At 45.0% G+C, this 72,089-nt stretch overlaps 2 protein-coding genes and 3 pseudogenes across 5 annotated transcripts; 2 read left to right on the forward strand and 3 right to left on the reverse strand.

Annotated features, from left to right (window-relative positions):
- Positions 1-3,921: 3,921 nt before the first annotated feature.
- Positions 3,922-11,929, reverse strand: LOC136465746 (E3 ubiquitin-protein ligase EL5-like; annotated as a pseudogene).
- Positions 11,930-19,971: 8,042 nt separating this feature from the next.
- On the reverse strand, positions 19,972-21,168 carry LOC136463596 (E3 ubiquitin-protein ligase EL5-like). The gene has a single exon (XM_066462576.1). The coding sequence runs from the start codon at positions 21,091-21,093 to the stop codon at positions 20,203-20,205; it is 891 nt and encodes a 296-aa protein (XP_066318673.1). The 5' UTR covers positions 21,094-21,168; the 3' UTR covers positions 19,972-20,202.
- Positions 21,169-37,045: 15,877 nt separating this feature from the next.
- LOC136466876 (protein ALP1-like) lies at positions 37,046-38,081 on the forward strand (annotated as a pseudogene).
- Positions 38,082-38,332: 251 nt separating this feature from the next.
- On the reverse strand, positions 38,333-40,545 carry LOC136463597 (glutathione S-transferase T3-like; annotated as a pseudogene).
- Positions 40,546-40,902: 357 nt separating this feature from the next.
- LOC136463598 (DNA repair protein XRCC3 homolog) lies at positions 40,903-48,019 on the forward strand. 4 transcript variants are annotated; one of them, XM_066462577.1, is made up of 2 exons: positions 40,903-41,768; positions 47,920-48,019. In XM_066462577.1, the coding sequence occupies exons 1-2, from the start codon at positions 40,903-40,905 to the stop codon at positions 47,978-47,980; spliced, it is 927 nt and encodes a 308-aa protein (XP_066318674.1). In that variant the 3' UTR covers positions 47,981-48,019. The 4 variants fall into 4 exon arrangements, 3 of the variants coding, with proteins under 3 accessions (XP_066318674.1, XP_066318675.1, XP_066318676.1); XM_066462578.1 differs by lacking the exon at positions 47,920-48,019 and adding an exon at positions 44,495-44,732; XM_066462579.1 differs by lacking the exon at positions 47,920-48,019 and adding an exon at positions 42,774-42,906.
- The last annotated feature ends 24,070 nt before the right edge of the window (positions 48,020-72,089 follow it).

Consider the following 72,089-nt stretch of genomic DNA (forward strand, 5'->3'; position numbering starts at 1 on the left):
TAGCGCCTTGGATAACCTATAAACATGATTAGGGTATCTCGGGTCTTCAAATCCAGGAGGTTGATCAACATAGACTAGTTCATTTATGAAGCCACTTAAAATGCACTTTTAACATCCATTTGATATAATTTCATTTCATGATGTGATGCATATGCAAGGAGGATACGAATGGCTTCAAGTCTTGCAACCGGTGCAAAGGTCTCTCCAAAATCCAACCCTTCAACTTGAGAGAACCCCTTTGCAACTAGTCTTGCCTTGTTCCTCACAACAATGCCTTGATCATCTTGCTTGTTATGGAACACCCACTTTGTTCCAATGACTCTTGCACCTTGTGGTCGCTCTTCAAGAGTCCAAACTTTATTGCAGGTGAAGTTGTTCAACTCTTCATGCATGGCATTTATCTAATCCGAATCTTGAAGAGCTTCTTCTATATTCTTAGGTTCAACACAAGAGACAAAAGAGTGATGTTCAATAAATGAAGCAAGTTTTTGAGAGCGAGTCATTACACCCTTTGAAGGACTCCCTATGATAAGATCTTGTGGATGCGCTTGTAGTAGGGGTGAATTTCTTCTATCAACTACTTGAGGGGGAGGTTGTGGAGCATCAATATCTTGAGCTTATGCCACCATTTGATCATGAGAAACAAGAGTATCTTCATTTTCTACTCTCCCATCTCAGAGATCCATAAGATTTCTTGGGCTTGGGGCATTGATGAGCTAGATGACCAAGTTCTCCACAATTATAGCAATCCATCTCGAAGATGCGCTTCTTTCTATTGCTAGTGAAGAATTTCTTCTTCTTGCCATCAAACTTGACACCGTTCTTGTTGAGCTTCTTAAGCATCTTGGTGTTTTTTCTCACCATGAGAGCAAGACTTGCATCATCAATTTCATCATCACTTGAGCCCTCATGATCAACTCTTGCTTTGCCCTTCTTCTCTTGGCTAGCCTTGAATGCCAAGTCTTTCTTCTTGGTGGAAGAAGAGCCATCTTGTGGTGTGGTGTGCATATACATCTCATGTGCATTAATCTTTCCCAATATTTGAGTTGGTGTAGCGGTGAAAAGATCACCTTGATAAAGCACGGTCACAATATGCCCATATTTTTCAATGGAGAGGACACTCAAGATCTTTCTTACAACATCGGATGGTTGCATTTGTGTGAGTCCAAGCCCATTGACTTCCTCTATAAGAACATTTAAGCGTGAAATACATCTCATTAGCACTTTCTTTAGGAAGCATCTCAAATGATAAGCTTTTTCATAACAAGATGATAGCATTCCTTATGCTCACTCTTTGTTCCCTCATGGAGCGCACAAATGTCCGACCATAGTGCATGGGCGTTCTTGTGGTTCCACACACGGTTAAAAACATCTTAACAAAGGCCTCTAAAGACGGTGTTTCTAGCCTTTGCATTCCATTTTTTCGTAATTAACTTCATCGTCTTGAAGATGTGTGGGATCCTTAGGTTTTGGGAAGCCTTGTGAGGCAGCTCTAAGAATTCCAACATCTAAAGCTTCTAAATAAGCCTCCATGCAGATTTTCTAATAAGAAAAATCTCAAAGATAGGAGGAGGTCCATCCCCATGGCCCATGGAACATCTTTCTCTAGGCAGTTAAGCCTAATTTAGCGAGCACAAGGCTCTGATACCAATTGAAAGGATCAAGATGCCCAAGAGGGAGGTGAATTGGGCTAATTCTAAATTCTTTGTAATAATTAAGCCCTACACTTAGCCCACTTCACCCCTTGTGCCTAGAATGTGATTCCATTATTCTACCACACAAAAGTTTTGCACCCTAAGTTCCAATCCTACTCTAGCATGGCAATTCTAGGAATGTAAAGACATGAAATAAATTGCTCGAATATAAATGCTTAAAGTAAAGAGAGAGAAACGAACGCGGCAAAGTTTTGCCGATGTATCGGAGAGTCGCCACTCCCCACTAGTCCTCATTGGAGCACCCGCGCAAGGGTGTAGCCCCCCCTTGATCCGCACAAGGATCAAGTGCTCTCTATGAGCTGATTCTTTGATACTCCGTTGTGGTGAATCACCCACAACTGCTCACAACTTGAGTTGGGTCATCCACAAGCCCCATCGGATGATCACCAAGCTCCCAATCACCACCGAGCCGTCTAGGTGATGGCGATCACCAAGAGTAATAAGCACAAACTCTCACTTGACCATGATAAGCCTAATGAGAAGGGTGGATGCACACTTGCTACTCTCCTTGCACTAATGAGGACCTTAATCTTGGATTCTCAAATCTCAATCACCTCACTAGGCTCTTGGTCTCCTTTGCACTCTCAAGGGTGTTTCTCTGCTGAACAAATGGGTAAGAGACCTCCCTTGGACGAGTGGAGTAAGTATTTATACCCCCTCATTCAAAACTAACCATTGGGGGGCTAAGTCAGCACTCTATGGGGTGACCGAATGCTCTGGTTAGGGTGACCGGATGCTTCGATCAGTTATCCCTGCCACTGTGTTAGAAAGAGCCGTTAAGTTCTGACCAGACTCTGACCTGCGTCGGGTCAGCACTAACCGGATGTGTCCGATCAAGAAAAACTCTCTCTGGAACCTTACTAATGTTGATCGGATGCTAGAACCTAGAGTCCGGTCACTTCACTATTCAACGTCCAGTTAGTTAACGGATCCTGGCCAATGCCCGGTCAGCACTGACTGAACGTGTCCGGTCAAGGAAAGCCCTCTCTAGAACCTCTCTAGAGTTGACTGAACGCAGGCACCCAGTGTCCGGTCGCAACCAGATGACTTCAGTTGATCAAATGAACTGACCAGACTCTCCCTCCAGCGTCCGGTCAACCAAACTAGCGTCTGGTTGGTAATTTGACCCTCCATTCACTTCCAACTTAAAATCCTATGTGAATGAAGTTTACTCCAATTGATCTTAGGGCTACTCCTGAGTTACCTAGTGCTAGATTTGACAAGTGTGCACCACACCTAACCCACTACACTCACCTAGGTCAAGCTACTAGTCCATACCCCCCCTTAATAGTATGGCCAAAGGAAAAACAAAGTCCTAAACTACTCTAAGTGTCTCTTCAACACCAAACGACACTTAGAACTAGTCCATCCTTAACCTTATCGTCCATCCTTTGAAAACCAAAATGATTTCCATCAACAAGGGCATGACAACCATGATTGCTTAATCAATTGTCATTACCATAACCTAACTCAAATTGCCTCTGTAAAACACAAGTTAGTCATAGTAATCTTGTGTCGTCATTAATCCCCAAAACCCAACTAGGGACCTAAATGCTTTCACCTTATTCTCTAGATCCACTAGACCTTTGTTGGTGTACAAGGGGCTACCATTGTTGCACTTCAACAACTCAATGGTGTTAGTCGAGGTCACAGTGACAAGGATGTTGACATGATGACGGCACTAGACTACTTGAGGCAGTAGTGGCTCTAGCAGACATGCGGTTCTAGGTGGGGGTGGGGGAGGGGGGAAGCAAAATATGGATTCCTAAGGAAAAGACATGAGATGATTAGAATTTTAGGTTTACAAAGAATCAAGGAACTAAACAAGTTGTAAAGACTTGGATAGCAATTTTATCGAGAAGTGAAGGAGCTCATCAAGAGAACTAAAGACTACCTTAATTTGGCCTTAATATAAATTGAACAGGATATAAGCTAGAAATGAGGGAAGAAAAGGAGTGGAGTGTGATGACAATGGTTTTAGGCCAAGTATTGGTAAACTAAAAAGAATGTACATATTCTAAACTAAAAGTGTACGACAATTGGTAGACCGCCTTCAAAAGTGTAAAATCTAAAAGAAAAAAGAATGTACATATTTTGGACTAAAAATAGTACATGAATTGGTGGTGCTCTCCGGTTGGCCGGTCGGCCGCATGTCCCGTTCCAACGGCAATGGTGTCTCCTGGACGAGAAAGTGACGATGGTAACGCTAGCTGATACCCTACTCCAAGTCAACTCCTTCGCTAGCACTGGCACTGACACCGGCATAGGAGCAGGAGTAGGAAGAAGTTGCTCTGGCCCCTTACCTTCCGAAACTCTAGAGCCTCCTGATCGATCTGAGCCTCGCCAAGCCCGGTGACTTGGTAGCCTCACGCAGGGTCAGCGTCAGCGTCGGCATGGCCAACTCTAGGATCTCGATCACCATGGCGGCCATGGAGCCAGCGCTAGCAGTGACCGTGCCATGGCCGGACACCCTAAGAAGCTCATCGGTGGGTAGGTTGGTGGCGGTGGCGTAGTTCGCGGGCTCCAGGGGTACGGGTGGAAGAGCCAAGGAAGGTGCCGGAGGAGATACATCAGGCTTGGAGACAATGAGGCGACATAGCAGACATGTGGTGTTGGAGGTGAGCCACATGTCGACGCACTCAGCATGGATGCTATGGCCGCAGCGGGGTAGAAACCGAGCCTCCTCGCCGTCCTGGAGCTCGGCGAGGCACACGACGCACTCCACCGCGTTCAGCTACCCCTTGTCCGAACATTGCGTCGCCGTTGCCTTATACACCATGACAGGCAGCGAGCGCAGCAGCTCCGGGTCAACGCCCCTGCTGATCTACATCCCACCCTGCTACTTGTTAGAATTTACATGGATAGTTTTCCTAAATCCATATGAAGAATTTCTAATAAATCTCAAAGGCCCAATACTTGTGTTCCCTAGTGGACTTTAATGTTTAAGCCCATGAGTAGAGGTAGGAGATACAATATCAATTAGTAGCATATTGATAGTGAATGTGGAGGTAGGGGGGTTCTCATCCCTATATATATACCAATCCTTCTAGAAAAAGACACTAAAAACTACTATTGGGAGTTCTAGTTTGGAAAATCCAAAGGTAGTAAATTAGTATTTTCCTCTTCTCGCTATTGCACTGCCGCCGTAGTCTCTCCATCCCGGCATCTGCATGCACCGACGTTTGAGAGAGAAGGTCTCCAGAACCCTCGTCCTTGTGATCCTGCACCAGGAGAGGATGAATAAGTTTTTTGGGAAGCACTCGTCGTGCGACTGCTCCCGACTTTCACGACAGGCCGTCTTCCATCCAAGTCAGGCGGCGCTACGTCCCGACGTATTCATCATCAGCTGCTCTGAGCTCTTCCTTCACCACTCATCGATGACTTAGTACCACCACCAGCAATATCTCCCTCTGCATCATCTTCACCAGCGACACCATTTTCTTCTATAAACAAAAGGTACACACCACGTGACCAATCTATTATTGTCATTTGTCTACTGTGTTGATCACGATGATCTTAGCTATATTGCTAGCTATATTGCTATTAATGTTGCCTGATTTAACTAGTATATTAGAGATCTGCATGCTAGTTTATGAGATTGTCATGATTTATATTATGCTATTAATCTAGAAATTAATCAGAAAATTGCCTAATTATTCAACAATCCAAATACCTTATTGTAAGCTTTTTCGTGAATTATCTATGGCTAGTTTCGCTGATGCGCTAAGGCTGGAAAAGTTTTCTAGTGCGCGCTTTAAGAGATGGCAAGTAAAGGTCACCAATTGGTTGACAGCCATAAAAGTGTTCTGGGTGAGCGCTGGCATGCCTGAGGGAAATATCTTTGAAGAAGATCTAAGAAGATTCTAGGATGCCAACTAGATCTTTGTGGGAGCTATGTAGAATGTACTTTCTGATCATCTATTTGATTCAACTCTACACATAAAAGATGCAAAGATGTTGTGGGGTCATCTAAATGCTACTTATGGTGCATCAGATGCTGGTAGTGAGTTGTACATCATGGAGAGCTTTCATGACTATAAGATGGTTGCTAATCGATCTATAGTCGAGCAAGCTCATGAGGTTTAGGGTCTGGCTAAGGAACTTGAACTCCTTAAGTGTGTCATATCTGATAAATTTGTGTCTGGGTGCATTATTGCTAAGTTGCCTCCTTCATGGAGGGGCTTCGCCACAAGCCTTAAACACAAGAGACAGAAAATATCAGTTGAAAACTTGATAGCATCTCTTGATGCTGAGAAGGCTCGGGCTAAGGACAACATTGAAAAGGGGAATGAGGGTCATCCTAGTGCCAATTGTGCCTAGAGAAAGCCACATGGCAGGAACAAAGGAAAGAATAAGCCTTTCAATGCCAAGTCTACTACTACCTTTAAGAAGAAGAAGAAAGATAAAGCAGAGTTGCCTTGCTTCACTTGTGGAGAGCTTGGCCACTTTTCCAAAGAGTGTCCAGAGCGAGCGGACCGCAAAGGGAAAATGAAGAATGTCAATCTCGTGACTACTAGCAATGCTGATGACGGGTATGGTAATCTTCCTATTGTACTATTAGTGTTTTAATCTCCAAGTTGGTGGGTTGATACAGGTGCTAATATTCATGTGTGTACTGACATCTCTATGTTTTCTTCTTATCAGGGGCTCCAAGGTGTCTCCGTCCTAATGGGGAATGGGTCGCATGCTTCTGTTCGTGGTGTTGGCACGGTGGATCTGAAGTTTACTTTGGGAAAGATCTTGCAGCTGAGGAACGTGCAGCATGTCCCTACTATACGGAAGAACCTAGTTAGTGTCTCCCTTCTTTTGAGAGATGGGTTTAAGGTAGTGTTAGAGTCCAATAAAGTAGTAATGTCTAAGCATGGACAATTTATTGGTAAAGGCTATGATTGCGGAGGCTTGTTCCACCTATCTTTGGCATATTTTTGTAATAAGTCAATGAATCACATTTGTGGCACAATTAGTGATATTTCAAGTGTTTGGCATTCTCGTTTATGCCATGTCAATTTTGGGTTGATGTCACGTTTGTCTAGCATGAGTTTAATTCCAAATTTCACTATTGCCAAAGGTTCTAAGTGCCATAGTTGTGTGCAATCAAAGCAATCTCAAAAGCCTCACAAGGCAGGGAAGGAGAGAAACTTGGCACCTCTAGAACTCATACATTCTGATCTATGTGAGATGAATAGTGTGTTAACAAAAGGTGGAAAGAGATATTTCGTGACTTTAATTGATGATGCAACTAGATTTTGCTATGTTTACTTGCTGAAAACTAAAGATGAAATGCTAGACTACTTTAAACTCTATAAGGCTGAAGTTGAGAATCAACTAGAGAGAAAGATTAAGCATCTAAGGTCAGATCATGGTGGTGAATATTTTCCTAGATTATTTGATGAATTCTGTGAGGAACATGGCATTATTCATGAGAGGACGCCTCCCTATTTGCTCGAATCAAATGGGGTTGCTGAGAGGAAGAACCGCACGCTAACTGACTTGGTGAATGCCATGTTAGACACTGCAGGTTTATCTAAGGCATGGTGGGGGGAGGCTTTATTGACTGCAAGTCATGTCCTGAATAGAATTCCAAACATAAATAAATAGACAACCCCATATGAGAATTGGGTTGGGAGGAAACCATCACTTTCATACTTGCGCACGTGGGGATGCTTGGCGAAGGTCAGCAAACCAATTTCTAAGAAGCGCAAGCTTGGACCAAAGACTGTAGACTGTGTCTTTCTAGGATATGCTTATCAGAGCATTGCCTATAGGTTTTTAGTAGTAAAATCTAAAGTTCCTGATATGCATGTTGATACAATTATAGAATCTCGTGATGCTACATTTTTTGAGAACATACTTCCTATGAAAGATATGCATAGCAATGCTAGATTTTCTTCTAAGATAGCTCCTAATTTTACTACACCTATTGAGTCTCCTGTTGAGTCATTTGAGCAACCACTTGAAGAAGTCCTTGAGAAGGATGACAATGAAGTTCCTGCGAGGAACAAGAGACAAAGGATTGCAAAATCTTTTGGTGCTGATTTCATTGTGTACCGTGGACGATACTCCCACCTCTATTGAAGAGGCGTATGCATCTCTAGATGCAGATGATTGGAAGGATGTTGTTCGTAGTGAAATGGACTCGATTCTCTCTAATGGAACTTGGGAATTATCTGAGCTGCCGTTTGGTTGTAAACTTGTGGGTTGTAAGTGGGTGTTCAAAAAGAAGCTTAGACCTGATGGTACTGTTGACAAATACAAGGCTCGGCTTGTGGCTAAGGGTTATACCTAGAAGGAAGGCATGGATTTCTTTGATACTTATTAACTTGTTGCTAGAATGACCAATATTCGAGTGCTACTTTCCCTGGCTGCCTCATATGGTCTTCTCGTTCATCAAATGGATGTGAAGACAATTTTCCTTAATCGAGAGTTGTATGAGGAAATCTATATGGATCAGCCTGATGGGTTTGTAGTAAAAGGTGAAGAGCGTAAGGTGTGTAAGTTATTGAAATCTTTGTATGGCTTGAAACAAGCGCCTAAACAATGGGATGAGAAGTTTGACACAACTTTAATGAGTGTGGGCTTTACCATAAATGAGGTTGATAGGTGTGTGTACTATCGATATGGTGGGGGTAATTCTGTTATATTATGCTTATATGTTGATGATATTCTAATCTTTAGCATGAACATTGATGCAATTAATGAGGTCAAGTCTTTTCTGTCTAAGAGCTTTGACATGAAAGATCTAGGAGAAGCTAATGGGATTCTAAATATTAAGCTGATTAAGAATGAGAGTGGGATTACTTTATTGCAATCTCACTATGTTGAGAAGGTCTTGAGTCAGTTTGGCTTTATGGATAGCAAGCCTTCTCCAACACCTTATGATCCTAGCGTGACTTTGAGAAAGAACAAAAAGATAGGTAGAGACCATTTGAGATACTATCAGATTATTGGTTCACTCATGTATTTAGCTAGCGCAACAAGACCAGATATCTATTTTGCTGTCAGCAAGTTGAGTAGGTACACGTCCAACCCAGATGATGATCATTGGCGTGCACTTGAAAGGGTCTTGCGTTATCTTAAAGGTACAACGAGTTTTGGGATTCACTATTCTGGGCACCCAGCTATGCTTGAGGGATATACTGATTCGAACTGGATATCTGATCTTGACCAAATCTACGCCACTGGTGGGTATGTGTTTACTCTTGGAGGTGACACAGTGTCATGGAGGTCTTGCAAACAGACTATTTTGACAAAATCAACAATAGAAACAGAACTTATTGCTTTAGATACAGCTTCTGCAGAGACAGAATGGCTGTGTGAGCTCTTGTTGGACTTGCCAGTGGTTGAAAAACTAATACCGGCTATCCTTATGAACTATGATAATCAAACTGTGATTACTAAAGTAAACAGTGCTAAGGATAATGTGAAGTCAACAGGACACATTAAAAGACATTTGAAGACTGTCAAGAAGTTTAGAAACTCCGGAGTAATAGCTGTGGCCTATGTGCAAACAGACAAAAACCTGGCAGATCCCTTTACAAAAGGGCTATCACGGAATGTGATGGAAATTGCATCAAGGGATATGTGTATGGGACCCATGTGAGTTTACAGTAGTAGTAACCCAACCTTTTTTATCGGAGATCCCACGACTAAGGATCTGGGAAGAACAAGCTATTGGTAAACTGAGGAGAGTAAACTATAACTCTCTCTATGTAAAGATGCAATACTTTCAATTTTCAAAGCAATGAGGCACTATATGGTAGGTTGGCGAATGTCTTAATGTGTTCTATTGGCTTTAACAAGCGAAGATATTGTCCTGCAGAGCATTCTTGAAAATACATACCTATATGAGTCCGATTGTATAACGGCGCAGTCTATGAGACTTAGGTGATCTCTAGTAAGCTCATGAAGAGACCAGGGGGTACGACGTATATGCTCCACCCACGGGAAAGGCTACTGGTAGCCAGGTACTAGTTTGACTTTGAGTAAAACTCGTTCACACAAAACTTGCAATTCAAGGCATAGCCCATTGTTTAAGTTGTGGATGTGTGTAACTTAAAGCTCTAGTTGGATGTTCAACTTAATAGTCTCTGTTGAAACACTAGTATATAAACAATAGTGGAAGAAAAAAAATATCTATGATGGGCAGTTGAGATCTGGTGGGGGATTGTTAGAATTTATATGGATAGTTCCCCTAAATCCATACGACGAAATTCTAATAAATCTCAAAGGCCCAATACTTGTGTTCCCTAATGGGCTTTAATGTTTAAGCCTATGAGTAGAGGTGGAAAGTACAACATCAATTAGTACCATATTGCTAGTGAAAGTTGAGATATGGGTTCTCATCCCTCTCTCTCTCTATATATATATATGTACCAATCCTCCAGGAAAAAGACACTAAAAACTACTATTGAGAGTTCTAGTTTGGAAAATTCAAAGGTAGTAAATTTATATTTTTCTCTTCTCGCCGCTACGCTGCCGCCATAGTCTCTCCATCCCGGCGTCTGCGTGCACCGACGTTCGGGAGAGCAGGTCTCCGGAACCCTCGTCCTTGTGATCTTGCACCGGGAGAGGACAAATAAGGTTTTTGGGAAGAGCTCGTCGCGCGACTGCTCCCGACTTTCACGACGGGTCGTCTTCCATCCAAGTCAGGTGGCGTTACGTCCCAGCGTATTCGTCGTCAGCTGCTCCGAGCTCTTCCTTCATCACTTATCAACGACTTTGTACCACCAGCAGCGTCTCCCTCTGCATCATCTTCACCAGCGACACCATTTTCTTCTGTAAACAAAAGGTACACACCACGTGACTAAATTATTGTTACTTGTCTACTGATCTTAGCTATGTTGCTAGCTATATTGCTATTAATGCTGCCTGATTTAACTAGTATGTTAGAAATCTGCATGCTAGTTTATGAGATTGTCATGATTTGTATTCTGCTATTAATCTGAAAATTAATGAAATTGCCTAATTATTACACTGGCGGCCGTCCGCGGACAAGGGCACCGCAGCCCTCTCCGTGCGAAGCAGTACTGGAGGGAGGCGAGGCCGAAGGCGAAGATGACAGAGCAGGAGGATGCCTGCGACGGTGAGGATGTTGCCGAGCGTCATGGCGGCGGCTGCACCCACCGTGGGCGCCACGGGTGTGTCAGCGTCGGCGCCGCTTGGCCACGACGCGTGCGCAGCGCCGGCGCCTTCGTCAGAACCTTGCGCCATGCGGCCCATGCTGTTTCTCGATGCCTGGATGCAACCCGGTAGGCAAGCTTGTCTTTGTACCGTGGTGTGTATGTAGCGAGACAGCGAGTGAGCACTCGAAAGTGGGGAGCTCGAGCATATATATATACGAGTCCGGTTCGTTTATCCACACAAGGATGGTTGACGCGGCGACAGACCGGCGCGACGGAATTGCACCGGCTGACCGGCGGCTGCGGCTGCTGGCAAGGGTTGGGGGCCAAGGCGAGACCGGCAGGGCGGCCGGTCAATGGCAGCGATCGCGGACGCGAGCGGTTGCCCGTGCCTTCACGCGGGCTTTGGCCTGGATGTCAGCACCTCGGTGCACTTTCTTTGGTTTTTCCCTTGGAAAGGTACTGCACCCTGACCGTGAGGCACTTTCTTTGCCACGTGAGTGACGTGGTGTTCGTGATGCTCAAGCAGTCAAGTGGCCGGAGTTTAGATGGCTGTCACTTCCAGTTCCATTTTGACAAGATGTATTGGAGCTGCAATGACCAAGTTTAATGATGTGAAGTGAGCTTCATTCTCCGGTACTTGTAATAATTAAATACGTACGGGTGGAATCGAATGTCGTTCCCAGTTTCTGAATCGTTGCTCCTGTGTAATTGATAACGACAAAATAAAGAAACCAATGCTACACCAGGGTCATGAGATGCGGCTAACCAAATGTAGTTGCACTCCACTTGGTTTGTGTCTCGTCTGAGCTTGACTTTCAAAGTTTCCAACTCGGCCGGCTGCTAGCCTGCTTGCTATTCCGCCCTCTAATCAAAGGAACTAGCTAGGGTAGTGCCTCGTGGCCATTGTGCATCTAGAATCGTGCAAGGGAACTCCCTTCCTCGTGTCATCGTGCGTCACCTGCTCACTGTCGTCGGTTGCTTCCCTGGCGCGAGCGCCCTGCCGAGATCTGATATCCTTGGTAGGGATGGGGCGTCGTCCTGTAAGGCGCGGGAGAAGTCACCTCCATGATTCTTTGCCTTCTTCGCCTCCATCACCTCTCAACTCCAATCCCTTCTTCTCCAGATCCGCTAGATGGACAAGGAGCTGGCATGGTTGCACTTGAACAACTCTCCATCTGCTTCCTTCACTTCATCCGAGAGGTCTGAGGGAGTACCTCTCACCATCATTTTGGGATGTCGTCAAGGGAAAAGGGAAGGCGGTAGCCCCTATCCCTGAAGCCTGCCATGCATGCTCTACCTTCGAAGGGAGGATTCATGGCGAATGCTCATCGCCTAGCTCCTATTGTCACTACTGGAGACGGCCTCTTTGCCGAGGGCGGCCCTCGGCAACCCTATCCCTGAAGCCTGCCATGCATGCTCTACCTTCGAAGGGAGGATTCATGGCGAATGCTCATCGCCTAGCTCCTATTGTCACTACTGGAGACGGCCTCTTTGCCGAGGGCGGCCCTCGGCAAAGGCTTTGCCGAGGACGGCCCTCGGTAAAGAGCTCTCGGGGAATTTTGAGTCGGCGAAGAGGATCTTTGCCGATGGCCCTTTATCGGGCACTCGGCAAAGCCTTTGCCGAGGGCTGGAGCGGCACTCGGCAAAGAAAAGCAGCCGTCACGGCGCCGGCGCCTGGGACGGAGTCTTTGCCGAGGGCCGTCTCCGGGGCCCTCGGCAAAGAGTTATTCTTTTTTTTTTGAAAAATCTTTGCCGAGGGACTCCAACCATGGCCCTCGCCAAAGAAATGTGCAGAATTTTTCCAAAAAATCTTTGCCGAGGGCAATGGGACGACCCTCGGCAAAGAATTATTCTTTTTTTTGAAAAATCTTTGCCGAGGGCTTCCACCCATGGCCCTCGGCAAAGAAATGTTGCAGAAATTTTATTTTTTTAAAAAAAATCTTTGCCGAGGGCAATGGGACGGCCCTCGGCAAAGGACCCTTCTTTGCCGAGGGTCTTGGTCATTGCCCTCGGCAAAGAGGCAGAATTTTTTTTTGTTTTGCTTTTTGCATTCCATCGACACAAGCATTTCATATATATACATATATATATCAACCATCACATATATATATCACACAGAATCCATTTTCTCACAATATATCACAACCATAATTGTGAACCACAAATCACAATATATTACAACGACAAGTCACATGTTCATCATCATTCACATTTTTATTACGACAAGTTCATGAAATCCAAACACAAGTCAGAACCATAAACCACAAATATTACAATAAAGTCCAACCACATCACCTAGCACAGACAAAGAAATAAAAATCTTTGCCGAGGGCCCTGTACCTGGGCCCTCGACAAAGGGCCCAACCCTAAATCGGCCAGCGGCCCAAATTCCCCGCCCACGGACAAAAAAAATCTTTACCAAGGGCCTAGCCTGGCCCTCGGCAAAGGGGGTCTTTGCCGAGGGCCTGGCCAATGGCCCTCGGCAAAGAATATTTAAAAAAATAAAAAATCTTTGCCGAGTGCCTGACGGCGGGCACTCGGCAAAGACTGACGTCAGTGGCCGCCGTGACCCATCCGGCCATATTTGCCGAGGGCCAATTTGCCGAGGGCTAGGCCCTCGGTAAAGATTTATTTTGCCGAGGGCTCCTGGGGCTGGCCCTCGGCAAAGACCCCCTTTGCCGAGGGCTAAGTGCCCGAGATCTAGCCCTCGGCAAACCCAGAAGCCCTCGGCAAAGAGGACGTCTCCAGTAGTGTGTGGCCACTCCAAATGTGGTGCCAACTAGTCAGCGTTGGTATTTCTTATATGTTGAAGTAGTTAATTCTGCAAGCACAATGAAACATCGTTGTACTATTTCACCAAGAAGTATTCCAAGGTGTCATATTTATATCTCTAGGAAAGCGATGGCTAAGAGTGTTTGATAAATAAGTTGTCCTTGATTGTATTATAATTAATATACCAAACTCTAGCAGGGTAACTACAGATAATAAAAGAGTAGTGTGACACACAGAAGTTTCGAAAACAATAAAGGATGGAAGGCATAGCTAACTTGGAAGGACAATGAGGAAGTACTAGGTCCCTATAATTCCACTCTACTACTAAGGTTTTAATAAGATCAGAAAGTTAGCAAAGATATGGATAGATATAGATAACTAGCTAGAGATCACACGCAAGAACACTACGGGGGCATAGACCTAACACTGCAACGGAAAAGGATGAGAATGGTGCTAGACGGTTTATGCAATGAGCCCAACGTTTTAATAACTTACCCGAATATGGTGGGCTACAAAGGTCAGAAAGGGTTGTCACCACCTACTAACAACCATGTGGTGGCCTTCGATGTGCTTGCTGGATCACCACACACTCATCCTGGACATTGGTCGCTCTATGTCCTATATCATTGTTGAAGTGCAGTACAATAGTCAATCAAGAAGCTAGTTAGTAATCAAGATCCGTAGAGATACTAGTAAGGTAGGGGAGGCAGTTAATATTCTTGGTAAAAAGGCAAGATGAGCAAGCATCCCGAATTCATGCCCTTTCTCTTGAACTCGCTCATTATGCAACTTGTAATATCAAGCACGCGCTAGAAAACATTGATTTGGGTGACATGATTCCCATCTCTGTAACATGTTTACGATGCCATGAAGGTTTAAATTTTCAAAAAAAAAAAAGATTATAATGGTCACGGTTCAAATTTGACTCATATTTGCTCAAATCTTACATGCATTTGGTCATTGGTTATGTGATATGCACGTGTGTGTAACTCACAAGTAAACGGACATCGTTCATAAGTATATTATTTTATTTCATCACGAGAAGCTAGTTCTAAGAAGAAACAAATGTGGTAATACCATGGATGACAACAATGTCATATAGTGGCAAGGTAGCAGGTATGGTATCATCAGCTCAATGGTGACATGACGACGGCACCAGGCTACTTGAGGCAGGAGTGGCTCTAGCAGACGTGCGGCATTATGTCATGAATCTAGCAATGATTTATACCGGGGGGAGGAGGACATGACACTTTTGGATATGATTATAAAGTGAGCTCATTCCTACACTTGCATAGTATTTTTTGGAACAATTCACTTGGTTACATGTTATTATTTAATTGTAGGTACAAATGTGTTTCAATGTGCAAGTCCATCAAAGTTGAACTTTCAGGTTATTAGCAGCCCGACAATACTCTATTGGAAAGGCTATAACTCTTTCATCCAGAGTGAGTTTGAGATCCATAAGCACTTGATGGAAAGCTTATTTGATAAACTTTCAAATAGATCTGGTTCCACCTCAATATCACGTCGGCAAGGTCTTCAAATCAGACATTCTGCCATTGTTTCTATCGGGTGCTACGACATCGTCGTGGGCTTGTTATTCACACTTGGGACGCCCAGGTCGCATACGGACTCTGTTTTCGACAATCCACATATGGATGGAAACATAATTTGATAAGAAAACCAATGGAAGTGGTCCCACATCAAAATCCCATCAGAATTAATGAGAATCGTCGAAACAAGTTGACGTCCAGAATCTGTCAGGGCGCTGCATTGCCATCTTTTGGGCCATTTGGGCCTTGTAACGTGTCGTGACTCCTTAGGACGCGAGTAGGGGTCCTTGGACGTCCCTTAGGCTATATAATCAGTAGTCGCCACCTACGTTAGGGTTTGGGTTTTGCTTAGATCATTCTGTCAAATGACAGTCGCCGTTCATCGGTTTGTGAGACCCCACTTTGAGAACTTAATCATATATCTACAGTTTGTCCCATACTTGGAGCTGCGTACTTTCGAGTTCTTGCTTGTGTTCTTCGTTTGGTAGGCAGGGATTTGTTTTCTTGGCGAGGTCAATGGATTGGTGACACGGTTGATAACTAGAGAAGTTATGGTGCTAAGATTACAGGGTTCGGGTCTTCCGATCTAAAGCCGGATCGATGTGTCATGCTCCACTAAAACGATAGTTATCATCAACCTGACGGAAGATCGAGAATCATGTCCCCATCAAGTGGTATTAGAGCTTCAGGTATACTATCAGGTTCGTATCTTACCCTTAGTTTGAGTGTTTTCGCCTTTGTCCCATAGTCCACCACCATATTTGTTTCATGTCCTACAACCATCCGTGTCATAGCCTTGCATATTTCAGTTTCAGAGTCAGCCATGTTGAGTTTGTGCCCTAGGTTAGGTCTTGTTGCTGGTTTAGATCGTGTTTGAGTCTAGTTTGTGTGATCCTTCACTGTTTTCCATCAACCCTAGCCACCACCATCCAAAAATTTACATCTTTTGTCCACATAAAACCTTGATTCGAGCGTCTTCCTTAAAACAGTCACAACTTTTGCATCTAAACTTGAAAGGGGTGAATTTTATATCTACGGAGAACGCCAGAAAATTTTAGATCCATTTTTACCGACCATAGATAGGTTTACAAAAATTAGATTTATGAAATTCGATCGGAAAAATCAAGTTTTTGGGTCCATAAGTTTTGGCATGCTTTTCAGAGCACAATCCTGATTTTGTATAGGCCACATCTTTTATCCATTTGAGCTCAAATTTTTTATGATTTATTCTTGTGTGCTCCTTCCTAAGAAAAAATATCAAAAGAGCAAAAGCAAGAAAAAAGTTTGGACAAAAAAGAAAAGAAAAAATAGTAAAAGAGGAGAAGAGAAGAGATCGAAAATGAGCACATAAGGAACACTCAATAGCTCTATTGTTTGTGGTTACTTTTGCCTTGTCTGTATTTCTGTTGCTGCCTTTCATACTTGTTTCACTCCCTTGTCTGTCACAACTGGTGCTAGGAACACATATAGGCCAACAACTAGGATAAGTGCTCTGGACATTCATTCAATATTGCTATCTGTTACTGACTTGTGCACCACATATACATATTTATTCTTTTGTGTGCCTCCCAATCTCCACATATACTTTAGATTGGTACAGAAAAAGACCCTTACAATCTTGGTGCTACGCCCTCACAGGTATCGTGAATCAGCTGCTGGTTGTACCGTCCACTGTTTTGCTTTGGTAAGAACACTTGTAGGAATTTGGTAAGACGTGCGAGAGCGTGTTTCCACCACCACATATAATAGTTGATAGGCATTTATTTTAATTTCTAACAATATCAAACAACGAGTTTCTGTTTAAGAGTAAATTGTAGGAAATCATGGACCCGAAGTTTACAAGGATGGACCAAATGAAGAACAATCAGCCATCCCATATAGACTATAATCACCAAGGTATGAGAGGTAAATTGACCATATCACCCTATTATGGATTTTATGATGGAGAAGAATATTTTGATTGGGAGATGACTGTAAAACAAGAATTTAATTCTCACCTAGTTCCTGAGATACATAAAGTCAGACTTGCTACTAGTGAATTTAAGAATTTTGCTAAAATCTGGTGGTGAGAACTAGGCAATATGAGATTACAACCCAAATCATGGGATAAAAAGAAGAAGCAATGCGTGATCATTTTATTCCTCTTTCTTATAAACATGATTGGCGTAAGAAATTACAGCGCTTAGAGCAGGGCAATATGTCTGTCCGGGAATATTATGTAGAGTTTCGAAAGTATATAATATGATGTGGGATAGTAGAGGACATAGAAGATGAAATTATTCGCTTTTATTATGGTTTGAGGCACGAAATACAGGATATTGTTTTTCCTAAAAAAATTACATTGTCAACCGTTTGTTCCAACTTGCTATGCTTGTAGAAAAAGATTTGCATGGATGTCAACAAAAGAACCAAAACAACATTAGCGACCTCACCAACCAGGTATTAGCATGGGTGGAGCAAGCATTTACGAAGATCGAGACTACGATAAGCAGACGAGTGTCCGCTTCCACTGCTACAGTAGCATCTTCGCCACCACCTCCAACACCCACTTTAGAGCATGATAAAATTTTAAACCCTGCTGAAATTGTACAGCCTGGTAGAGAGAGTGTTGCTAGTGAGAACACAGAGATTGATATTAAATGTAAAAATCACCAAGTATCTAAATTGAAAAATCCTTTTATGCTTGCTACAAAATCTGATATTGCTGAAATTGGTGACGAAGTGTTGAATTTGTCCATCACTCATGCTATAATAGAGCAATATTTAGTGGACACTAAATCAGAATTACCTTTGTCACAAAATTGTTTTGCTATTGCTTGTGATAAAGAAGTGTTGTGTGATAGTGCTTCTATTATACATATGCCACAACTAGCGAATGAGATTGATTCTTTTGTTTCGGAATAAAATACTTGCGCTAAAAATAAACAATTGCTTCACATTGCCACTGAACAAGATAAACTAAAATTGTTGTCTACTTTAAATACTTTGGGATATATTGAGTTTGAAACTCTGTGTACTCCGAGTAGTTTGGAGGAGAAATTTAAACGTGCTGAATTGCCATGGTTATCTAGATATACATATCACTTTATTGGCAAATATAATTGTAAATGAGGGTATATGGTGCATCGTGTCTACTTTTGTTTAAATCCAAAATCTCCTTTTGTTGTGCAACAATATGATCAATTAGAGGGCTGGAATAGATATAATCATGTCATGCTAAAATCCCCAAGTTTTCTTATAAATAAACAGGTTAAATTTCAAGAAGGAGAACAATGTTGGCTACTACCTACAACTTCCCATCCAACAAAGCTCAAACCGAGGACAGTTTGCTGTCAAGAAGGGGAGGATGATAAGGACATGACACCTTCCGATATGACCATTAATTATAAGGTGAGCTCATTCCTACATTTGCATAGTGATTTTTGGAACAATTCACTTAGTTCCATATATACGTGTCATTATTTGATTGTAGGTATAAATGTGTCTCAAAGTGCAAGTCCATCAAAGTTAAACTTTCAAGTCATCGGCAACCCGACAATACTATATTAGAAAGGCTATAACTTTTTCATCTGGAGTGAGTTTGAGGTCCATGAGCACTTGATCTGGTCCCACCTCAATATCACGTCGGCAAGGTCTTCAAATCATCAAGATATTCTGCCACTATTTCTGTTGGGTGCTACGACATCGTCGTGGGCTTGTTATTCACACTTGGGACCCACGCCTAAGTTGGAGCATGTCCAAGAAGATGAAGAACACCTAAGAGATGACCTAGGATATCCTCCTCCTTGGCCACCACCTTAGGAGCCAAGCATGGGCGTCCAAGCCAAGTTGAAGGCCCAATCCAAGTCAAGTTCGAGTCCATCTCTGGCTCCAGGAGCAACGTGTAGTAAAACGGATGCCCAGGTCATATACGGACTCCGTTTTCGATGATCCACGAATGGATGGAAAGATAATTTGATAAGGAAATCAATAGAAGTGGTCCCACATAAAAATCCCATCAGAATCAATGGGAATCGTCAAAATAAGTTGACGTCCAGAATCTGTTAGGCCGCTGCATCGCCGTCTTTTTGGGACATTTGAGCCTTGTAACGTGTCGGGACTCCTTAGGACGCGAGTAGGGGTCCTTGGACGTCCCTTAGGCTATATAATCAGCAGTCGTCGCCTACGTTAGGGTTTGGGTTTTGCTTAAATCATTCTGTCCATTGACAGTCACCGTTCATTGATTTATGAGACCCCACTTTGACAACTTAATCAATCATACATCTACAGTTGTCCCATACTTTGAGCTGCGTATTTTCGAGTTCTTACTTGTGCTCTTCGTTTCGCAGGCAGGGATTATCCTTCTTGGCGAGGTCAATCGGATTGGTGACACGGTTGATAACCAGAGAAGTTGTGGTGGTAAGATTGCAGAATTCGGGTCTTTTGATCTGAAGCCGGATCGGTGTGTCGTGCTCCATCAAAACGATAGTTATCATCAACCTGACGGAAGATCGGGAATCGCGTCCCCATCACGAGGGAGCAAAATATGGATTCGAAAGAAAAAGATATGAGATGATCAGAATTTTAGGTTTACAAAGAATCAAGGAACTAAACAATTTTGTAAATACTTGGATAGCACTTTTATCGAGAAATGAAGGAGCTCATCAATAGAAAACTAAAGACTTCCTTAATTTGGACTTAATATAAGTTGAACAGGACACAGGCTATAAACGGGGGAAGAAAAAGAATGGTGTGATGACAATAAGATTGGTCAATGATAACTAGTTGCAAAACTACTCCGTATGTCCAAAAGGTATTTTCAACTGAAAATCAATTTAATTTATTGAAAAAAGGGTAAACTGTCCCCGCTACTTGCGGGCTAGTTATATTTATATTGGAAAAAAAGTGTAAAATCTAAAAGAAAAAGAATGTACATATTCTAAACTAAAAAAATGGTACATGAATATACATCTACAATATTGTCCATTGCAGAGAGCGCAGAAATTGGTGCTGTTCTCCGGCTGGCAACGGTGCCTCCGAGACGAGAAAGCGATGGTAACGCTAGCTGATACCCTGTTCCAAGTCGACTCCTTCGCTACCACCCGCACCGGCACAGGAGCACGAAGAAGTCGCCCCCGCCCCTTGCCTTCCGAAGCTCCACAGCCTCGTGATCGATCTGAGCCTCGCCGATCCCGGTGACTTGGCAGGGTCGCGCGGGGTGAGCGCCGGCGTCGGCACGGCCAACTCTGGGATCTCGATAGCCATGGCGGCCGTGGAGCCAGTGCCAGAGCCAGCGGTGACCGCGCCATGCTCAGACACGCCGAGAAGCACGCTGGCGGGCAGGTTGGCGGTGGCGTAGTTGGCGGGCTCCGGCGGTACGGGTGGAAGAGCCAAGGAAGACACCGGATGAGGAGATACAGATACGTCGTCGGGCTTGGAGACGGTGAGCCGGCAGAGCGGGCAGGTGGTGTGGGAGGCGAGCCACATGTCGACGCACTCGGCGTGGAAGCCGTGCCCGCAGCGGGGCAGGAACCGGGCCGCCTCGCCGTCCTGGAGCTCGGCGAGGCACACGGCGCACTCCACCGCGTCCTGCTGGTGCCGCCCCTTGTCCGAACCGTGGCGGTACACCGTGACAGGCAGCGAGCGCAGCAGCTCCGGGTCGACGCCCCTGCTGGTCCGCACCCCACCACCGCTGCTGCCACCGGCCGTCGTCCGCGGACCACGGCGCCGCCGCCGCCGGCGGCTTTGTTCGCCCTGCTGGTGGCTTTGCCTGTCCCAGGCGTTGATGCAGTACTGGAGGGCGATGATGCCGAACGCGAAGAAGACGAAGAGCAGGAGGATGCCCGCCACGGTGAGGATGCTGGCGAGCGTCATGGCGCCCGCCGCCCCTGCTGCCGTGGGCGCCGGGGGCGTGCCAGGGCCGGCCCCTGCTTGCTCGGAGTCTTGCGTCATCTGTCGGTGGAACGCGAAGCGCCGAAGCCCCAGTTGTTGGCGTCGCCGTTGGTGTGCCGTGTGGATCGGAGGTGGAACGAGGACTCGGGAGTCGAGAGCTCGCGCGCATATATATATGCCGTGCCGTGACGACGGAGGAGGGCGAGGATCGGAGAAGATGTTGAGAAATTGTCGCGCGCTTGCACCTGCCCTGCTGCGTCTGTGTCTGCTGCTGCGGCCAAGCGAGACCGGTGGTAGCGCACCTGGCCAGGCGAGACCGGTCAATGGCGGCGGTGGGCATCTTTGATTCCACGAACGCGCGCTTGCACTTGGATGGATCCTTGCGTAGGATTATTTCCTTTAGAAACGTGCGTGCGCTATGGAGTGATTTTGATTGGTCCGTCAGTTTCACCACGTGAGTGCGAGTAGGGCGAGCGAGGTCATGTTGTTGTCTTTTTGACGCTCCAGCGATGCCCGTGTTTATCTCAGACCCCCAGAGTAACGACTTTTGACCATGTCACTTGTGGACAGTCCGAAGCACAATCTTTTTACTGTCAAAAACATGGTGCCAGACTGCCAGTTATAGTCAACGTATATTCCCTCGCCCTCACGGCTCATGCGCGCTGTCAAAAAAGAGAGAAGAAGGTAGATTCGCGTGCAAAAATTAAAAGATGGTTGCATCTTGTCTCTTTCTAATAAAACTCAGGCTCGTGTCACATCGAACCGTTCGGACGCTGATTAGGAGGATTAAACATGAACTAATTATAAAACTAATCGCACAGGCGTAGACTAATTAGCGAGACGAATCTATTAACCCTAATTAATCCATAATTAGCAAATGTTTACTATAGCACCACATTACCAAATCATGGACTAATTAGACTTATAGATTCGTCTCGTAAATTACCATCAATCTGTGTAATTAGTTTTATAATTAACATATGTTTAATACTCCTAATTAGTATAAAGATTCGATGTGACTGGACTAAACTACAGAGAATATGCATGGAAGGCGCCATGACCAAGTTGAATTTTTCACGTGCCGTGTTATATAAACAGTGTGTGAAGTGATGCGGTTCGGTATATATTCTCCTCGCAATTAATCAAACGGACTTGCTAGCGGACATCCGATCCCGTGCGCTAGCGGCGGACGGTGCTCGTGCAGCGAGCGAGCGAGTGCCCCAGCAGCATCGGGCTTGTGAGCGAGCACCCCAGCAGCGGATCCACGCCGCCCCGGACGTCGGCTGCGCCGCCAGACCGTGCGCGGGGACTGCTCGTGCCCCTCCCGCTTTCCATGCGCATCCCATGTGCAACGTCCTGATTTACTTTTGAAATATTCAGATGCAACACATACAACGTATAAAAGAAGATAGATGAAACACAGAAATATGCGTCTAAAACACTTGAAAACCATTGCAAACATACGCAACATCCAGATAAAAGACTTGCAACATATGTGTGAAATATATGCAACATCCAGATATCCACTTGCAACAAACGTCTAAAAACAGATGAAACATTATGAACAGACGTTTGTAACATACATGTACAACCATTGCAATACATGCAACATCCCGATCTACTTTTACAACATCAATATGAAACACTTAAAACATACATCTAAAACAACTGAAATACTTGAAAACATGGGCTTGCAACATGTCTGAAAACGCCTAGAACACTTAAAAACAACGTCGTTGGCAACCACAACCTATCTGGTGAGGAACTGCGGTGGCACAAGACTCCCCATCCTACCGACGACACGAGATGGATGGGGGCACACACGCAGGTGCAGGTGCAGGTGCAGACCTCTCCAGGTGCACGTGCAGGCCTCTCCAGCCTCCCCTTCCGTGACAGGCAAAGGTGGATGGGGGCGCGGCGCGGGCGCACGGAGCAGCGTGGGAAGGGGCCTGATGTAGCGTTGCAACGCTGGAGAACGTCACGGCGGGCGGCCCTACGATGGAGAAGGTGAGCAGCGCTGTTTTTTAGAAGTCGTGAAGAAGTGCGCTGAGTGGAGTGGGGCGAGCGACGTTCGTGCAGACGGACGCCCACCTTCCATCCTGCGCCTGCGCCCCGCATCCCCATCCCGCGCCTGCGCCTGCGTCTAGACGCAACACCCTACTCTCACCCCAACGCCAACGCCAATGCTGCAGGGATTACCAACGGCCTGGCACCGAAAGCAGCACAGAGCACACGATGGTGGAGCACTGGGAAGAGAAGGATGGTCTATCGTCAGGCTGCTCACCTCGCTGGCGGCGTGAGAGGCGGAGGAGCCACACAGACCGCGCGGGCGCCGCAGACACGTCTAGACGGGAGCTGGCGCTGCTGGAGTCCAACGCCGACACCAAGTCGCAGGCCATGGCGGAGTTCGAGGTCGCCACCAGGTCCGAGCGCTCCAAGCTCCCGTCTTATCTCATCTCCTCTGCAACATTGCTCCCATTGTTGCAACATAAGTAGTATACGTTTGAAACAATCAGATCTACTTTTACAACATAATAGTATAGTCATTGCAATATTCGGATCTACTTTTGCAACATTCAGACAAAACACTTACAATATTTGGATGAAACATTGGCAACATACGTCTGAAACAGATGAAACATCCAGGTAAACACAATTGCAACGTACGTCTAAAAATAGCTGAAACATTTGGAACATACACTTGCAACATACCTCTAAAACATATGAAACACTTGAAATATACATATGCAACATCTCCAATTTACTTTTGTAACATCCATAAGAAACACTTGCAACATACCTCTAAAACATATGAAACACTTGAAATATACATATACAACATAGGGGAGGGGAAGGCCGGGACCGATCGATTCCGGCTGTCGGGGTGGGAACCGGCGGTGAGCGGTGGCGTGCAAGCACCACCAACACCGGTCGCGCTCGTGGGGTGCCCTTGGCTCGGCTGGGGAAGACCTGAGGCGCCACGACACGTGCGCCCAGCGGCCGTGGCGGGACAGCGGCGCGCGCAACGGTGAGGGAGCGAGCGACGCGGGTGGGTGCGCACGGGCGGGAGCTAGAGCAGAGAGGCGCGGGTGGGCACGCAACGGCCGGGAGCGAGGAGCATGCGGCGATGGGAGGCGGGAGTAGCGAGACAGAGTTGGGATCATGTGGCATCGGAAGGGGCGCGGACGGCGCGGTAGTAAGTGAGAAGCCGTGTCTGGACATCCTCACATGAGCATTACCAATTTTTTTAATTAAATATACGGTGGCATTGAAGTTTGTTCGCAGATACTACCTCCGTCCGGGAAAAAAAAAGCTCCATTCTTGATCATACTATTTTCAAAAGTTTAATTAAATTTATGGAGAATAGTATTAATTTTTTTTGCAGGTAATAGGTATATATTACAAAGAAATATCTAGTTAAGAATCTAGTAATATTTATTTAGTATAAACATGTTACATGTTTTTTTATATAAATTTGATTAAATTCAAAATAAGTTAGGGAATCATAGCTCGTCTTTGAAGGTTTACACACAGCACGGGACAGCGAGAGGAGCGGCCAAATTAAAGCGACCGCTTGTGTGCCGGCAACCAAATGGAGTTACGTTACGTGCGTGGCTACAGTGCTACACGCCTACACGAACACGAGCGCGGCTAACCTAATGGATCAGAGTTGCGTGCAGGTGCTCAGATGCGGTGCTCTCGCTTCGGCTCTCATCTCGCCTTGACTCCCAATTCCCAAAGGTCCATTCTTGGCGCACACGGATCACGGTCACGGATGAGTAGTTTTGAGCAATTGTTTAATCGTCGGACGGACGATGCACTTCTTGGTTAGTCTACCGGTTGTTGTGAAGAAATTGGCTTTTACCGTAGATTTCTTGCTGATAAAGTTCACCGGTCGCCTTCGTCTGTGGTTGACTACCATGTGTCAATTTCAGCTAGCATCACATGGACATGAAAACTCGCACTGCCACGGTTAATACGAACTGTAGCATAATACCGTCGCGTCCCTGCAATCAAATAGTGATAGCGTTCTTTTTCTCTTTTTGAAACTCAAGGGGTTTTTATTACTGACATGAATTAATTTATCACTATTAGACAATTATATAACATTGTGACACGGCCACTCGGTGAACAGGTACATACAATGACTGACACAATTCCCAATCCAGATGCCGGAGCTGAAGGTGTCGCTGTTTCTACTAGTAGAGGTATAAACAATGAAATGCAGGGTACTGCTCCTTTTCATGCAGATCATACTACCGCCAGCACCACCAGGATGCCTGCAACTGAACAACAATGGCGAACTGCGAGGGACACTGCTGTCAGGTATGAACACCTTCACTGCAGGGAACAGTTCTGCATCGATGAATCAGACGTACAGGTCCCGAAGTCACCTGGAGGACAGATACTTGATTCACGCCCTCTTCGGCTGGCCGGAAAAACGGTCGATGTTGATTTGTTGTGAGAGAAAAACATTGTTATTTCGTTGAAATGGTACGGCCGATAAGTTCAAGCGAACAGGGACTACTCCAAGGCGTCAGGTGCTACACCGACGCCTCAACAACACCTGATCTACCCTCACTCCCACCCAGAAATGCGGGAATTGGATTGTTTATTATCAATACCCAGGTTTACAAGGCGCAAACCATCTATATCAAGGCCAAGATGACAGAAACTACATCAGTGCTGATGGCTGAGGCCACGGCAATGGCACTTGCTGCAATTGTCACTCACCGCCTTAACCTGCAGCAAACTAACTTCTTATCAGACAATCAACAGCTTGTGCATTTCCTAAATGCCTCGGACCAAGCAAATCCACCGGATTGGAGGATCAAACACTTCACTCAGGTGTTCACTAACTACACAAGTCAAGGGGACACAAGAATTCTCAGAATACACAGAACCAGACGGCGGACATTCTAGCTAGACAAGCTCTTCTAGACTCTCAGCCAGCTTCTCTTAGCTTGGCTTGTTCTTGCTCTAATGCAGCACATGTATCTCAGTGTCCTTTACAGGATGCACTGCTTTCAGTACCATTGACCTCTGTAACGCTCTTAACAGCTGTTTGCTGTTGAAATGAAAGCTATTTGTTGTTAAAAAAAAACATTGTGACACGGCACTTTTTTTTTAGGGGATTGTGACACGGCACCTAGAAGTTGAGCCAAACGTTAACTTACTTTGGCCCAAAACCTTGATTTAGCTCGACAGCCCAAATTTCAGCGAGGTAGCAATTTGCTGCCGAAAATAAATGAAAAAGAAATAATCATCAGGCCGACACAACTTAATCTCCACCCAAGTTGCGCTTTTTTGGGCCCATCTCGGCCCTTACACGCGGGCCGTGCGGAAGCGGCCACCGAAATGGCCTTCTTCGTGTTTGGGCTTAGAAATGGTGTGAAATGAGCCCTATAAATTTTTGCTTGAACAGTTATGCAAGGGTGTAAGGATCTATTTAGATGCACATGCCTAATTATTAGTTTGGGCTAAAAATTAGTTAATTAGTTGTGTTTAGCTGGCTAGTTGGCGAACACCTGGTCAAAGAATTGGCTAAAAAATTAGTCCAGCTATTAGCTCTCCTGTTTGGATGCATTAGACCTCATTTTAACTAAGTTTTAGTTAGCTAGCAATTCCCTTTTGTATCAAACCGGCCATAAGTCTAGTTTACTAGTTGCTTATAAGTTGGAGGATTGTGGAGGATACTCAAAATCGCCATACTCCATTAGTCCATTCGAGCATTTTTCTAGCTCGCTCACACCCAAATTTCTACGTTGCTCAGTCGTGTAGCAAACTTGCAATGTGCTCGATTTCATTCGAGGTTGCCCATTAGGCTAGGCTTACCTTAAAAGCCACTGAGCATTATATTTTTCAAAATAGGTACATATTGGCGTGTCAGCGGCAAAAGGGCATGTAGCCCAATGATTATAAGAGTCCCAGTAGCACCTCGATATTAGGTATGACTCTATGTGAGAGCGAACTTTTTAGAATTTAACGACATTGTGCTTTCAGTGGTAGGCGACATTCATGTCGACAGAGAGGCACCTTTAGTGACTTCGTCATTCTCGAGGATTTGCTGGCCCAATCTTCGAAGACGCTCATAAAGTAGGATTTACGTGTGTGCGTTCATAAAGATGTGATTGTGCGTACGTTATGAGTGCGTTGTAATGAAAAAAAATACATTGGCGTATTAGCGTCCTCGGTTTATTCTACGGTGAACGGTATGGCGTGTGTTGTCGTTGTGATTGTGTTATTACTATGCTTGACATTTTTCCTCGTTATATATTACTCCCTCCATCCTAAATTATAAATCATTTAAATTTTCTTAGAGAGTTAAAGCATCACAAGTTTGATTAAAATTATAGAGAATATTACAAAATTTATGACATCACATAGGAATACTATGAAAATATAATTAATGAAGAATATAATGATACTTGTTTTGGTATTATAAATATTATTATTTTATTATATAAATTTGGTCAAACTTTAGATGTTTTTACTCTCTAAGAAAGATGGAATGACTTATAATTTGTGACAAAGGAAGTATATTATTTTTTATTTTAGTAAAATTCACTAGGGGTCTTTAAACTTGTCTTATGTTCTCAAATAGTCCGTGTACTCTGAAAACCGAATTTTCGGGTCCCTAAACTTGTTAAATGTCTGTCCAAACCGCTTTTGAAATACCAGTTTTGCACACGTGGCCGCCACCATGTCTACTTAGTCCAAAATAGATGCCGGCAGAGCCCCTCCATGGCGGACAACTCAATGTCTATGAGCACCACCTGCATCTCTAGGACCGTGCGACATAGCCCCTCCGCAGCGGCCGCAGGGTCGACGCTCCTGGTGGAGGTGGTAGCCAGCGGGTCCTCGGGCCCACCGAGCTTGATGATTGTGCATAAGTGTGGGCCCATGGTGGACAACAGTCAACACCATGGCATGCGCGGAGAAGACGTGGTCTAGGAGCAACGTGGGGTGCGGGATCTCCGCAATGGCCGCCGGGCTCAGCGCTACTACACTGCGCCACGCCGGTTGAGGCAAAACTCACAGACCCCTGTGGAATGCTCTGGCTGCATCACGGCAAGTGTGGGGGTATGGCCCCCAAGACATGGGCTGCGCCCCTAGGGGTGGCTCGGCCCACAAGGTTAAGGCATGCACGACGCTGCTCGGCGTGCACCGCAAGACATTGTATAGTACCAAATAGGCTACTTTACTTGTAACCCTACCTCCTCCAGAGTATATAAGGAGAGGTAGGGGTCCCCTAGTGGATAGGATCCATCAGGATCTATCAGATCGGATCTACATACAGATCAATACAATACACCAAACATACAGGACGTAGGGTATTACATCGATCAGACAGCCCGAACCTGTCTAAATCACTATCTCTGCGCCTTGTGTCACCATCCGGTTCCTGATTACGCGCACCTCCACCGACAAATCTACCATCACGGGATACCCCTCGGTGGACTACTGAGCATATTCTGTCGACAGTTGGCGCGCCAGGCAGGGGTGTGCGCTTGATCCATGACGAGCCAGATAGACCTCAAATCAACAGCGCGTTCTCGTCATCAATCTCGTGAAGATCCATACCGGTCCACGACGACGATTCATCGTTGGCTACACCAGCAATGCGACAGCAGATCCGATCTTGGAACCACCTCCGAGGTCGCCTTCACCAACAACTCACCGCCCGCCAGGTGTTCGCCGTCAACGCCGACCAGATAACGTCATACATCGCCGATCAGACGCTCCGTCTAAAGCTAAGTCATGCTTTAATATTCTTCTAAATATTCTTCAATCTCCGTATATCGCCATGATGTTTTTTCGAACTGTTTTCTCCATATTTGCTCTCCAAACAATTTGTCGAACCCCTGAACAGCCCTGTTAATGCTCGGACGCCTCCAGAGATGGCCCTATCTCCGGCTCCTCCCTACACGTGCTACGGGCTCCGCGCTCTGCGTTATGGGTGGTCGACAGCGGCTCCTTAGTCACGCCTATTCCTCCTACATGTGCACGGGCTCCGCGCTCGACGTTATGGATTATGGGCTAGCTAGGGCTGGAGACTCAGCTACACACTAACTGTTCGGGCGGTTTATATTAAATATAAATATATCTTCACGTCAACTGATCGCCGAACAGCATACGTCGTTTCATCACCATTGCTGATTTTTCTCCGGAGTTTATTTATTTGTACATCATGTACTACCCATTCTACATGTTTGTATTGCAGGATCATTGTCCAGGTGATCGGACCACCTGGTGCTCGGACTTCTCCACCGATTAACTGGTTGGACCGCTTGGTTCATGGACTCCGTCGCCGACCAGTTGATCGGACTGTTCGCCGGTCGTTTCTACTCAATGTTCACTTCGCCGCCGATCAGTCGACCAGACTGTTCATCGCTGGTGCTTCATCGCCAGCGACGTCGGTTACTCCTCGGCCCTCGGATTCTTCGTGCTTGAGGACTAAGTGGGCACACTTCACCGCGCGGACATCGTCAACTACGTCAGTGCTCAGACCTCGCCGCCTACGCCGGGCACTCCTCGGTGCTCAGACCTCACCACCTACGCCAAGGACTCCTCGGTGCTTGGACCTCGCCGCCTACGCCGGGGACTTCTCGCTCCTCGGTGCTCGGACATCACCAGCGACACCAGAGACTTCTCGCTCCTCGGTGCTCGGTCATCGCCAGCGACGTCGGGGACTCCTCGCTCCTCGGTGCTCGGTCATCGCCAGCGACGCCGAGGACTCCTCGCTCCTCGGTGCTCGATCATCGCCAGTGACGTCGGGGACTCCTTGCTCCTCGGTGCTCAGTCATCGCCAGCGATGCCGAGGACTCCTCGCTCCTCGGTGCTCGGTCATCGCCGCCTACGCCGGGGACTCCTCGCTCCTCGCTCCTTGCTCCTCCGTGCTCGGTCATCGCCGCCTATGTCGGGGACTCCTCGCTCCTCGCTCCTCGGTGCTCGGTTATCACCAGCGATGCCAGGGACTCCTCGCTCCTCGGTGCTCGGTCATCGCCAGCGACGCTGGGGACTCCTCACTCCTCGGTGCTCGGTCATCGTCGCCTATGCCGGGGACTCCTCGCTCCTTGCTCCTCGGTGCTCGGTCATCACCACCTACGTCCTCGCTCCTCGGTGCTCGGTCATTGCCGCCTACGCCGGGGACTCCTCGCTCCTCGGTGCTCGGTCATTGCCGCCGACGCTGGGGACTCCTTGCTCCTTGGTGCTCGATCATCGCCGCCTATGCTAGGAACTCCTCGCTCCTCCGAGGACTCCTCGGTGCTCGGTCATCGCCAGCAACACCGAGGACTCCTCGCTCCTCGGTGCTTAGTCATCGCCGCCTACGCCGGGGACTCCTCGATGCTCGGTCATCGCCAGCGACGCTGGAGACTCCTCGGTGCTCGGTCATCGTCGCCTACGTTGGGGACTCATTGTTCCTCGCTCCTCGGTGCTCGGTCATCGCCGCCTACGTCGGGGACTCCTCGCTCCTTGTTTCTCGATCATCGCTAGCTACGCCGAGAACTCCCTGGTTGGTCGGACATCGCTAGCTACACCGGGGACTCCTCGGTGCTCGGATCTTATTACATCTCGTCGATGTGCTATCAAGCTACTCCATGATGTTCGGATCAGGGTGCTGATCTTGGGCAGCACATCTAGGGTCTTGATACGCATATGTCGGACGACGTCGGCAAGCTTTTAGACTTCTTTTTCTTTGACCCTGCTACAAGACTCATTCTTCATCTTCCAGCAGGCTTGGGGACTAAGTGGGCACACTTCACTTGCGGTGAATGTGCTTGTTCTCATCTCGAGGCTACGCCCGGGGACTGGTTGCCTGCTCGGCTGGTCTTCTACTTTCTGCCCCTGGCACCATGTGACTATGTCACCTACTATTAGGTTTAGGGACTAGCTGTGGGGGTATGGCCCCTAAGACATGGGTTGCGCCCCTAGGGGTGGCTCGGCCCACAAGGTTAAGGCATGCACGATGCTGCTCGGTGTGCACCGTAAGACATTATATAGTACCAAATAGGCTACTTTACTTGTAACCCTATCTCCTCCAGAGTATATAAGGAGAGGTAGGGGTCCCCTAGCAGATAGGATCCATCAGGATCTATTAGATCGGATCTACATACAGATCAATATAATACACTAAAGATATAGGATGTAGGGTATTACGTCGATCAGACAGCCCGAACCTGTCTAAATCGCTATCTCTGCGCCTTGTGTCACCATCTGGTTCCTGATTACGCACACCCCCACCGACAAATCTACCATCATAGGATACCCCTCGATGGACTGCTGAGCATATTCTATCGACAGTTCTTAAATCCCACGTGGAGCTCCACCTCGGATGTCGCCGCGTTAGATGCCTTGTTAGAATAATCTACTGCTTCCTTATATGAACACACAACAAGGGAAAGGCGGCGCCAAAAAGGATCCCTGTTGTGATATTGTAGCCGCTGCAGGTGTAGGTGCAGGCGCCGAATGGCTCACCTGCAGCACTGTAGCCATATGTAGAGGCCGAAGTAGAGTCAGCCCTGTATGTTATCTAGTTATTGTTGCAGCATGTGTGCTGTACTAGGACTAGATGGATAGAGTTGTATAAATAGACTATCATGACAACTCAGTAAAGAGAGTTCATATTTGTCATCTCTCATACAGGGCTTCGACCAACGCTGGTGTCTTATACTGTGTGTGTATGCTCTGTTCTCCCTCTTTATCAACCTCAAGCCATAGTGTGTGGAGACGAACAACGCTTGTTTGTGGTCGGCTTAGCTAGTGGGTGCTCGACAACACTAGCGGGAGCTCGGCAAGACTAGTGAGTGGTTCACTCACCTGAGCCGGTGATCCTGTGAGCTAACAAGTGGTATCGGAGCCATACAAATGCCGTCGCCAGACTAACCGCTGGTGATGAATGACGGTTTGGAGATGGGCGATAGTAGTGGCACTGTTGTGGCTGCCCAGCCATGATCAGAGATCGTTGTTCGCATGGTATGGGAGGTCAGCAGCACTAGTTGGCCGACGCTAACTTGCACCAACTATGGAGAGTGGTCGGTGACCATGAAAGTCAAGCACAGAGCCCGATAGCTCTAGAATGCTATTGACATGGGCACCGACAATGAGGAAGATGACATGTCAGTGTTGGAGGCTATCATCGTTGCTGTACCGATGAAGTACAGGGAGCCGTTGGGGGCAAAGAGCTTGGCTAAGGAGGCGTGGGAGGCTATTGCGGCGATGCACGTCGGTTCCGACCATGCAAAGAAGGCGACGGCCTAGCTTCTGAAGCAGGAGTACGCCAATCTCAAGTTCAAGGATGGTGAAATGGTGGAGGACTTCTCCCTCCGCCTGCAAACGCTCATCAGCAAACTGAAGAGCCATGGCATCACCATCAACGAAGAGGAGGCGGTCTCCAAGCACCTCCACTCCGTACCAGCAAAGTACATCCAGATCACTCTCTCCATAGAGACGATGCTAGACTTGTCCACCCTCACCATTGAGGATGTGATAGGCCGTCTGCGGATGGTGGATGAGTGCCTAGAGCAGGCGATAGCAACAAAGGATAGCGACAAACTGCTGCTAACGGAAGAGGAGTGGGCTACTCGGAGGAACTCTGGGAAGGCAGCCTCCTCCAGCCGCGGTGGCGATGGCAAGCACCGTGGCAGGGCTTCTTCAGAGAAGAAGAAGCAGGTCGACCCCAATGCCTGTCGATGCTGCAGGAAGATGGGCCATTGGGCATGGGAGTGCCCAAAATTGCAAGCAGGAGAAGAAGGCTCAGGCTCATCTAGCACAAGCTGATGATGAGGATGAGGCCACTATCCTAATGACGACGTTCTATGCACTGCACAACGTCGAGGCCGAGGAGAAGGAAGAGACGACGATGGTGGAAGGACCTAGGAAGGCCCTGAAGACTGTCAACCTTGATGAACCATGCGCCCAAGTCCACCTCGGACATGTGGGCACCGACCAGAAGCAGCGGTGGTACCTAGACTCTGGTGCCAGCAACCATATGTCGGGCTCAAAGGCATCCTTCTCCGAGCTCAATGACGATGTTACTGGTACGGTAAAGTTTGGTGATGGCTCAAGGGTAGCTATCCAAGGACGCAACACCATCATCTTCAGGTGCCAGAACGGGGAGCACCGCACGCTAACGGATGTATATTACATCCCGCAGCTACGTTCCAGTATCATCAGCATTGGTCAGCTAGATAAGCGCGGTAGCGAGGTACACTTTGGCAAGAAGTCACTGCTCGCGGACATCCTCACCAAGTCGCTCAGACGTCTTCGACTCACGGAGCTAAAGGAGATGATCGGCATGGAGGGGTACAAAGGATAGTAGTAGGATTAGGAAAATAATTGTTAGAATAATCTACTGCTTTCTTGTATGAACACACAGCAAGGGGAAGACAGTGTCGAAAAGACTCCCTGCTCTGATACTGTAGCCGCTGCAGGTGCAGGCGCCGAACAGCTCACCTACAGCACTGTAGCCACATGCAGAGGCCGACGCAGAGTTAGCCCTATATGTTATCTAGTTAATATTGCACCATGTGCGCTGTAGTAGGACTAGATAGATAGTGTTGTATAAATAGACTACCATGATAACTCAGTAAAGAGAGTTCATATTTGTCATCTCCCATATAGAGCTTTGGCCAACGCTGGTGTCTTGTACTATGTATGTATGCTCTGTTCTTCCTCTTTTTCAACCTCAAGCCATAGTGTGTGAGGACAGACTTATTCGTGGTTGGCTTAGCTAGTGGATGCTCAACAACCCTAGCGGAAGCTCAGTAGAACTGGTGAGTGCACCTGAACCGGTGGCTAACATGCCTCACGTCGCTGTCGGCGGCCATCTATGGGTTCACCGCCGTCTGCCTCCTGTGCTGTGCCGCTACACCAGCTACCAGCATTAGCTCGAACCAGCGCTGCCATCGCCAATAGCCGACGCAGCGTTGCTCGCCGATGGATCGAGTAGATGAAGAGGGCTACGCTCCTCGCTACTTTGTGCGCTTCTTGGCATGGCCGTCCTGATCTCCATCTCCGCCGCACGCGTATCTCGCCTGCACGACTAGCGCCTCCTGGCAGTGTTGTCTCCCTCTGATCTGTCCTCCTCCTCCCTAAAGTACTTCTCGTGGCTGTGGTGGAGCAGCAGCACTTCACGTGGCCGTGGTCGAGGAAGACTTCCTGGGATGGAGCAGCAGGTTGCCTCCTTCGGTGCGTCGCTTCACCGGCATTGCTTGACACAGATCTCCATTGGCTCTTATCCTCGTGGTGCAGTACGACGGCGCAGCTAGCCGGAGTCCGAGACATCGAGGGCTGCTTCTGCCTCTAGGTAGGTACAGGGTGGCCGGAGCCTACACCCCGGCGGCGCATCCCCGTCCACATCGCTCGTCCCGCTTTAGTAGTCTAGCACGAGTGACTTGCCGGACGTCCCTGGCGTTGCCTGCTCTTTGGTGTTCGAGTAGCTGATGCCATACGTGGCACCCCACTCATCGAGACGCCGAAGCTGTCGCCGCATTAACGTACTGCGCGCCACCTACCAAAATGGCGTTCTTCCTTCAGAGCCTCCTGCTTGGGTGCGTGGTGCACCAACAGCTGCTGCGTTGATGGACAGACCTGTGCCCCCTCTCTCCACCACCGCTTGTTCATCCCAACATGCGCCGGCGTTAGGTGCAGGCGGCGAGAGCATCACGGACCTAGAGCTACTCCTCCCATGGTTCGGAGGCCACTAGCTCGGCGTTCATGTGCGTGCTTAGAAGTGCCCCCTTGCGAGCCCAGTTGGCGAGCAGCAGCAGTAGCTTACTAGCTTCTACGGCGCCACGTGGACTAAGTAGACATGGTAGCAGCCACATATGTGAAACTGGTATTCTAAGACCGGTTTGGAGCTTTAGTGATACATTTAGGCCCCGTTTGGTATGGCTTCAACTCTAGGTGGAGCTGCTCCACTCCAGACTTCCAGGTGGAGCTAGCTCTAGGTGGAGTTGGAACTATCTAATGGAGGTGTTTGGCTGGGAGGGTGTCCCTATCTCCAAAAAAGAGGAGTTTGAGGGTAGATTGCCATTCTTGCCCTGCTTATGTGGGTCCCACTGTCAGTGACTGCATCGTGTGGCGGTGGCCATCTAGAAGGGAGGAGCCATCGCATCCGCGTCACGTTCTCGTGTCGCCGGCCATCGGGAAGGGGAGAGCCGCTGTGTCCGCGTGGCCCCTGCGCCGCCGGCCATTGGGAAGGGGGAGCCAGCGTGTCCGCATTGTGTCCGCGTGGGATCTGTGTCGTGGGGCATTGGGCCTATGCGCATCCACGTCACGTTCTCGCACCGCCGGCCATCGGGAAGGGGAGAGCCACCGCGTCCGCATCGTGTTCGCGCGGGATCTGCATCGCTGGGCATCGGGCCTGTGCGCTAGCCGGTGAGCTCGGAGGAGCCACTCCCATGCTGCGCTTGCCGGAGGGAGACGGGCCGGCAGCCGCGGTCGCCGGAGGGGAGGCGGACGGCCACGCTCGACGGGAGGGAAACGGCCGCAGAGGAGCTCGGCGGCAAGGGGGAGGGCTCGGTCGTAGAGGAGCTCGGTGGCCACCCATGGCGGTGGGGGAGGAAGACAACAGCGTGGGAGGGAGAGAGTCACTACGTAGGGGGCTCGGGAGAAATAGAATCGAACCATTTTTTGTGTAACCAGTGGCAGTGGTGGGTAATTTCCCACCAACTTCACGAGGAGGTTCATATTGAGTGGTTTTGGAGCTGCAAAATAGGTGCTTCAAAACTCCACCTCCATTTGTACTACAGCTCCATAGAGTCGGCAGCTCCATAGAGTTTCAGAGTTGGGGTGTTTGGCTGGATTTTTTTATGGAGTTGCTGGAGTTTAGGAGTGGAGCCATGCCAAACAGGCCCTTAGGAGTTTAGGAACATGAAAATCAGGTTTTCATAGTACACGGACCTATTTGAGAACCTCCCGTAGATTTCACTCTTTCGATTTCGATGTTTCTATATTTTATACAAGGTAATTCTTTTTGAAAATTGATTTAGCAATTCCATTCTAAAAAAAGAGTCAAAAAAGGAAACAAAGACGATTAGGCTAGGCCCAACCTTCTTTTAGAGCATCTCCAAGAGTTTGCCAAAATTGACTTGGGAAATCTTGTGATTTGGCAAGTGCCTAAAACATATGGCAAGTGAAAAAAGATAGTATCTCCAATAGTTTGCCATTTGGGCTTGGCAAAATTAAAAAAGTAGGCCCACTTGCAAATCGGATCAACTGTTTTTCACCGTGACTCCTCGCCTAGCCACGCGCTACGACTCCTCGCCTGGCCACGTGACCTACTCCATGCGGGCATGAAGGGCGCCGCCTCCACGGACTGACATCTCTTCTTCCACCGCGTTGCGTCATCGCTGGTGGCCATCATTGATCTCCTACATCGAGCTAGGCACCCAACATCGCTGCATCATCCACCAAGCTAGGCACCCATCTCCTCCAAGACCTCAAGGTGATCTTCCCCATCGGTTCAGCAGCTCATAGTTTTGCCGAAGTCTCTTTCTATTTCTTGATATTGTAGTGGTGGCCATCATCGATATTCATATCTTTAGATTCAGTTTGTCGATATTGTATTGCAACACCTATATGCTTCTGTTTCTTGCAATGTACTGAGGAAAGGTCCCATCCGCCTCCAGGTGATCTAGGTTATTGATATTCTAGAACATTTGTCGGTCAAGAACCATGCCTAGGAAGAGATCCCTTCTTTGAAGACAGTTGGATGATTCATCATCCGATGATGATGATTTTGAGATATTAGCAGCTATTGTAACTGTGGACACCTTTGCCAATGCAAAAAAAACATGGTGGCTCTGTCCCAGTTCACAGAGTTCTTTACCGTGATAGAGAAGGCAGCCACGAGAGGATGTTTCAAGATTATTTGGCTGTAAATCCAACATACGGCCCTAAAATATTCCGTCGAAGGTTACTGTTCTTTCACTTCGGATTGACTTGTTGTCTGTGTTTAAATATTAGTCGAGTTGTTAAATTTTGTTTTGTTTTGTTCAGGTACAGGATGTCTAGGGAGCTTTTCTTACGCATAATGAAAGCTGTTGAAGGACATGATGATTACTTTGTGCAGAAAAGGAACGTGGCCAATGTACTTGGTTTGAGTTACTTCCAAAAAATCACTACCACAATGTGTATGCTCAGCTATGGGGTTCCCGTGGATGCGACAGATGAGTATGTTCGCATTGGCGAAAGTACTGCACTTGAGAGCCTACAGAGGTTTGTTGATGCAGTTGATGAACTGTTTGGAGAAGAGTACCTCAGATATCCCAATGAGGCGGACACAACACGCTTACTTGCAATCGGTGAGCAAAAAGGCTTTTCCAGGAATGTTAGAGTCCATAGATTGTATGCATTGGGCGTGGAAGAACTGTCCATATGAAAAACAGGGTCAGTACAAGGGGCACATGGAGAAGCCCACTATCATTTTGGAGGCTGTTGCCTCGAACGACCTTTGGATATGGCATGCCTTCTTTGGAATGCCCGGGTCTCACAATGACATCAATGTTCTTCATAGGTCTCCTTTGTTTGATAACTTGGCAGAAGGTAGAGCTCCAGAAGTGAACTTTTCGGTTAATGGCCATGATTACACAATGGGTTGTTATCTTGTAGATGGCATATACCCCACATGGGCTACTTTAGTCAAGTCGATCACTCTTCCTATGGGGAACAAGAGCCAATATTTTGCCAGAGTGCAGGAAGCAGCGAGGAAGATGGTCGAGAGAGCTTTTGGGGTTCTTCAATCTAGGTTTGCCATTGTTCGAGGGCCAGCTCGCATTTGGGACATACAGACATTATCAAAGATCATGAGGGCTTGTGTGATCATGCACAACGTGATTGTGGAAGATGAAGGATTTGTTGTTGACCCTAACAAGCGTTTTGATTACGGTGGTGAAAATGTAGAACCTGCTCATGGCCAACCTACTCGTACACTTGATGAATACATTTATGCGCACAGAAGGATCAGAGACAAGGAAACTCATTTGCAGTTGAAAGAAGACCTCATCGAGCACCTGTAGAACCATCATCCTGCTTTATATTAGCTTATATTCAGATGTAATCTTTTTTTACTTAAATATTCAGCAAATCTTTTGATTCAGTGCATGGACATCGACAGATTCTGCCGTGAGCAACAACGCCTACATGTACTGACGAGCACAACACAGGAGCTAGCACAACACAGCTAGCACGCCATGTACTAATTTAATTCATACTTGAACTGCAACTTAAATAATGATTCTACCCAACAACTCAACAACTCATATAACTCATATAACAAGACCTTGAACTAAAGGTTTCATAAGTGAACAACTCATATAACAAGACCTTGAACTAAAGGTTTCATAACTAAACTTATATAAGAACTAAACTTAATTTTCACACTGCCTCTCGACAATCTTCTTCTGCATCGTCTCAAGCCATTCACGCTGGATCGGGTTGAGGGAGGACATGTCCGCTAACATAATTTCTTTTTCCTCTTTGAGTAGCTTCGCTTCTGCTTTTTTTTCTTCATTTGCCACCCTCTTCTTCTCTAGCTCTAGTGCAGCCTTCTCTAGCTCTAGTGTAGCCATGAACCTCTCCTCTTTGGCCTTCTCCTTTTCCATGTCCAAGACCTCCTTCTTTGCCATCATCTTGTCCAAAGCTTCCATGCAAGCCTCGCCACCTCCACGCCTCAAATTTTCTTTTGCCTTCTTTATCCCTTCTGGCCTTTTCCTTGGTACAGTTTCTTCAGCATCAACTTCTACAACTTGATCATTATTAGTGGCTTCTTCCTCCCTCGGCCTGGACACCTTCTGTTTTTCTTGATTGCTTGTTTCTCTTTCTCCAGCTCAGCAAGTTCTATCATCTTTGCTTTCCACTTGTCTTCCTCCTTCAATATGGTCCAACAATGTAGAAGACCAAAAGTTTTTTTGTCCTTGTCTAATTCCACATACAACTTTTTTGCTTCGTTAATCTGTACAGGGAAATTGTCAGTTTATATATCATTTACAAATAATCAAAGTTAAAGTAAAAACAACACATGCTACATACCTTGTCTTCGATAGTTAACCCACTTTGATTCCTACGTAGAATGGCCTCATAGGCTGAACAAAACTTGTTCACTTGAAACTGAATTGTCAGCCACCTATGCATAATGGAACTCTCTGTCCTCTCAGCTGTAGTTTTCCTGTGCTTCTCAAAGTAAGCATGAACTCTTCCCCAAAAAGTTGAACGAGATTGATCGGCACCGTTAATGGGATCTTTGCTAACATTCAACCAACCCGAGCATACAACTTTGTCTTCCTTCCAATGAAAATTCTTTGTCCTCTTGGCTCCCTTTGTATTGCGGCTAGCATGCACTTCGTCATGAGTATGAGTGTCTTGAGTGAATCCAAAGTTGATGTCGTCCAAACCAGCAACAGTACCATCTTCTCCATTGAGAAGAATGTCCGACAAGAAATTTCCATCTTCTCCATCCATCTTTAGTCTAAAAAAAATTGATGACCCACACGGTTAATGAAATAATAAACACAGTAATTTCACAATACTATTGATGACAAACATGGTGATTTGTTTTTAACACTATGGTAATAAAATAGTGCATATGTACATCTGTTGATTGAAAACTGTGTACAAATGAAAATAACGCTACTAGTACTTCACATGACACTATGACAGGTAGCTGTGCAAGTTCACAGAAACACAATGCCTTGGGGTGTGTTTAGTTGCCAAACTTTGGATGTGAAAAGTTGATAAAATGTACTATAGCGTCAGTGTAGCATTTCGTTTATATTTGGTAATAATTGTCCAACCGTTGACTAATTAGGCTCAAAATGTTCGTCTCGCAAAGTACAACCAAACTGTACAATTAATTTTTAATTTCGTCTACTTTTAGTATTCCATGCATGTACCACAAGTTTGATGTGACGGAGAATTTTCTTTTTGTATAGTGCAAAAGTTGAGAGTTTGGGAGGAACTAAACTAAGGGCTTGATCATCAAAAGTTGTGATATGACAGGTAGCTGTGCAAGTTCACAGAAACACTATAGGGTCTGTTTAGTTCCCAAAAAATTTTGCGCAGTAACCATCACATCGAATCTTGCGGCACATGCATGGAGTACTAAATGTAGACGAAAAAAAACTAATTACACAATTGGGTGAGAAATCGCGAGACGAAACTTTCGAACCTAATTAGTCCATAATTAGACACTAATTACCAAATACAAACGAAAGTGCTACAGTAGCCAAAACCTAAAAATTTTTGGATCTAAACGCGCCCATAGTTGATGGCATAGTACACAAACAATATAATATGAACCCTACCTTGACTCTCAGATCAAGGGCAATGGCTCTAGCTATCACCACCAAATAATAACCCTAGGTCGAGGAAGAACATACCTACGCCACGCAGCAGCTGTCGAAGCTTCTTTGCCAGGCCGGCGCGCGGCGACTGCGTGACTCCTCGTCTGAGCGCGACTCCTCGTCTGATCGCTGGGAGTTCAGGGGCGCGCGGAGATTTATCGCCGCTACGAGTCCTGGGTCGCGCGGGAACGAGCACATGAAGTGTTCTGGCGCGCGTGGGAGAGGAGGCGGCGGAGGCCGAAATCACAATGGCAAGTGACTTGGCCGCGCGCAAATATGCGCGTGCGGTGCTGCTCGATGCTAAGTTGCCAAAAGATGCCAAGTCATTTGCCAAACTATTGGAGGATCAATTTTCTAGTTTTGCAAAAAAAAAAAAGAGATAGTAAGTGGATTTAGCAAACTCTTTGAGATGCTCTTACTTGTTTCTTTGCACCGCTCAAATACAAACTACCCGCGACCGCGACGGTTCAAAACCAGATTCCGACCGAAACCCCAAATCCCCTTGGCGGCGAGCTGACCGGCGATGCGTCCGCCGGCCCCCTCTGCCGCTTCCTCGTCCTCCTACAGCCAGCGCGAGCCCCGCCCGGAGAACCCTCTCCTCCTCCTCCCCTCCTCTCGCGTCACCAAGCTCTCGCTCGGTTGTCCCCTCCTCGACCGCCTCCTCTCCGGCGGCCTCCCCGCCGCCTCCGTTACCGAGATAGCCGGCGAGTCCGCCACTGGCAAGACCCAGCTCTGCCTCCAGCTCGCCCTCCTCGCGCCCCAGTCCCCGCTCTCCGCCTCCTCCCTCTTCCTCCACTCCGACCTCCCATTCCCCCTCCACCGCCTCCGCCGCCTCGCCCCCAAATCCCGCCCCGATATCCTCGACCACGTCCTCGTCGCCGCCGCGCACTCCCCCACCGACCTCCTCTCCCTCCTCGCCCGCGCCCAGCGCCTGCTCGCCAACCCCGGCCGCTCCCCGCACCGCCTCCCCATCCGCCTCATCCTCCTCGACTCCGTCGCCTCCCTCTTCCGCGCCGACTTCGACGCCTCCCCCGCCGACCTCAGGCGCCGCTCCGCGCTCTTCTTCCAGATCTCGGCGAAGCTCAAGGAGCTGGCGTACAGGCACCAGTGCGTGGTGGTGGTGACCAACCAGGTGGTGGACGTGCTGGAGGGGGGCGCCGGGAACACCGTGGCGTGGTCGTCGGGGCGCCGTGTCAGCCCGGCGCTCGGGATCGCCTGGGCTAACTGCGTCAACACGCGCCTGTTCCTGACGCGGGAGGTGGACAGGGATGGCGCCAGCGGGGGCGCAAGGAGGCGGATGAAAGTGGCGTTCGCGCCGCACCTGCCGGAACGGTATTGCGAGTTTGTGATACGGAGGGACGGCGTCTTTGGCGTCGAGCCGGCGGAGAGGTAGGCGCTCCTCTTCTTGTACGTCTCTTGTCATGACTCGTTACAGAAGAAATGCGTGACCGTAACATGTTTGATGAAATGTCCACGTTGGTAGTTGGATTTCACACATCCTTTTTACTTCAATTGTTAAGAATGGATGTGAAGCCATGTATGTAAATTAGACGTGTCACAACACAATGTACAAGTGATCGAACCTTTCTGGGGACAGAGGCTTTGTAACAATCGTCATGGCTATTTTCAAAGTCTGAAATCAAAAACTAAGTTGTCTTCTTGGATGCTCCTAAACTGAAGTTTTGACAGCTTGTAAATTTATGTACTAATGGGATTAATGCTTTTCAATGAAAAAATAGTGAAATTTTAGTAATGATCCATTTGCCATGCCAATATGGAGTTATGGACCCTACTGTTGATTTGTAGCTGATACAGTACAGTGTGCAATCAAGTCAATCATCAACCTTAAACTTCAATTGCAGACTGTCCTGGTCCTTATGAATTATGATGCTACTGAAAGTAATATGCTATCTGAACATGTGGACTAGCTTTCAGCTGAACTTTCTCTGGCTTGCATTTACTAAAACATCGTATATGGAGCAATGATGTGCATACTTGAATTAATGTATCTGGGAGGTAAAGGGCTCAGGAAAATATTCAATATGAGATCATTTGAAGGTCAAAGAATAAACCAAATTTAAGAATTTACGGTGGTCTTTTGAAATTAGCACCAGGGTTGATTATTGAATTAAACTGGTAAAGTGAAGCACACCCAAAATAGTATTAATCCTACACAAAGAGATCTTTTCTACTGCAATTACAGAATTTATTAGACCCACGATCAATGATAGTTTTTATTAGTATAGTACACGAAAGACATCCACAAGTGCATTTATATGATCAATGCTTCTGACGTCATCCTGTGACTGAAACATGCTTTGGTATTAGTATTAGCTATTTATCACACTTGAAGCAGTGCTGTCTCACACTATCACTGAAGGTATCCTATGCCAGGTAACAGGAGTAACATGTCTTACTTCAAAGCTCCATTACTAAAGCTTCCACCAGAATATGCAGCGTTTCACCTGTTTTTCTTCCATAATCAGATTGGTTGAAGCTTCTCTCTATAACCAATACATTGATTCGGACAAGTGAGCTGTCTTGATTGAACAGTTCTGGTGGCAATTCAATGGAGCACCACCTTCTGTGCCCTTAACTTCATCATAGCTTCCCTCTAGTGCCACTACGTAGTACGTGCAGCAAGATTTATAACAGCAAGATTTATAACCAAATGCCCATTCCTATCTTGTCTAGGTATGCAGGTCTTGGGATGTAGAAATAAAACTCGACCAACCTAGGAGGAACTAGGTGGCATTGTAAATAAGAAGAAATAGGCATCTAAATTCTTGTCAAAGAGGACGTGAACCTAGGTTGTAGAACTAGACATGTACGAAGCACTGCTATGATGGGTGTTTTAAGAGCACTATATGTTGGGCTGGATTGTGGCCCGTGGAGAATAGGAAGATCCCTGCGGTAATAGTTGTTAACTTGCTTGGTGCATCCTTTCTTTTCCTTTATTTATTCAGCAACTGGTTCTATATTTTGGTACTTCGGTTGAATAAAAATATGGTTCATCAATTATGAACTTGAGCTCTATTTACTTATTTAGTATATAGCATGACTGTTTTAGCCATTGCTAGGTGGGCTAATTAGGCTTGGGTTCTTGTGTAGACTATATGTCTATTGGATAGCCAAGCAATATTTTATGGAAGTTCTCTTATTTGATCGAAATTAACAGTCAAGAAATGGATAGAGCCAAGCAACCAATTTACAGAAGTAGATGGTCTACCATCACCGTTGCATTATTAAGCTATACAAGCTTCCAGGTCCAACCTGCTTTGGTTAGGTTGATCATGACAATATAACTAGTGAATGAGACCATGCAACTTGTATTCTTCCAAAGCCGTCTTATAGGGCAGCATCCATCTTAATGCCTGGGAAGACTTTCAGTAAATGCCAAGTTAGCATTGTGTACAACTTTGGCTGATCTCCTCCATATATGGCAAGCAAAGTACCATGCAGAAGTAGAGCACATCAAGCAACAGTTCAGAGGTGTGAGCATAAACAAAGTGTCTACAAAGTTACCAGAGTAGAAAGGCACAAAATAACCAACACAAACAATCATCTTGTCATGGGCTCCCTGGCCCTAAGTGCTGGGACAAGCGAGGACCAAAGGAGGGCTCTGGCCGGCCAAAGGCTGGGCCAAGGCGGCCCAGCTGTGCCCACAGGAAAGGGGGGGGGGGGGGGGGGGGGGGGGGGGGGGGGAGAGTCCAAATCTATAAGGATTCTACCTATAGATTGCTTGGAGGTCAAGTCGCTTAAGGACTATAAATATAGGGGTCATGTACTCATTATAATCAAGAAGGAAATAGAGGTTTATCCTCTTATTCTCCCTGCTCTCCAGCTCTCCAGCCGCCGCCCTCTCCCTGGCCGCACGCCCCTGCCTCCTCTACGCCGTCACCGCCACTGTCCTGGGCAGGCCGGCGCCATAGCCGCCCCCTCCACCATCCAAACACCCCCAAACCAATCTACGCCCATCACACATCTCATACATCGCAAATATATGCAAACATGTCAAGGTAAGTGCGCTGCTAGCTAGTGCTTCTTCTTATATATCTCCTTAGAAGTCTGGAGGGAACAATCACTTTTCTGATCATTGTTCATATCATTTCTAGGTGCACCTGAACCCAGATGGATACTGATAAGCTTAATTTAAACTTGTCGCTCCATCAGTCATAATCCTCCAAGTATTCCAACAATATTTTCTTTCAGCTACTGTCCTAAGAAGTTCCAGAATGCTCAGGCTTTAGGTGGCCACCAAAATCAGCATAAGCTCCAGTGTAATCTTGGGAAGAGGAATCAAGAGGTTACTCTAGCAAAAAGCCAAGGGAAAGATGAAAATTCAGGGGTGAAAGTGGGAATCTTCACTCTCTGCTGAATTTGGCAATAGTGGTGTTCCACGAGGAAAGAAGCATGGTGAAGAGGTTTGACGAGTATTGCAGAGGGCAAGTGCTTCAGCAGTAGTATCTGGTACTATGATCCAAAAAGTTTTTCAACAGGAGGTTGGCAGTGAAGATCTACAAAATGAGATAATGGACTTGTCCCTTAAGTTATAATATGTAGTCCCCTTTCATATTTGCATGCTGTTTCCTTCTTGTTGTGGTTTGAATTTCCGCAGGTTACATATTTATATAACATTGCCTGCAGTGGTTTAATAACTTTCTTGGATCCATGAACATTGAAGTGAGATCACCATGTTTGCTAACCTGCTGCATGAAAGCAGTCCAGAAGTCATCCAAGGTCCAATGTTGGGATACTCTTTCGTATAAAAGGACCCATTTGTCACAGGTGTGATGTAATCCGTAATTAATTGGCACAAATAAATCATACCCTTTTACCATCAGTGATCAGTTTATGGAATATTTTGTGTTCTCATAATGGTTTTAAGGATCAGTAAAGATCACGTTTATGGGAAAATTCTTAGCTTCACTACTTAGCAGATGATGGGTCCCCACGCCACGTGCAGGAACACGGCCTCGCTGCCGACGGAGCGGTAGAACCAGCTCCCGCGGTTTGCGCGGCGGCGCCCCTTGGTCTTGTCGGCGCAGAGGAAGAAGCGGCGTGGGGACGCATCATCTTTGCCATGCCCATGCGCAGGTCGAAGGAGAGGCCGGCGAGGTCGAAGGCCTCCGGCAGGCCCGCGCAGCACGGGTGGACGTCGTGGTCGAGGCTGGGGCGGTGGTAGAGGAACCCGCGCGCAGCGCCGCCACACGCGTCGCAGAGCCTCCGGTACCGGCCGGGGGCCTTGTCGAGGAACAGGAACTCATTGCCGCCGATCTCCCGCAGCCAGAGGCGGAACCATTAGGCCTCGTTCGTTTTGGCCCGGAACGGCCTGGAACACGGCCTGATTGACGTGGCCCGGTTCAAAGTCAGGTCGGGCCAGGATTGGTCGTTCGGTTAGATACGGCCCGGAAAGGAAACTGGCCAGGTTTGGCCATTCCGCTCTCTCCACGGCCCGGAACAAAGCCACACCTCCTACCCTTCGGATCGGATCATGGAGGGAGGCGGCGCGAGGTACGACGCGAGAACAAGAGGCGAGGCGACCACGAGCTCCCGCAGTGGAGGCGATGGCGGGGCGGCACGAGGCGACGGTGACGACGACGCCATCGTCTCCAACCGTACGTCCTTCCCCTTCCTCATCCTTCTTGACGGTGATCCCCTCGCTCTCCCCTTCGTCCTCGTCATCTCTCTCTCTAGGGTTTTTGATCCTGGACGACGAGCACGATGATCTAGTTCTAGTTGAGATCCGCGGTGCGGGTATGCGGGATATGGATTAAATTTTGCGCTAGTGAGTTCTCCTCTTCCTTCCCCTTTTTTCTCCCTGGTGCTGCCTAGGGTTCATAGTTCTTGAAGTCAAGATTCTTTTTCTTATAAAGTATTGAAGCCTCGATTGGTTAATGATGAGTTGATGCAATTGCTTGGGTGTTCTGTTTACACACTGTTCCTTGTGTTCTGATTACAAAGTCGCTAGGTGATTCCTGACAGGAGTTAGGAAATGTGGGTAGGTTCTTAGGTGGTGTTGAGTTGTTATATATGACAAATATATTGCGGTCCTAAATGAGAAGGTAGATGCCTAACATGATGCCTGTTATGTTTAATTGTGGTGCCTTCTTGCTGTATGAGTTTTGTCACCATATCCTGATATCCATGTGTCATGAGTTATGCAACTGCAGAGACAACTTATTTAGCAACTTTAGTCTGACTGAAAATCAACCATTTGATGTGAGATGCCGTATTATTTTGTTTTGTTTTCCAAAAAAGAGAAAAAATGCACTGATTGGACCAAAGACTTGTACAGATAGCAGAGTACTAGTAGCATACTCCTCGTAGCAAAATTGAAGTTGACGTACTACAATATGTCATAATCCTTGCTAGCTTATTTTGTGTTAATTGTGACCATGGCTGCTGCTGAAATGCTGCAACTTATATTCAGTTTCTGAACTTCATTATGTATCTCGTGCATGCTTGTCTTCTATTAGTATGGCGACCTGGTTACGTATATGCTTCATCCATTTTAAGTGCTGACTGTAATGGTTTAGTTCAGTTTATTAATTGATTCCATACAATTTAATCATATTCGTAAGTCTATAGTAACTGTAACTTAAATATGAGTATTGCCTGCCAAGTCAAACATATGCTTAGATCACTGTAAACATGGAAGTATGATATGGATGTGAGGAAAACATTGGAAACCACCTGCTAAGCGCAAACTTCTTGTCTGAACCAAATCAGCACCATGAATACCTAGTGATTTAATTATCTGGACCTATAGTAGATGCTTACTCATGTCTTGTCCATTCTATAAACGTCTGCATTGTAGAACTAGCCTCTGATGTGTTTTATCATCATATGTCCGTCAGAAAACTTATTGCCATATAGTCCCTATTCTTCATTCTTATAAAAGTAAATTATTGCCACAATGTATAATAGATGCCATGTGCACTTGTGCTAATTCATGAAGATCCTAGTCACACCAGTGGTGCATCTTTATTTGGTGGAACTTATCTCTACTTGTAAAAAAAATTCATGTGCTGGTGCCACTCTGATGGTGTGGCAGCAACAGCAGTACCCAGCTGCATGCCTGTGCACTTGTACTAATTCATGAAGATGCTAGTCTCCTTTTCAAATATCCACTCTGATTTAATACCTGTGCACTCTGATTTTCAAATGACATCTGCAGTGTTACTAATTTAATTTTAGCAGTACTCGTTGCTTGCTTATTATACTTGCAGTGCATATAATTTAATTAACTCTTGGCTTATACATGTACTATTGTATTTTACCTATAAAAGAATTTTTTGTTCTATATTTTAGAATTTGTTGCGAGATCTCATAGTATTATTTATACTATGATCAGTAGGACTATTCCTATTTTGGTTAGGAGCTAGGGCTAATGGATTATATATTTTTTAGAATTGCAGTTCTCCATTAGAATTTTAGTTAGGAGCTAGGGCTAATCTAATTTGTCACTGTTCTTGATTATGAATCCAAATACTATTGTCATGTCACTGGAACTGATGTTGAACTTTTTGTCTACCAGACTTGAGAGGCTTGAGTGTGCAGGAGGTCTAAGGTCTTCATATATTTATCAACATCACTAGATAACTTAGAGTTCTTGTAACTTCTATGAGAGATTTATGTTTCCGCCTGATCAAACTCTATTTTATCTTGATCAAGACTGGAAGACTCAAAGGATGATGCTTATTGATCAAGACTTTATTTTTGTTTGCTACTTGTCTGCTACTTCTCCCCTCATTTCAGTCCCTTACTTTTCATACATATAGATAAATGTTTACTGTCAAGTTGCTATCAAACAAGCTGCTAATGTATACTGTAACCTTGATTTGCTATTAAGCAAGTGACCTTGATTTGCTGTCAAACAAGTGTTTACGTTAAGTCGTTAAAGTTTTCATTCCTGGCTGAAACGAACGGGCCTCATGTTGTAGAGTATTGATTCTTGGGCCAGATCCATTGGTGACCAGGTTTCATTGAACCACCCGGATTCACTCGATCCGGCCCAGGAATAGAAACAGGCATGTTTTCAACCTTGCACAAACGAACGAGGTCTTAGTGGACTGGATAAATATAAATGATACATCATATGTGTGATAAATATGTACATAAATGTATATTTCAACATATTTTTCTATGCTTCTACGTATGCAGTGAGTGTTCATAAAAAAAATCACAACATTACGATAAAATATGAAAAAAAACTTCACTGTTTTGGACGGGTTTTGTGTGTGTGGGTGGGTGTTGGGGGGGGGGGGGAGGGGGGGGGGGGGGACTGCCGTTCTGGTTCTGCCTCTGCCCGCAGCGCAGGTGCGAGCGCGCAACCGATGTGGAGGTCGAGGTCGCACGCTGTGCCGCGCCCGCACTCGTACCTCTCGCTGGCGCCGTGCAATTTGCACCCGTCGCAAAGGAACTTGACGCCGTCGTCGCCGCTGACAAGCTCGAGGCTGTGGTGTTGGATCCGGTGCCGGATTTTCGATGGTAGGTCGCCATGGTCGACACTCGACAGTGGGCCCGAGCTTCGTCATGATCGCGCATGGAGGGAAGGAGTCGCGGGCGTCGGCAGCGAGAACGGACGATGAGCGAGGAGGCAGTCCAGAATCCGGATGGAGTGGCTGGGGTTGAGGAAGGGGACGTGAGCTGCCGAGTTGGTAGGTACTGTACGTAATGTGTGCACACGTGCGCACGCTGCATATGATTTCCTAGGCAATGTTTAGTTTCTCCCAAACTCTCAACTTTGACACTATGCAAAAAAGAAGATTCCCCGTCACATCAAATTTGCGGTACATGCATGGAATACTAAAAGTAGAAGAAATTAAAAACTAATTGCATAGTTTGGTTGTACTTTGCGAGACGAACATTTTGAGCCTAATTAGTTAACAGTTGAATAATTATTACCAAATGTAAACGAAATGCTACATTGACACTACAGTACATTTTATCAACTTTACACATCCAAACTTTAACAACTAAACAAAGCCCTAGTTTTGTACCGATCACCTCGCGCCCTCGCCGCCAGCCACCACCCACGACCATGGAGCCAGACACCTCCTGACAACCCTTGCGGGTGGCCACGGAGGGCAGCCATAGGGGATGCATATATATGGCAGCGCGTGTGGATGGTTTTACCATGCGCTGTCAGGGAATCCGCTGACATAGAGCTAGCACAGTACCAGTGAGGGCAGCTCCAACGCAGCCTAACAGCTGCGTTAGCCTCAAATAAAAGTGATGTGCCACGTAGATAAAAAAAGGTCTGGGGCTATAGTCTGTTCGTTTTGCTGGTTTGTATCGTTGCTAATTCGTGAAAAAGTACTGCTGACTAATTTATGTGAGAGAAAAATACTATCCGTCTAAAAATTTACGATCGTTTACGAAAGAAAAAAGTCTACTTAACCCCCCACCTATCAACCATGGTCTACTTCACCCCCAAACTATAAAATCGTCTATTTTACCCCCTAAACTTGTCAAAATCGTCTATTTTACCCCCCCCCGGGCGGTTTTCGACGGTGGTTTTGCTATAGTAACGGTGGTTTTGCTATAGTGATGGTGGTTTTGTCTTTTTCTTTTTTATTTATTTCTGGTGAATCTTTAAAAAATCATAGTAAATCACAGAAAAATTATAAAATAGAAAATCTAATTTTGTTGGACTCCACATGAGTAGATCTACACAATGAACATATAATATGATATGCTTTAGTACAAAATTTTTGCTGTAGTTTTAGATTAATTGGAAAATCCAATTTTGTCTGTAATTAATTAGAACAATTCATAGCTGTAGCTTCTGTGGTCCAATTATGGTGAAATTTTTATGGTAGACTAATTATTGTATGCTTGAACTATAGTAAAAATTTCGTACTCATTGGACCATGTATAACTTAGTTATAGATAAATTCCAATTAATTACAGACAAAATTGGATTTTCCAATTAATCTAAAACTACAACAAAAATTTTGTACTAAAGCATATCATATTATATGTTCATTGTGTAGATCTACTCATGTGGAGTCCAACAAAATTAGATTTTCTATTTTATAATTTTTCTATGATTTACTATGATTTTTTAAAGATTCACCAGAAATAAATAAAAAAGAAAAAGACAAAACCACCATACTATAGCAAAACCACAATTACTGTAGCAAAACCACCGTCGAAAACCGTCTGTGGGGTAAAATAGACGGTTTTGAAAAGTTCAAGGGGTAAAATAGACGATTTTATAGTTTGGGGGTGAAGTAGACCACAGTTAATAGATGGAGAGTTAAGTAGACTTTTTTTTCTTTACGAAAAACAACGGCCAAACGAACATTTATACCTTTGCCAACGCAATGTACTGCTCGTCTGTCCTCTCTGTTTTCCATGCACAGAAAAAGTATCTGCTGTTGGTTTGGGTCTTGTTGAAATAAATGTGCGCCAACACTTCCCTTCACTAGTGGCCTGAACTTTTTGTCAGACGGGGCTATGGGATCCTCTACAAACCACTCTGACACACTGCGAAGCTGCTATACAAACTGACGTGGAGGCCAAGTGCATGCGTGCTGGTTGAGGCCATGAGACAGGGTGGAGCGTTGGGGTCGGCCTTGCTCCTACGTCAACAAGAGTGCAAACGAAGTAACAACGCTGTACTTGTACGCGGGGTGTCTGCAGATGCTGGTATAATAATAAGTAGATCCGTTCTGTACTACTGGTACGATACTCAGCTTCTGTACAAAGCAATGACCGAATGGCAGCCGTCTGCGTGACGTCCACCGAAGCCGGTCACGTACGGTGAGCTGGCGACTGCGTTGGAATGCACGCTAGGCGCCAGATGCAAGCGACGATGCGACAGCTATGGGAGAGTGCAAGCCCGACTTGCATTGCTTCGTCACTCTTGGTTTCTCTATTGTTCGTTACAATACTGTCGTTAATGTAGATTTGAGATAATTTCAGGTGAAAACAGATTGAACTTCCGCTCAAACAACTAGCCGAAAAAAATGAAGACGGCCATGATTATGCTGGCACGCTTTCATTATATCTATACGAATAAGTGTAATATTAGATCTAAAAATCATCGCCAATAATTCTCGCGACAATGCGCGGGAACACACCTAGTAATCTTACTAATTGAAATTAAAAGAGAACAAAGCTTCGCTTTATTGCCTAACTTCCTCTCAAAGGAAACCACTGCGCCGTTTCTTTTCCGTAAAGGAGTGCTTTATTAATTGATGACTACATAAATAACGCCTTCATGCAAAGAAGATGTTCGATAAACTCCAGGAAAATTACCTAAACAGCTAAACCTACTGGTACCTGCCTTGTAGCTTTTCTCAAAGAGAATATCTTTTAATTTCTTAGAAAATTGATCACATTCCCAAGCAATAATATGCTCTTAACACACAGGAGAACGCAGACAGACGCCACACCGCTGTGCACTATGTTTCGCCAGTTGTGCAAGTTTATGGGCCACGCTGTGCCCCATCGCTGAATGTATAGTATGTTTCGCTGGTTGTGGGAGTTCATAGGCCATACTATTTTGCTCCCTTCTCAAATGCATCAACGAACGAATTCCCAGAGCATCTCTCCTGCCTTTTTCCTAGATGATGTGATGTAGCTTTTCCCTCGTTATATGCTAATTTATGACCGAGCTTGAATGGAGTCATCAACCTAATAAGGTCAATTTATCAAACTATAGTGAGGTTGTTAAAAGGAGTCAAGCTTTTTCAAAGGACGTTTTCCAATCACAGTGGAATCACAGCAAAAGTTTCAACATCGTCTCAACAAAACACTGTCCTTTCTATACAGTTCTAAGTGGTATCCTTGTCTGGGAAAAGCTTCCTCACCATTAACACCCACTAGCATATATAGAAGATGTGTGTACGTGCCCGTACGTGCAAATGAGGAAGTATGAAGGTTTCGTGTTTGATTGGAGAAGATCAACATGATAAGATGGGCTTATCCGAGCAAACAGTGTTTAGGACTTCGAGTGGTACCAATCACAAGATCAAAATATAGCGAGGTTTAAAAGGAGTCATGCTGTCTAAAGAGCTTTAGAGAATCTCCAAGAGTTCTCCTAAACTTGATTTTCCTAAATCCTCATAGGGTACATCCTGACAAAAAATCCTCTCTAAATATTTCTCTTCAACAAGTACCCTATCTCAAATAATATATTGAAAGGACAACATGACATCCCAAATTTGAGAGTGAGGATAATTTAGGATACCATTAAATATAGGATGTCGAACAGGGAGACCGTTGGAGGGGTGATTTTCTTTACATAAACCTTAATTTTGACTCTAGGAGGATAGATTGGGGAACTCTTGGGGACGCTCTTACATTTGTAGTGGTATCTTAGTAGGATGGAAGCTTCTTCACTATATCAACAAACTGTGTATTCTTTTTATACTATTCAATAGTGGTAAAATGGTTGGATAGAAGCTTCCTCACCATCTCAACAAAACACTATCACTTCCATATATAAAGATGAATATGCACCCTATTTTGCAGCACCCACCACCACATAGGATACACGTTTCCCTAGAAGCACTAAAAATTCCTAATGCTTGTTTTGGCATTTTTAGAGCAACTCAGAAAGCTTGGTAAATAAACTCCCTGTTCGAGATTTTTGGCAAAAGGAAAAAAAAACTCTCCTCCAACAACATATGGTAAAATGAAGTTGCTAAATCTTGCCTCCAACTCGTAACCCTATATGCTAGATACAAGCTCTGTATCCTAACAAACTCTGTAAACTAGCTATCTAGGAGCCAAGCTCCAAGTGTTGGCTTTGCTCTCTATTTTGAATTTCACTCAACCCGCCAAATGAATTTCACATTAAGGATCAAATCTCACTAAGAGAGGTGTGAGGAGTGTTTCCAAGGCTTTAGAATGTGTATGGGATGCACCAGAATCAGCAATCCTCAAAGGAGAGGGCTTGGGGGTATACATACCACCTCAATAGTAGCCATTGGAGAGCTGCAGGCACATACCGGACCAATCTGATATGCATGCACTATCATGCACTATTAGCTCAAGAACATGTCTACCCCCGAAAAATTCCTAACAACCCCCCTGAAATTCCAGTAAATAGAGTTAATACAACCTAGGAGCCCCTACTAAGAAATTCCAATGAAGAAACCCCGGAATTTTTTAATAAACTAGCTCACTAGGGTTCATATATGTCCTAGCAAACTTTGCTATCCCCTCGTGGCACTCTCTCAAACTTCATATGGGTTGGCTTGAGAAACTTATATACAATCAACTATCATCATATTGCATCCCTCTTAATTGTACGACTTACATATTAACTCAAGTTTAAATGAAAAACCGAATTCAAACCTCTTGAGTTAGATTCTATCCATCAATGCCATATCTGCCAATCACTACTACACTCGCACCTTTCACAGCCACGTCGTAACCCCTATCGCAATCTGATTTCGGTCTCGGCAGTGATAGTCATAGCCATCGCTATCGCTATCTGAGACCGACTGGGATGTTCACTACACCGCCATTTTGGCTTATCATCCGTCCATGACAAGGTCCTTACTTCCGCCGCATTGGAGCACGGCTCACCTGTGTCGATATGCACTAACACCGCCACATGGCTTATGATCCGTCCGTGATTAGATCCTTATTTCGTTGTATTGGAGCACGACCCGCCTATGTCGAGGCAAACATCACCATCGCTTCAACGAATGAATCGCCTGGTCATAGGGCATCGTCACCGTCGCATTGCAGTACGATCCGCCCGTGATGATCCTTTAGTCGGTGTCAGGTTACTAAACGATTTGGCGATGATACACTATTGACCCCTGCTACATCAGACGAATAGCAGCGGTGATGGCCGTCTGCTTCACCAATGGCAAGTGGTACGACGATGATGACAAAACAACCAACGACCCATATATCCGACGATGATAGAATTGCTTCCAGTTTTCACAATGTATTTACTAATTTAGCTAGGCCTTAATAACTTACTGAACACACACCATACAAATATAATCATTACACATCATTCATCATGTCCACAACGAAGAGTACTTGTTATAATAACAATGCTCGACACTAACATAACAACTGTGTCAACTGATGAATTAAGATAAGCGGTACATAGATAGCATACTAAAGGTTGTGCTCCCTACAGAAGTACATAAGGTAGATGTGCTCCATTCCTTCAGATTAGCACTCCTTGATCAACTTGCAGCCAATGTACGATGGAACCCCTTGTTGATATTTCTTAACGACTATTGGAGGATCCCACAAGCGCATAGAACTATCGCATAGCACTTCACTCAGTGGGTACCGAGTGTCGAATTTATATTTTTCCCATAGGAAGACGGAAGACTAGAATTTATATTTAGGCTAGAAGGCAAGGCCTAAGTTTATCCTAGGTAGGTGAACGATAGTGAAAGGTGAATGTGAACTAACTAAACTAACTACTAATAACAAGCTAACCTAGAGATAGCTAGGTGGGAGAGCGAGCGTTTTATCTTTCTATTAACTAAGGTAAACAAATGACTAGGAGTAATGCGACAGTACTTCGGGGCACAACCCGCCAACCAACTAGGAGAGTTAAATAGACAAGGTCTGCCATGAGTACTATGATTTAATAACTAGATCTATTATGGTGGAATACAAAGGATGAACAAGGCTATCGCCACTTGCCACCTACCACAATCTATCTAGAGGCCTAGACGTATCCATAGGTAATCTATAGCCTAAGCACCAATCTACAGGCTTACTACTTCGATTCGAGCTCTGATAAAATGAGATCAAAGTACCCTAACCAGACGATGGAACCGGTACTAACGAATAGCTACTAATTAAGAGATAACCTATGCTACTAATGCCAAACAACAAGCACCTAAGCTCACTAATGATGAACACTAATGACTAAGTACTTAAAGTAAAGCAAGCAATAATACTAGAATAAAGTACTTAAATAAATACTGAATAAAGTAAATGCTGAAATGAAAGAATTATAAAGGAGCTATACCAGACCCAAAAGACTCTTCTAGACTCTGAGAGAAGCTCCGCTCTTGCTCTACTCCACTACTGGACTACTACTCTATAGCTAACGCTAAGCTAGAAAGCTAAGAGAAGCTTAGAATTGAATGGGGCACTTCTTCACCGAGTTCCACACCTTCTATTTATAGTGTAGAGAGGCATAGAGGCTACTTGTAGGCAGCCAAGAGGTTGGTGGAGGACCTAGGGTGCTGGGCGGCGCTAGGGGGCGCCGGCCGGCCCTCCATTCCACCGCCTCTTGATCCAACGGTTATGATTGACTCCCAATGGCGGTTGTGAAGGCAGCACATGTTGAAATTCGGGCAGGAAGTCGGTTGGTAAGTCAGTGGAGGCTCCCAAGTCTATGACAATGGGCCTGTCGATACGGGACCACGGAATACCCCATAAGAAAGAGAGAAGATCTAGTCTAACTAGGATTCTTTCCATGAAATCTTAGTAGTAGTATTATTCTATAATCCTACTAGGAACTCTCATTGTAAACCGACTAGGACTCTGATCTCCTGACTATATAAAGGATGGTGGGGATCCTGGGAGAGAGAACACTTTACAATCAATCTAACACAAAGGCTAACGCCGACTGGACGTAGGACTATTACTCGATCACGATCGAGGGTCCGAACCAGGATAAATCGATTGTCACTTGTGTTTAACATCGAGTTCTGCATACGCTGAAGCCCGAACAAACTGCCCCGGGTACCCCTGTGGTAGGCTATCGGTGGTGAAACATCGACAGCTGGCACGCCAGGTAGGGGAGATCGTCGAGATCATCAGGCAAGCTTGAAGGACCTCACCATCAAAATCAATGTGCTGCTGCATCTTTTGAAGTTCGACGTCAACCGATCAGTAGCTGCAATCTACACGCAACAAATCCAATTAATGGAGTCGATTGCAGAGCAAGCGAGAATCACTCAACGAATCCATCCCCAAAAGCTGCTACAATGCAGAACAACGGAAGCATAACCGAGACAGAGTACAGCATCGAGCCAGAGTCCTACCGGGAATCAGTTTTGGTACTCAAATTCGAAGATGACACAAGCAGTCAATCACCGATCTCGTCGAGTTTTCCACCTGCAAAGCTAACATGCTTCACCGCTAAAGACCATAATCATTATATCATTATGTTGTCTGGTGTTGCTGCTACCAGAAGCTTTCGCACCGCACAAGGGCGAGAGCAAGTTGACAAAACACAAATTTCGAGGGGAACAGAGCATCAAGCTATGCCGCTAGGAAATAGGGCTCAACTATTCGCACATAAAAACACCAGAAGGTTGCATGCTCCTTGCTAGTCGTACACTGAATTGTACACGTGCATCACTCCGACCGCATAAGACTCGTCGATGACTACTTCAACTTCACGAGAGCGCTCGGCGACCCACGGACGACTACTTTGACTACTCGTCTTGACTGAAAACTAGTCAGGAGCGGGCCTCACACCGTCGACAACTAGTTGGAATCAACAACCGTTGTGGCTTCATCCACGACCGCCACAGCTTCATCGACAATCGTCCACGCGGCCATCAATCAAGCTAAGTCATGGTTTAATATTTTTTCAAATATTCTTTAATCATCATATATCTCTAGATATTATCCATATGCCTCCGTGGCTCTACTACAGTTGATTTACCTGGGTTGCTGAGGCCTTAATCCGTGAAGCCTACTCGCCAGAAAGGTGCGAGAGGTGTTTAAATGTAACAGGCTACCTACCTAGGGAAATTACATGGCCTAGTAAGAGCAAGACGTGAAAAAATTTAATATGTATTTTATAATGTCTTCTCTTAACGGTTGTTAATTTACCTGGGTTGCTGAGGCCTTAATCCATGAAGCCTACTCACCGGAAAGGTGCGAGAGGTGTTTAAACATAACAGGCTACCTACCTAGGGAAATTACATAGCCTAGTAAGAGCAAGACGCGAAAAAAATTTAATATGCATTTTATAATGTCTTCTCTTAACGGTTGTTAATTTACCTGGGTTGCTGAGGCCTTAATCCGTGAAGCCTACTCGCCAGAAAGGTGCGAGAGGTGTTTAAACGTAATAGGCTACCTACCTAGGGAAATTACATAGCCTAGTAAGAGCAAGACGCGAAAAAAATTAATATGCATTTTATAATACTGGGACATACTTCCAACTTGATATCTTGTGTATCAATTATTACATACTTTCGTATGATTACTTTGCAGAGAACCATTTTCTAGACCATAAGATTCAAGACCCTCCAACTTTTTGTTCCAAATAGCAAGAGACTCGGGGGCTACACTCAGTGAGTGCACTTTTTCTTCAAAAAAAGCGCACATCACTCAGAAGAATTCTTCAAGACAGGAGTTTTAAAAAAAACATAAGATTCAAGACCCTCCAACTTTTTGTTCCAAATAGCAAGAGGCTCGGGGGCTACACTCAGTGAGTGCACTTTTTTCTTCGAAAAAGCGCACGTCACCAAGAAGACTTCTTCAAAACAGACCACCTCAAGGTCTCAAGACAAAAAGAACCCAGACCAAGCTATATTCGAGTTCTTTTTGATAAAGAACCCGGGTATATGCTCAGAAGCCCTTCGACGAAGAATCAGAGCAATTTCAAGACAAGACCCTCCAGCTCCTTGTTCCAAATAGCAAGAGGCTCGGGGGCTACACCCAGATGGGAGTATTTTTTTCTTCAAAAAAGCACACACTACTCAAAGATCCCAAGAAGCGCTACACGGTTTCACTCAAGAAAGCACTAGGACAACGCTTGTTCCTGCTCGGCAAGACCTGAAGGAACAAGACAAGGCTTCCAGAGCTTAACCATGAAGTGCTCGGGGGCTTGTCGATATAGGACCCACGGGATACCCCACAAGGAAGAGAGAAGATCTAGTCTAACTAGGATTCTTTCCATGAAATCTTAGTAGTGGTATTATTCTATAATCCTACTAGGAACTCTCATTATAAACCGACTAGGACTCTAACCTCCTGACTATATAAAGGAGGGTGGGGTTCTTGGGAGAGAGAACACTTTACAATCAATCTAACACAAAGGCTAGCGCCAAGTGGATGTAGGGCTATTACTCGATCACGATCGAGGGTCCAAACCAGGGTAAATCGAATGTCTCTTGCGTTTACTGTCGAGTTCTGCATACGCTGAAGCCCAAACAAACTGCCCCGGGTACCCCCATGGCAGGCTATCGGTGGTGAAACATCGACAGGGCCTAAGAATCCACCGTGAACAAATCTTGTTCGTTGATCAAACCAATTCGAATGGAAGCTTGTGATTGGCTCTAGAGCAGCTCCCATGGATCGGTGATGTGGCAGGGCCACTTAGGGGCCGAGCGACACCCATGTGGGGCCAGGCAGCGAGCATAAGTGGGGCCAAGGCCTCCTGCCATGCCCACTTGCCTCTATGTGTCCATACTTATCACCTTTTTTGCTTATTTTTGCTTAAATTTCCTGCATACAAATAATTCTAAAAGCACAAGTGAAACTAGGTGAATTATAAGCAAAATTCTACACATATGATGATGATTTACCTTGCTTTTGGGTGGAATGTTGATGGTCAAAACGGGTGTTAGTGACCGTCAACAAACTCCCCCAAGCTACCCCTTTGCTGTCCTCAGCAAAGATGTGGGTTTAGCATGGAATAGGTTTTGGATCAGGAGTTGCTACTATGTAACGCCCTGCAAAGACTTAAACAAATACTATCTCTTAAGTTGAACATGTTAGCACTTAGAAATTTCACCATCAGTCTTAGCAATATGGGACTTATAGCTTTCACCTTGACACAAGCAATTGTAAGAATGTGTAGCTAGATAGATACTTTTCGCCTACTTTGGTTTAGCTCAAACTTCCTAGAGGTTTTCAATAGATTTTGAAAAGAAATCTTGCCTAAGTTCATCAGATGGTACACTCAAGTCACTCAATGGTGTTTGAAATCCTCACCAAGGCAATAAATTTTAGCCTTAATTTCTATCCTAAAGCTTATGTGGACCTCAAGTTAGGGGGCAAAAGCATAGCTTACTTGACTTGAATATATTGCTAAGTCAAACACTTGGATCACAAGAAGCAACAAATCATACAAATTGATCAAGATGTGCATGTGTGTGGTATGTTTGGTGGAAGTGGTACTCCTTTGAGAAGTTTCCCTTCTATAGCTTCTTTTTGAGAGGGCATGGCTACTTTCTTTTTCTCACTCACTCTTTTTTTAGAACACTAGAGCTTTTTGCTCTTTTATTCTCTCTCACTTTTTTCTATAGCCCATGCCTCTCTTTTTGATGTAAGACAGCTAGAGAGGCAACTTTGATTCTCATAGAGCATTAATGAATGGAAAGCATATTTGGTTGTGTATCCCCAGTGTAGGAATAGCATAAATATGTGGGTGTACGTGATATTGATCAAAAAGCATGAAAAGTTTCTCTACTCAGATCAACAAGGCTTGAAAAAGCTCAAAACAAACAAGCAGCTTTTATGGTGGCTTTATCATGTATGAATGAATATTTATTTGGCTCTAGTAGGAATTTATCACCATTGAGGAACTTCTAGCAAGAGAGTTTTAGCATTTTGCAAAACAAAACTCTAGGTTGTTTTTACCATTCCTCAGATAGGTTCAAATATTTACTCTAATCATGGCTACAAGATATTACACAAAAGTTTATTCTTGGTTCTAGCATTTGCAACCAACGAAAGCATTCAACTTAAGATGAACTCTAAGTTTATCATACTCAAAACTTAAGAAGTATAAGGTTGTATAACAAGCTTTTGCAAAGTATCATAGAGCAACTATTCATCACCTCCAAATAATTTATCATCATTTTATTAGAGTAGAATTTCTCTCGAGATAAATTTAAGGCACTCCTCTCTACATTCTATGATCATGAATATTGAATTTTAAAGCAAACATGAATGTAAAGAGAGGGTTTAAGATTTTCATACCTTAGCAGGGAGAGATATCTCCCCCAAGCTTGCCTTTTGCATAGGTTGGAATGTCTTCTGGCAGCTCTTTTGATTTTTTTTCTTTATTGACTAACTAATACTACTAAAATGCATAAATGATTAAATAACTAAATCTATTACTACTAGATAACTTATTCAGTATGAATACTACTGAATTTTATTCATTATTATTAAATATAATTTTTATATGTTGTTTTAAATGCAAATCTATCGTATCATGCATTAGCTACTATAGAACTTTATTTATTAACATAGAGTAACTAAATGCAACTAACCTATCATGCAATGCAAATTTATTGAAAATCTAAATGAGATGCAACTAATGAAATGCAGTAAATAGATGCAAGGGATAAAGAACTTACCTTTTGATGGGCTCAATGTCATTCGTCCTTGGGCGAAGGGGTTTCCTCTTGTTCCACCTCGAAGGCCTTGTTAGGATCAGGGGATGACAAGTTTGAGGACGGATCTTTCTTTTTACGCCATCTCTTTCTATTCTTCTTCTTCTTGACAGGTTTCTCTAGTTCTTCAATCGGCTTTGGTTTCTTCATCTTGATTCTATTTGGATGCTTCTTCTTTTCTTGTTTCTCATCAAAGAGGGGTTGTCTAGTGGCAAAAGCATATATTTCTTTTCTTCCAGCAAAGTGGAATTAGATTTGCCCAGAAGCCACATATATGCAAGCATTTGCAGTGCTAAGGAAGGGACGACCAAGGATTAAAGGTGTATCCTCGACGTTGCCCATGTCTAAGGTCATAAAATCTATAGGAACATAAATACTCCTAACTTTAACTAATAAATCAGTGGCTACTCTCTCGAGATAACAGGTGGATTGATTGGCTAAATGTAAGTAAACTGAGGTTGGCACTAAGGGAGTATAAAACAATCTATCATAAGTTTCCTTAGACATTGTTGATGTTTCTTAGCATCACTCTTTACTAGGTTGCCATCCCAAGCAATGATGCTAGAAATGCATTGTTGGTAATTATTAAGAACACTTGCAAAAGTATATGCACCTTTACTGCTCCTTTACTGCTCTGCTAATGACTCCATGGACAAGGGAACATAAGAACAATAATGAGTTCCATTGATACATAGACTCCAGGTAGGTCTAGGATAGTGGATGACCCATGTAGGGAGGACATAAACTTTTCTATGGTTCATGTCATATGCAAGCAGTGTTCTATCCTCCCCAACATGAAAAATCAAATTCCATTCAATGTGAACTGCAATCACTCTGTACTCCGTATTACAAACCTCGTAACCAAATTCAATATGGTTCTGTCCAAATATCTATAGCGTGATCACCATATGCTTTAATGTCCATCTATTACTACCATAGTCTCCAAGGATCTAGATTGAAAGCTGAGTCATAGTGTAAATATCAGCAGTACATAAACATAACTGACCCTAGGCTTCATGGATGGAGATTGCATCACCACATGGCTTCTATATTTTCATCCATGTCTTTCCATCCATATCAACAACAATGATCTAGGAGAACTTGAGCCAGTGCATAAAACCATTAAGAAACACATGTCTCACATATGTGGATACTATAATACCATCACCCCATTTAGATTCTTTAAAGATCCAAGCTGCACTCTTAGATGAGTAGATGCTCACACCTACAGACTCACCCTCCCTCATCTTTCCTTATTCAAACACATGGAAGTGTGAGGAAACTATCGAATCGAACCCCAAGCGAGCCTTGCCACAAGAATAGAGGTTATCTGACAGTAGCAACCATTTGTTAGTTACTGGATTGTAGAGAACATAGCGACACCCAAAACACCAGTAGAGAATGAGGCCGCTGCATCAATCTGAGACGACAACATCGTGAATGGGGAAGGGCAAGAAGGACAACGAGGGGTGTTCATTGGTGGTGCTGGTGAAGTGGCATTTGCCTTTTTCAGGCGCAATAGAAGAATCTTGCAACAATCTAGGGCAGCTCCATTCGGTACTCGGTGTCTGAGATGAGGTGGTTCCAGGAGCGGTAGACACACTTGCAGTTGCACAAGGAGTGGGCGGTGAGGCGACAGAGGATGAGGGCTAAGACATGGTCTATTAGGATGCCCACTCCCTTCATCTTATTGGGGGCCTCCACCATCTTGACAAGGATCTGCTGGAGCGGCAGACACACTAATCAGATGGAAGCTTGCTTCCAACTTACATGAGTGAAGAGGGGAATAAAAATCTAAGAAACATGGATAAGGGAAGTTCGAAAGCATTACCCTTGTGTTTGGATCTTGCAATAGTGAGCTCGAGTGGGCACGACAGTGAGTACCACCTTGGTCACCAGTGGATCTATGCGGGTGGTGAGGCGTACTGACGCCACAACGTAGAGCACTAGATTGTCGGCGATTAGCGGCGGTGATGGGGAATAGTAGCACTAAGGAGGAGGCAGATAGGGTGGTGAAGCGGTCTTTGTAAGCTAAAGTCAGGGCCACGGCAATGCAAATTTGAGCAAAACTTCATAAATACGCATGGGAGACTTGGGCAGGCTTGGAAATTGATGATAGCGGTGCCATCCTGACTGGGTGGAAGCAACGGCGAAGTTTGCCGACGGTGGTGGTTGCGTGTTATGAATATCACCTAACGACGAATGTGACATACGATCGTGAAATCTAGGGTGCTCGGGGGCTGCCATCACACTACCGGTTGTAGAAGACCGCTTCCCCATCACACAAAATAAAAATATCACAGCAAAGATAAGGAAGATCCCAAAAGATACATAAGTTAAGAACATTTCATATTTCAAGTAAATAAAACATACATATTCTACGCTAAAAATTCAGTACATAAAATAAAATCCTACTACAAGACTAGCTTCAGCGGGATGCGGATGACCCTCCGTCGGGCCTTCTACCAGGCTTGTAGTAGGGGCCCTTTCCCATGCAGCACGCGGTCCACTGTGTTAATTAAAATATATATAGTTAGTTTTGATTAGTGACAGGAACTACGTAGTAACTTATAAAAAATTGAAAGAAGATTGATCACAAAAAACATCATCACATAGAGTTATTATTTCTTTAGTACCTTCTCCTTGCGAGCTTCCTTGTCGGCCCTATTGGCCGCATTGCGCTTGTCCATGCGAGCCTTCACCGCCTGATTGCCGCCGCAGTCGCCAACTCCACCAAGTTCATGGTTATGGGCCATGGCGTCGTTGCTCAGGATATACTTAGCCAAAGCACCATGCTCTAGACTAGAGATCCCCTTGACTCTGTGAGACTTCCCATTTGCGTGATGCAGCAACTCGCGAAGACTCCATGATGGCACTTTCTTGCCATGGCAAAAAGGACACACAAAGGTGCCCTTGCCATGACCACGAAACCTGATGTCTCCATTGGAGAGGCCGAGTAGGATCTCGCTATGCTTCTCTTTGAATTCAGACTCATCTGAATATGAGTTTTTGATCTCAGAGTCACTGTGGCCTGCCATACTTGCGGAGACAGTTGAAGAAAGGAAGAGAAAGATCAACTATAAAATTTTGCAAGTTCAAAGTGGAGAAAGCAACACAATGCACCCCTTCTTGTACAAAGCAATGGCGATGATTCGCATGGCAACGTCGACTTCCCTAGGTCCATATTTCCCATTGATTCGCCTTGGGGTGTACCCAATGCGTCCATTCAATGGTGACCATTCACTTGGCAGCATCAAGTTCCCAAGGCGCGTATTTCACGTCGTTTGGCCTAGCAGCGTACCCAAAGCATTCAAAAACATTGGAAACACAACCGCCATAATGGTCATCAGTTAGGAGTGCGATTCACACATAAGAACATGCCGTACCCAACTACGATGTTGTGGGCTACACCATCGAGATTGCGTCCAACGTCCAAGATCAAGTGGCATAATGCACTGCGTTGCCAGACGATACTCTTTAAATAACCAGGAAACAAGTTCATCATAATAACTCCTCAATCAATCAAATTAAATTTCACAAAAAAACTCCTCCTCAAACAACGTACGTCACGCTGCTGTGCCTCTCCAGCCCTCCAGCTCGCCGCCGTCCACTCGTCGTACCTCCATCCACGTCGGCAATCATGGCGGCGAGGTGGCACCCAACGTCGCTGACGATGCTCGCTGTCGAGGTGCAAATTGAGATCGCCAGCCACCACGCTGCAACCTCGGAGTGGTCCATGGATGACCTCCGCAGCCTACGAGCGACGTGCTCGTCCATGTGCGGCATCTACAGCGACCCCGCCATCGGTCGGCGCGTGGTAGTAGATCGATGCAGACGCGGGGCGAGGTTGTCGAACGACCTCATCAACTACTTCGCCCTTCTTGCTAGGCTGACCCAAGTCAACAACTTGGAGGCTTGCTTGCTCACCGGGATACAAACCGTTTTCGCAAAAAACCATAGCCCTCGGCCATGCCTCGACTATCTCACATGTGCCACCGATGGCGGCCACAATGTGGCAGCCTATCTGGTCATCATATTCCTCTATAGGCACAATGGCAATGCCGGCGATGATAACACTGCGTGGCGATACATAAGACACATCAAGGGTGAAGAAGAATCATAGGCAGCGACGGCGGTGGACCAACGAGTAGGAGGCTAAGCAACAAGGGGTGTCAGCTATGCCATGAGGCGACTGCGAAAGTGATCCACAAAATGACGTGGTGGCGCAACAAGTGGTCGCCTCCACCACCAGCACAGGTACACGGCAATCTTTCGTGCATAGGCGTCGCCTGCGGCATTCCAAAAGGATAGGAAGAAATGACTCTGTTTTGCAGTGAGGACTGTAGGCTTCACCATGAAATTATTTTGTTCGAAAAGACAATTAAAATAGGAAACTAATTCACTCTTTATATGCGATAGTGAATTATTAGTTAGGTTTTGATTTTCTGTATAAGTGTCTTCACGCGACTAACGCTGAATCACCATATGAAACGGCGATGGGAGTTGACACATCACCGAGAATTGATGTCTAATTCCATATTCATCGCATAACAGAGTTCATCCGATCAAGTTTCGCGTCATATTTTTTTGTGAGAAATTAAATTAAAAGCCAAGCAGAAGACAGTACCCGTGACCATGTCCCTCTATTAAAAGCCAAGCAGAGGAGCCATTGCTGTTGAAATATTATTGTAACACCACCGTAATGCATGTGTGCACTAAATAAATAATTCAATTTGCAAACAAAACAAAGATGGCACACAAGTTTAGCTGAAATAATGCAACATCTATTATTGAGGAAATTAACATGTCCATAGACAAGTAAACAACATTGAACCATTTAAAATGCATGACAGAGAGATACAACAAATACAACTTTATTTACTGCTCTGCTAATGATTTCAAGAACAATGGAACATAAGAAAGATAGAATGGTCTGCAGTTGAACTCTTTTTTAACGGTACGTCTAACATACCGAAAGACATGGGCAGAGATGACATGAACTCTTCCGCGGTCCATGTCATAAGCGATGATTGTTCCATCCTCCCCGATAAAGAAAATCATATTCCATTCTAGGTGAACTATAATCACTGTGTACTCGGCATCCCAATCCACGAAACCAAATCACTGTATACGCATGCTAACCGTATGCTTCAATGTTCAATTATTAGTACATGCTGGTATTTCTTAACGCAAACAGAGAAATCGAAAAGTCCACTGATACCGTTGTAGCTTTCACCCAGGAGTATTCCAGGGTATCGTATTTATCGACAGGGAAGCAATTGTTAAAGAAGTTGATAGTTGACCATCATGTATCCACTAACTAGTATACCGGCTAGACTAATGTGGGGGTATGTGATAAAATATGAGTTTTGTATAAGTGACACACAGGAGAATTTCATGATAAGATAAAAGAGCAGATAGGCTAAGCTAGGAGGACAACGGGAGAGCTCAAAATTCCTATGCACTTCTCTATTACTATGGTTCTATTCTAGTTCAAACCAGAGGGATTAGCTAAGCAGAGGTCAGACATAGCGATCACACTAATAACAGTTTGGAGCGGCAGTTCCTTTCCGGTCCTCGAAAAGACTCGGAAGGGGTGATCGGGGTCAGACCACCAAAAGCTCTACGAAAACACCAACCCAAACATGGTGGATTACAAAAGCTGTCACCTCTGGGGCTATCATAACTATCTGTGGGGTTGGTCGCAAACTCAGGTAATCTATAGTCTAAACACCACTTCTACACTATCGATTACTACTCTAGCCACACATGACAACTAAAGCACTCGGTCGAGCGGAGATCCCATGTCAAAGTATAAACCACTATACTAACCATGCTTTAGCTAATCAACTAAGGCGAGAAATAGATAACCATGAAAAATATTTAAGTAATTAGAGAAAATAAATATATTGAATACTTAAGTCTTACAAAAGGAACAATAAAAGAATATACCAAATCTCTAAAGAATTTTTCGGAACCCGAGCACTCTCCCTAACTTCCAACAAGGCTATTCTAATTCTACATCTTGAGAGTAGTGGAGTTGCTCCCTTGTGGTGTCTTACAAGTGAGGGAGATGTCCCTGTTTATAGTGGAGAGCTTTTTTTTTTTTGGAGAGTGAAGATGCTCCTAGGAATATTCCTAGATCCTCCTGTCATTTAACGCCACCTGTAGGAATTGCCTACCTCCCCTGGTCGGTTTCACGGCAAAACTCACGCGGCAGGGAGAGTTGTGCCGACTTAGCTGCAAAATGGGCCAACGGGCCTATTGCTTGGTGCCGTCTGTCCTGCCTGGGTGGCCTGCTCCAGCGTGGGTAAATGCTGCTCGCTCGCTCATCTGCGTTGGTGCTGTGACCGGTTCACCTGCCCCCACGCGAGGACACAAGCACGGCCTTGGCCAGCGGCTGTTGGGCCCTGCTGGCCCCTCCTGCCTGTCCATGCATGGAAGTCGGAGATGCATGCAGGTGCCTGCTGGCTCTGGGTCGACGGTGCATGGCTTGCTTGTCCACGCACGAGCGTCCTTCGGTATTAAAGTCGACAGATAGGTTGACTGAACTATTTTATTATGAAAAAAAAATATCGTAGATTTTAACTGATAAGCTAGCTGATAAGTTTAAACGAACTCGCCAAACTTGTTGGATGAGGGCTGCATGGGACCAGCGGGCCCCACAAGCCCCTGCACCATTCGCTGAAAATGTCGATGTTTCAGGACTTCTGACGCTAGCACTTCATTCCAAATTTGCACATTTAATAACTTTTATTTCGGGTCACCAAATATATCAAATAATATGTTCAATTCGATCGTCTCGATGAGATCTTCGTGATGGTACACTCTAAATATTTATTTGAGACCGTTTTACAGCATCTAATATTTTAATATATTTTCTTGTCCAATTTCCGTCGAGCTGTATATATACTATATATTATCTTTTGACTCGTATTTTGAGTATATCCTGCAAAACAACTCCAAGCACCCAAACTCGTGGAACTTGTTAAATAAAATAATATTAGCATGAAATGTTATCATTTTAGATTAATTTGGCAGTTAAATTTAGGAGTTAAGGACCGCCAACAGTACAATAGTTTTTAAGGATCCAGATTGAAAGCTTTAAGGATCCAGATTGAAAGCTTGAAATCATTGGGACCAGCAACGGTACATACACACAAGTAACCCTGAGCTTGATGCATGGAGTGTTGAAGACCACTAGGCCTATCAATTTTTCTCCATGGGTTTCCCTCCATATCCACAACAAGTATCATAGAGTACTCCCTAGTGCCCCCATAATGCGCAGACAACCGTTAAGAAATACACTTGATTGTTTATAAAATGTCACATCAGTATACTCGCCCCATTCAGATTGCTTATAGATCCATGCTGTAGTTTCAGATGAGTAGACCTCTACACCTACGCATAAACCGTCGACATCCACATACTCAATCACATGGAAGTGCGAGGAGGCTGTCAGATCGAACCCCAAGCGAGCCTCACTAACAGAATGGTCAACATCGTGGGTGTTAGGTGGCAGTATATTAAACTTCTGGGTCATCGGATTATAGACGACATAGTGGTATCCATCAGCCCTAAGGCACCAGCATAGAATGAGGCCATTGCAGCAATCTGAGATAGCTATATTGTCAGAGTTGAAGGGCAAGAATATGAAGGAGGGGGCGAACACCAGAGACGCTGGTGAAGTTTCGATTGCCGTTCTCACTGTCGTAGAAGAAGCTGGCCACAGTCTGGGGCAGCACCTGACGGTTGTCGAAGATAAGGCGCTTCTAGGAGCGTCAGACACATTTATAGGAGAACAAGGAGCGGGCGGGGAGGCGGCGAAGGATCTCCATTGTATTTGTTAACGCAAATAGAGAAATCCGCAAACGCACGGATACCGTTGTACCTTTCACCCAGGAGTATTCTAGGGCATCGTATTTATCCTCAGGGAAGCAACGAACGAAGAAGTTGATATTTAACCATCATGTATCCACATCATGTATCCACTAACTAGTATACCGACTAGACCAAAGTAGGGGTAAGTGGTAAAATAGGAGTTTTGTATAAGTGACACACACAGAAGAATTCCATGATAAGATACAAGAGTAGACAAACTAAGCTAGGAGGACAACAGGTGAGTCCAAGGTTCCTATTTACTTCTCCATTACTGTGGTTCTATTCTAGAGCAAACCAAAGGGATTAACTAAGTAGAGGTCAGACATAGCGATCATACCAAGACACTTTGGAGCAACAATACCTTTCCGATCCTTGAAAAGACTATGAAGGGGTGATCGGGGGAAGACAGCTGAAAGCTCTATGAAAACACCAACCCGAACATGGTGGACTATAAAGGCCTGGTCGGAGCTGTCACCTCTGGGGCTACCACAACTATCCGTAGGGTTGGGCACAAACTCAAGTAACCTATAGTCTAGACACCACATCTACACTATCAATTACTACTCTAGTTTCACGTAAAAAACTAGAGCACTCGGTCGAGCGGAGATCCTATGCCATGGTGTAAACCATTATACTAACCATGCTTAAGCTAACCAATTGAGGCATGAACTAGATAACCACTATAGGCATTTCAAGTAAATAGAGAACATGAATATATGAAATAATTGAGTCTTACAAAGGAGTGATACAAGATTATATCGGTCCTCCAAGGACTCCTCTAGAACCTTAGCATCTCTCCTTAACTTAGTACACTATTACATCTTCGAATATGGTGAAGAGTTGCTCCTTGGTGATGTGTGTTCAAATGAGGAGGGGGTGGCCTCCTTTTATAAGTGAAGAGGAGGGGAGTATTCCTAGAATATTCCCTGGATCCCTACATGGAAATGAGCAAACCGCCCTCTGCGCATTCATTTTACCACCATCACCACCACAACCGACCATAGAGAGGCGGTATGAACCGACAGGAGGAGGTCCTTGACTCCAATTTCATCGTGGGTTATTCTTTGGTCTTCTAGAATGGCATTGTGGAGGCTTTGCGCCAATTGGAGCTGGTTTGATCTAGATTTGGTCTTGTTCTCCACCTTGTAGGGTCTTGGTTTGGCCCGGTAGTGGCCCTTGTCCCCCTTGGGCTCTTTTGCTTTACGCAAGATGGTGTTACGCTTTATCCCTTTGCGCATTTTGAATGTGTTTTCCTTGATAATCAAACATGTGTCCTGCAAAACATATAAACACCAAAACTTATGGAATTCATTAGTTGTAAACCATATACTAAGTTTGGTGTTTCGAATAAATGGATTTTATGCGAGATTTGAAAAGTTAAATTTATGTAATAAGGACCACCAACAAGCTCCCCCGCACTTGCACTTTGCTCGTCCTTGAGCAAAGTTATATGTAACTATGAAGCATGACTTCAAAAGATATGATACTAGCATAAAAGATATTCCATGTCATTCCTCATACCTGTGGATTTTAAAGTGTCTACCATGTCGCCTTGAGTGGTTGAAAAGTGGAACGGCTATGACACCAAGTCATCACTATCCCACTATGAAGCATACTTGGAGTTTTTGTAAATTTTTTAAAATTAAAAACATAGCACATACTTCTTCTCAAATGGTTCTCTCAAATCGCTCAATGGTGTATATATCCTTACCTTTTGAATTTGCCTTCTATTTTCATCCTACTTCTAAAAAGGCTTAAATGGAGCTTTGGGTAGGGATGAAGTGTGGAAGCATACTTGCATTGCGTATTTTGCTCAGTCAAACAATGGATCCAAGGAGAAAGATATCATACAAACAAATCAAGATGTGCATGTGTGTGGAAAATCTATGGTGGCTAACTTAATTCTACTATGCTCTTTAAAACACATCTCTCTCTTTATTGGGACTTGGAAATTTTTTGTGAGAACATGAGCTATCTTTATTCTCATCTTTCTTTTATTTTTTTCTTTCTTATCATCTCTTTTTTTCTTTCTTCTCTCTCTTATCTTTTAGTTTCTTTCTTTCTGATGATGATAGCCTCATGCCTCCTTTTGTAACAAAACTTTTTGAGAGAGATATCAACAAAGATTTGGAGCATTTATTTTGATGGAACCTAACAAACATACTTTTTTTCACTCTTGGTGTAGGAGTCGAACATTTTTAGATGGATCTAAGTGAAAGGCATGTTTTTGTGACTACTCCCAGTATAGGAGTAGTGCATATATTTGGTGGCGTGTATATGATCTTGATTTTAAAAGCATGATAAGTTTCTCAACAAGGGTCAACAAAGTTTGACGAAGCTCAAAACAAAAACAAGTAGCATATGTAGAAGGATTTTATCATGATATCTGACCTTGGTAGGAAATTTCACCAATGAGGAGAAGTATTGCTATAAATTTTGAAGTTTTTAGCAAAGCAAAAATTCACCAAGAGCTTACATAGAAAAAATAGGTTTTCTTTAGTCTTTGCCATATCTCACTTCACAACAACTTAGTTGACATGTTTTCCTAATAGATATGTATCCACAAGTAACAAGTATTTGAACTAGGAATAAATTTTATGCCAGCCAACCTTTATAAAGTCAAGTTCATAGTTTGACAAGTTTTCATTTCTCATTTTAAGTCTGATTGACATGTTTGGCATTTTTAAACACAATCAAACTAATAGGAGCAAATCATGGGTGAGGGAATAGAATGCAAACTAGTGTGTCCGAGTGAAATCATGGAAGGGTTGGATCCCCCATACTTGGATTTTTATGTCATTTGACACTAAAAACCAAGTGTGAATGTTGGAGCATCTCATTAGCGTGTATTGCAGCACTTATGTTCCTAGACGTTGTTCATCCTTCGTTCCTGTAATTGTTAGTGGCAAAGAATACCCGAAGGGAACTTGCCTAGCACCAAGATTTTGTTTATTTGTGGGAGAAATGGAGGTCATAACTTTATTTTAAAAAAGTAAGTCTAAGTTAAAATAAGTTCATTATGCAAAGCAAATATTATTATTATATATTTTATTATTGAAAAATTCTAGTAAATGAAAAGTGTTATTCATTTATTATTATTATTTATTTTATTTATCAAAATATTTTTTTGAATGACTTTATCATAGTGAGCAAGGGATACAAGTAAAACAAGGTAGAAACAACCAAGATGAAATCAATGAATGAAGCATGTCATGAGGTGCTTAAGAGAAGCTCATCCCCACACTTGAATTTTGCGATATGCAAAATCAAGTTTGCATGGTAGCACTCTCTGTTTGAATGTGCTTCATTGTTGAAGTGATATTTGGTTGAATTTATCTTTGCGTTTCAGTCCTTCGTTCTTTTTGCTCAAACCTGAAAGGTTAGTGACAAAAAATACCCAAACGAGCAATTTCGCAAATATGGCCTTAAGCTCATTTTCAAATGTCATGTTATTATTATTATTATTACTACTACTATTATTATTATTTTTGAAAGTAAAGGGACATAATTTTAT

Source organism: Miscanthus floridulus, chromosome 7 (genome assembly GCF_019320115.1).
Source record: "Miscanthus floridulus cultivar M001 chromosome 7, ASM1932011v1, whole genome shotgun sequence".
Taxonomy (NCBI): Eukaryota; Viridiplantae; Streptophyta; class Magnoliopsida; order Poales; family Poaceae; genus Miscanthus; species Miscanthus floridulus.

What these genes read in the sequence shown, in the direction of transcription:
- LOC136463598 (XM_066462577.1), top strand. Translation starts at nt 40,903, where the DNA reads ATGCGTCCGCCGGCCCCCTCTGCCGCTTCCTCGTCCTCCTACAGCCAG. An exon ending in GGCGTCGAGCCGGCGGAGAG is followed by an intron (nt 41,769 to 47,919) that starts GTAGGCGCTCCT and finishes TTTGTCTACCAG; the next exon opens with ACTTGAGAGGCTTGAGTGTG.
- LOC136463596 (XM_066462576.1), bottom strand. Translation starts at nt 21,093, where the DNA reads ATGACGCAAGACTCCGAGCAAGCAGGGGCCGGCCCTGGCACGCCCCCG.